Source organism: Hyperolius riggenbachi, chromosome 4, assembly GCF_040937935.1.
Source record: "Hyperolius riggenbachi isolate aHypRig1 chromosome 4, aHypRig1.pri, whole genome shotgun sequence".
NCBI classification, from domain to species: Eukaryota; Metazoa; Chordata; class Amphibia; order Anura; family Hyperoliidae; genus Hyperolius; species Hyperolius riggenbachi.
This window is the reverse complement of record NC_090649.1, coordinates 476,016,775-476,077,023: the sequence shown is the minus strand read 5'-3', so window position 1 is coordinate 476,077,023 and position 60,249 is coordinate 476,016,775. Positions and strand designations below refer to the sequence as shown.

Genomic DNA, 60,249 nt, shown 5'->3' with positions numbered 1-60,249 from the left:
GTGTCTCTTGCAACATGCCCACTGTCAATCTCTATGTTGTGGTGCCCCAATAATAATAGTGTTTCCCACTGTGCCCTTAAAGTGTACCAGAGCTGACTTAAAGCAGAACTGTAGATACGTTTTAATGACACTGTTTCACTTACCCGGGGCAGTCCTGTCCCGCACCGGTCCTCCACGAGCGTCCGTTCTCCTGCTGCCAGCTACTTTCGGTTTCGCCGCTGGGCCACTGCGCCTGCGCGGCTCTGGCCACGCGTATCTTTTCTTCGCGTTCCCCGCTATTGCAGAGGGGAACGTGAAGAAAAGATACACTTGGCAGGGCTGCGCTGGCCTCGAATTACAAGTCGAGTTACGGAACGGAGCGGCGGCGGGAGAACGGAGACTCGTGGAGGACCGGCGCAGGACAGGACGGCTGCTGGGGGCTTGCAGAAGCCCCAGGTAAGTGAAACAGTGTCTTTAAAATGTATCTACAGTTCCGCTTCAAACTAAAAGTTTTATACATACCCATAGCTCCCAACGAACCCTCTTTCAGGACTTTGTTCCTCTTTCTTAGGGGTGCTTCTAGCCATCTTGTCACTCCAGACGAGAAAACCTGTGGTGCCCCCCCCCTGTGGTTTCCTGACACGCTCCCCCATCCTCCCCCCTGTGGTGCTGGGGATTGAGCTTCTCTAGCGTGGAGCTCTGCAGCCCTGGCATGTCTTGCATGCCTTGTTACCTCCTCCAACAGACATCCTCTTCTGCTGTATTCTCTTTTCCTCTCTGGCACAAGGAGGGGCGGGACAGTAGAAGTGCACAGAGCAGGAGATCACCAGATAACAATGAATAGCGACTCGGTGCAAATCTCTTCTACAAAACTCCGTATCAGTGGCTCAGCCAGCAGTTGCAGTCTTCAGAACCCTTTTGCACAGATGGACAGTTTTTCTCTGCACCCTTAGTTTTCAGTAAAATAAACATTTTTTTTCCTGGACTGCCACCTCCCAGACTGCTCAACGCCCTAGGCAATTTGCTGTACTGTCTGTACTTAGAAGCGCCTCTGCTCTTTCTATGTAAATATATATATTTCTCTACTAAAAAAATGTGTTTGACTCTAAACTCTATTCCCATACTTTAAATTGATATATTACTCATTTTAATGTTAATATGATGGAAAATGAACCAAGATATAAAGGACTGAATTATAAAACAACATATTTTTCTTATGAAATCTTTATTGTATGCATGAAAGGGGCATGGCTTAAGTGTCCCTTTTTCTTATCTCAAAAAGTTGGAATGTATACATACTTGGGGCTTCCTGCAGCTCCATCCGCACGGATCGCTCCCACACCGCCGTCCTTATCCTTCTCCTCCTCCTCCGGTACTAGGTCGACGTAACTTCCTCCAGTCGCGGTCGGTCTGATGCAAGTGAAGTGCGTTATTTACGAATCTCTGCAGCAGCCACTGGAGAGACACATAGAGGGCGCACTTTTCTTGTGCAGACTGGCTGCGACTGGAGAAAGTTACGGGACCCGGTACCGGAGCAGGAGAAGGATGAGGACGGCGGCGTGGGAGCGATCCGTGGGGATGGGGCTGGAGGTTGCCCCAGGTATGTATAAAACTTTTCTATTTAGTCAGCTCTGGTTTCCTTTAAGACACAGAACAATTATATCACGCTTTTCTCCTAGCGGACGCAAAGCTCCAGAACTGCAACCACTAGGGTCTGCTTTATAGACAGTAGCATTGTAATGCCCATGCAATTACTCATCAGATAGATGTCGAATCGATTATTTCTGACTGGTCTAATCTGATTTTCGATCATTTTTCTGATCGGTTTTCAAATACTTATATACAAAATTTATCAGAAAAACGATTGGAAATCACATCAGACATGTCAGAAATCATTGTTTCGACCCATCTCTCATGGTGTGGTACCAGGAGGGGAGGTTTCAACACAGACCTAGAACCCGTTTTTAAAAGGTCTACTAGTATCATATAAATAGGCAGTGTTATCTAAACATAACTATACATTTTCAAGATCCGCACCATCAAAAGTCCATTTTTATTGTTATTATTATTATTATTATTTATTGTATTTATAAAGCGCCAACATATTACGCAGCGCTGGACAATAAATATATACAATGATACAAGGATGACATACATAGGGTTATACACATAGAACAAAGTTATACATACAAATTGTACAAAATACATGATCATGCAATATGGGCTGGTTAGGTAGGCCCAGTAATACAAGTACAGGCTGTCATAGGACAGGAGCACATGATCCTGTAGATTACACTAGGGAGTGGAGGACCCTGCCAGAGGCTTACAATCTAAAGGGAGGGGTGGAAACACTAGGGGGGGCTGTTAAATATTCCTTAGAGAGTTACTGTGTGGTAGGAGGTGGGTAGGCCATCATAAAGAGGTGGGTTTTGAGGGCTTGCTTGAATGTGTTGAAAGAGGGAGCAAGTCTGATGGGTGGTGGAAGGGCATTCCAGAGGGTGGGGGCAGCTCTTGAGAAATCCTGGAGGCGGGCATGGGAGTGTGAAATGCGCGGGGTGGTGAGGCGAAGGTCGTTGGAGGAACGGAGGGGGCGACCTGGTGTATACTTGTGAACAAGCTGCGAGATGTAGGTAGGGCATGTTTTGTGCACAGATTTATACGCCAGGCATAGAATCTTGAAACTTATCCTGAGACGGATAGGGAGCCAGTGCAGGGATTCACAAAGGGGAGATGTGGATGCAGAGCGGTGCGAAGAATGGATGAGTCTTGCAGCCGCGTTCATCACTGATTGAAGGGGGGCAGTGCGTTTCAGGGGGAGGCCAGAAAGGAGTGAGTTACAGTAATCAAGGCGGGAGATGATGAGGGCATGGATGAGCAGTTTGGTCGTGTCCGGGGTTAAGAATGGGCGGATCTTGGAGATATTACGGAGGTGGAAATTGCAGGCTCTTGTGATGTTTTGGATGTGTGGGATGAAGGAGAGGTCAGAGTCCAAGGTGACACCCAGGCAGCGGGCCTGGGAGGTAGGGAGAATGGTTGTGTTGTCGATTGTGAGGTGGAAACCTGGGATGGGTGCAGCAGCATGGGGTGGAAGGATCAGGAGCTCAGTTTTGTCTAGGTTAAGCTTTAGGAACCTAGCTGACATCCAGGAGGAAATTGCTGAGAGACACGAGGAGACCTTGTTTATGGTGGTGGCTGAGAGATCGGGGGTATGGAGGTAAATCTGAGTGTCATCTGCATAAAGGTGGTAATTGAAGCCCAGGGAGGAGATAAGCTTGCCAATTGAGGAAGTGTATATGGAGAAAAGAAGGGGGCCTAGAACAGAGCCCTGGGGGACCCCAACTGAAAGGGGGGCAGGAGTTGAGGAGGAGCCATTGAAGGAAGTGGTGAAGGAGCGATTGGATAGGTAGGAGGAGATCCAGGCCAAGGCAAGCCCATGGATGCCCATGGACTGTAGTGATTGGAGGAGGAGGGAGTGGTCAACAGTGTCAAATGCTGCAGAGAGGTCAAGGAGGAGCAGGATGGAATAACTGCCTTTGGCCTTGGCAAGGGTAAGGTCGTTGACCACCTTGGCGAGGGCTGTTTCAGTTGAGTGCGCAGGTCGGAATCCAGACTGTAGGGGGTCAAGTAGGGCATTGGTGTTGATGTATTGGGTAATGCGCTGGTGGACTAGGCGTTCGAGGAGTTTAGAAGCATAGGGAAGGAGGGAGATTGGGCGGTAGTTTGAGGGTAGGGATGGGTCGAGTGAGGGTTTTTTCAGCAGGGGAAGCACAGTGGCCTGTTTGAATGCTTTGGGGAAGATGCCTGTGGAAAGGGAGAGATTGAACAAGGAGGTGAGGACTGGGGCCAGGTCAGAGAAGTGGGGACGAAGAGTATTCGCGGGTACCGGATCACAGGGAGAGGATGTGGGGGGGGAAGCCACTAGCAGCAGGCTGACTTCATCAATGGTGGCAGGAGCAAAAGAGGCGAGGGGTGGATGAGACAAGGGAGCCGCTGGGAGGGAAGGCAAGGGGACAACCTGAGACGCATTGGTAAGGGAGGGATGGAGGAGGGAAATTTCATTGCGTATTGTTGCAATTTTAGTGGTGAAGTGGTTGGCAAGGTCATTGGCTGAGAGGGAGGAGCTGGGAGGGGGAGGAGTGGGGTTGAGGAGGGAATTGAAGGTAGCAAAAAGCTGTCGAGGGTTGGAAGCTTGGGTTACAATCAGTGCTGCAAAGTACCTTTGTTTAGCCTCGGAGAGGGCAGTGTGGAAGAGTAACAGTTTGGCCTTGTAATCTAGGAAGTCAGCATTGAGATGTGATTTCCTCCATTTCCGTTCGGCTGCTCGAGTTTCTTTCCTGAGGTTACGTGTGTGGGTGTTGTGCCAGGGTTGGGGGTTGGGGGGCTTGATAGGGCGGAAGATTGAGGGGGCAGCTTGATCTAAAGCAGATGAGAGGGCAAGGTTATATTGTGCAGCCGCTTCATTGGGGCATGTTAGGGTGGGTAGGTGGGAGGAGAGGGAGAGAAGGGGACTTGCTAGGACATTTGGGTTGAGATTACGTAGGTCTCTCTGCCATCGACCAGGCTGAGGGGTGGGGAGAGAAGTTGTTGGTGGGGAGATAGTGAAGGTGAGGAGGTGATGGTCAGAGATAGGGAAAGGTGCGATGTCCAGGTTGCTGAGGGAGGTGGACTTTGAGAATATGAGGTCAAGAGTATGACCAGCGCGGTGGGTGGTGGAATTTGTGTGCTGAGAGAGACCAAGGGATTTGGTGAGGGAGAGTAGCTGCTTGGCAGCAGTGGAGATAGGCTCATCGATACGTAAGTTGAAATCCCCGAGTATGATGGTGGGGAGGTCAGGTGACAGGATGTGGGGGAGCCAGGAGGCCAGGTTGTCCAGGAAGAGTGAAGTTGGAGCAGATGGGGGGTGATATAGGACCGCAATGATGGCTGGGAGAGGTTGGTACAGGCGGATTACATGGGCCTCGAAGGATGAGAAGTGCAGGGAAGGGGGCGGTGATAGGACCCGGAAGGTGCAGGGTGCGGAGAGAAGCAGACCCACTCCTCCTCCAGACCTGTTGTCAGGTCTGGGGGTGTGACTGAGATGCAGTCCCCCATAGGAGAGAGCAGCGGCTGCGGTACAGTCAGAGGGGGTGAGCCATGTCTCTGTGAGGGCGAGGAAGGTGAGGGATTTAGAGAGGAAGAGCTCATGGATGGATGTGAGCTTGTTGCGGACCGATCTGGCATTCCATAGACCACAAAACAGAGGGAGAGAGTGCCTGGGGGTTGTATGGATGGGAATGAGATTATTATGGTGTGGTCTGCGGATGCAAGAGGAGTGTGGAGGGGCTGGAAGGGGGTTGGCTGGGAGTTTGGGGACCAGTGGGGGTCTAGGAATGGGTGGGTTGAGGATGGAGGGAGAAAGCACTGGGACCAGCTGGAGAAGCAGGTGGAGGAATAGCATGTGGTAGTGGTGGAGGGTGGCAAAGGGTTGGTAGGAATATGGTGGGTGAAGTGTGGGTGAGCCAGAGAAAGGACTGGGGGGAAGGGGTGCATTACGTTGTGTGGAGAGGAGGCTGGCAGTGGTTTGGACAGAGGTAGATGTGTAGAGAACGGTGGAAGATGCATGGAGTAGGAGAGAGGAAGCAATGTGTGTGAGGTTTGAATAGTGATCAGGAATGCAGGTGAGGCTAAAAGATTGAGGAAGTTACCTTGGTGTAATGCTGATTACTGCTGAATTGCTGTTGAATACTGGTAAATTCTGGTTAATTTCCACCCTTTGAAACGACCCTTAGAAGACGACCCGAAGTCGGCCGGCCCGACTACCAGACCTCCTGATATACACACAGCATCAGAGCAAATGAGTAATCAGGATGGTCTGGCAGACGATTTGCAATTAAGCAGGGGGGAGGGCCACTATAGTCTCCTGCAAATCAAACAAGCTTGTAGGTGTTACAACTTTGTTTGAAATTACAGATAGACCAGCAGTGTGAAACAAAAGCCAGAATTTCAATAGCAAGTAGTAAATTACAATGTAAATATGTTACTTAGGCGCTACTAATATGAAAAGCAGAGCAGGACAGCAGAAATCAGCCACATGTAATATATTAGAGATGAAACATACACAGCAGATGGAAGCAGCAGGAATCGGTTTCAAATTGAGTGCAGGTCAGATTAGAGATGAAACATACACAGCAGATGGAGGCAGCAGGAATCGGTTTCAAATTGAGTGCAGGTCAGATTAGAGATGAAACATGCACAGCAGATGGAAGCAGCAGGAATCGGTTTCAAATTGAGTGCAGGTCAGATTAGAGATGAAACATACACAGCAGATGGAGGCAGCAGGAATCGGTTTCAAATTGAGTGCAGGTCAGATTAGAGATGAAACATACACAGCAGATGGAAGCAGCAGGAATCGGTTTCAAATTGAGTGCAGGTCAGATTAGAGATGAAACATACACAGCAGATGGAGGCAGCAGGAATCGGTTTCAAATTGAGTGCAGGTCAGATTAGAGATGAAACATACACAGCAGATGGAAGCAGCAGGAATCGGTTTCAAATTGAGTGCAGGTCAGATTAGAGATGAAACATACACAGCAGATGGAAGCAGCAGGAATCGGTTTCAAATTGAGTGCAGGTCAGATTAGAGATGAAACATACACAGCAGATGGAAGCAGCAGGAATCGGTTTCAAATTGAGTGCAGGTCAGATTAGAGATGAAACATACACAGCAGATGGAAGCAGCAGGAATCGGTTTCAAATTGAGTGCAGGTCAGATTAGAGATGAAACATACCTGTGAGGAGAAGAAGATAAGATGATCAGGGAATTTGCCGATTAATTGATTGAGGGTGCATATGCAGGTGTAGTTGAATCATAATTGTTGTATCAAAATCATAAAAACATGATAAAATAGCATGGGTACATGGCAGATGCAGATTATCTGTCATGTACCCATGCTATTTTATCATGTTTTTATGATTTTGATACAACAATAAAAATGGACTTTTGATGGTGCGGATCTTGAAAATTTATGGATTGATACTCGGTGCTCCAGAGTGGATCCCAGCACATCATATTGTTAACCGTTGGTGCAGCAGCAATTTTGCCTAAAATCTAAACATAACTAGGCACAGTTACCTGGCTTCTAGGGATGGTCGGAAATGCCAATTTCCGATTCCGCGGTAAATCCGCATTCCGCCATTGCCAATTACCGATTCCGCTTTCCGCTACCAATTTCCGCATTTCAATGCGGAATTTCCGCCGGAAATAACGGAAATTCCGCCCAACTTTAACATCGATTTTCTCAAAAACTATAAGATCTTTTTAAAAACTTTTTTTCGCATCTTGCTCACAAGATTCTGTTTAATAAACCCTGAAAATTTGGTGTTTCTAGGACTTACGGGGGCTTTGCTATTAACCGCTAATATTGGCGGATTTTTACTGTAATGTAAAATGCAGAAAATCTGCATCTGCCTATTTTCTGCATTTTACATTACAGTAAAAATCCGCCAACTTTAGCAGTTAATAGCAAAGCCCCCGTAAGTCCCAGAAACACCAAACTTTCAGGGTTTATTAAACAGAATCTTGTGAACAAGATGCAAAAAAAGTATTCAAAAAGCCCTTATAGTTTTTGAGAAAATCAATGTTAAATTCGGCTGAAATTTCCGTGATTTCTGTCAGAAATTTCCGCGATTTCCGGCGGAGATCCGGCTACCCCACTTGCATTACCGATTTCCGCCTTCCGATGCAGAAATGCAGTTTCCAGTCGGAATTTCAGAAATTGCATTTCCACGGAATCCAAATGAGCATCCCTAATCTGCATGCATAAAACGCATGCAGATTCCCTGTAGTGGAAACTGGCACTAAAAGCACACAGGCACTGACAAGGTTAAATTCACATACATACTAACATATGCGAAAACGTGCGCAAATTCGCATCTGCATGCGTTTTTGCTGCAGATTTCTGCACGCAGATTCGCATAACCAATACAAGTTAATTAGCCTGTTTCCACTTGTCAGGACAACAAAGCGTTTTTCTGTACAAGAAAAATCTGCACAGCAGAGCCTTTAGAATTAATAGGAAATTCACATGCGTTTTCGTTTTCGCATAAATTCAATGTAAGGGCCTGTTTGGACTAGTGCAGTGCGATTTCTATGCGAAAAACACATAAACGAATTCACATGCGCTTGCAAATTTGTATGCAAATTTTCATGCGAATTCGCATGCGTTTTCGTGTTCCTGTATAAGGATGCGAATTTAACTATATTAGTGCCTGTGTGCGTTTACATGTATTATTAGGTATGCAAATCTGCATGCATAAAACGCATGCAGATTTGCTGTAGTGGAAACGGGCAGGGCTGTGGAGTCGGTCCAAAAATCCACCGACTCCGACTCCTCAGTTTAGGATTCCACCGACTCCGACTCCTCTAATTTGCATATTACAATTCTGTTGATTAAAAGTATGTAACATGAAATTCGTCTCTTAACTGCCAACGCTTAGGAATTTTACAAGACAACTGAAGTGAGAAGGATATGTAGACTGCTATATTTATTCCCTTTAGACTAAAACTAGTCCTTGGTAAGAGTACTTGTAAAAGGTACAAACCGGAACAAAGAACATCTATCAGGCCCTAGGCAGTGTAACTGTGGGTACATGTAAGAATGATGTGCAGGTACTCTGCAGGGGAATGAGGAGATTTTAAACAGACAACACCTCTGTGTTCAATGTGGACAGCATTCTCAGTGGATTCCCTGCAGCTCTGTGGGGAGTGCATATGTAGAGTATAGTACTACTGTGTAACAAAGTAAACCTGAGACAGATGAAATTAAAGTTTTATACATACCTGGGGCTTCCTCCAGCCGCCTTCAGGATAATCAGTCCCTCGTTGTCCTACTCCACCACCTGGATCTTCTGCTATGAGTCCAGGTACTTGAGCCAGTCGGGCGTAGTGCGCATGCACACACTCCGCCGCCAGGAGCATACTACACCTGTGCAGCACTATTGCGCAGGTGCAGAATGTTCCTGGCTGTGGGAGCGGCATGCGGCCGGACAGCGCTGACTGGCTGAAGTACCAGGACTCATAGCAGAAGATCCAGGTGGTGGAGGACAGCAAGGGACTGATTAGCCTGAAGGGGGCTGGAGGAAGCCCCAGGTATGTATAAAACTACTTTTCATCCGTCTCAGTTACCCTTTAATTTGTAGTCACCAAACCAAATTTTAACAACATATCAAATTATTTGATTTCATCAGCAAAGGGAGTGCATACATTTGCATAAACCAGCATCAACGCAGAATTATTTCCATCTCGTTGACCATCTCTATTAGTGACACAGCTACACATCAGGCTTTATTCTTACAGCATAGATGTTATTTAGTATATATATAAGAGATTCCTGTGTACACATCATATATACAGTCACAATCAGATATGTATAAATACGGGGACTGCTTTATTGAAGCAGCACAAGTAACTCATTTTGATTGGTTTATTTCATTTTTGTGGACTAAGCACAGCTATTACTGTATATATACTGTATATATACACATTATTTTTAATGACTATTATCTGAGAAATAGAACATTTTATCATATTTTCTATTTTAATTACAGTTACAAATTCATTAGGAGTCGGAGTCGGTGCATTTTTTCCCGACTCCGACTCCAGGCACCCAAAATTGCCCGACTCCACGACTTCGACTCCACGACTCCGATTCCACAGCCCTGGAAACGGGCCCTAAAAGCACACAGGCACTGACATGTTTAAATTCGCATACTTACAACATATGCGAAAACGTGCGCAAATCGCATCTGCATGCGATTTTGTATTTCTACAAACTAAAGTCAGGTATGGACTATGGACAAGGCAGGGAGCCGCGATATACAGGCAGCGGGGAAGCCACGGAGAGTGGCAGCATCATTGTAAACAGCCAGCTAGCGACAATCTGTGTGTCGCTAGCATGACGGTTTTTCAGAATGGGGTCAGCAGAGCACGGGGGCGGCTGGGGGCACAGTATAAGGACACAGAGGCTGGTGATAGTATGCAGAATGTGCCTCTTTGTCCTATATGAATTGCAGAAAAACCCACCTTTGGCTCTCTTTAGGGCCCGTTTCCATTATCGCGAATCTGCATGCGTTTTCTGCACACAGATTCGCATAACCAATACAAGTTAATTAGCCTGTTTCCACTTGTCAGGACAACAGAGTGTTTTTCTGTACACCACAGTACCCAGCATACCCTGATTGATGCAGCACAGCTCCCAGCATGCCCGTCATTGAGGCACCACAGCTGACTCTGCCTGGGGGACATCCGGGGCACCCCAGAATAGATTCGGGGCACGTGCCACTGATCTTTGGGGCAAGCAACGCCCCTGAGGGCAACCTGGGCAATTGCCCCAGGGCCCATGAATGCTGCCAGCCCCCCTCCCCTCTAAACTCCCCTAACATTATAGTGATCCCCTGCAACATTTTCAGCAGTGGCCCCAACCGTACCATTTTCATCGAGATGGTCCCGATTTGGGGGGCCCCTCCCGCCATCCCGCGCTACCCCCCCCTTGTGTCCCGGCCGCTGGGCAAGGGGGGTTAAAAAACCTGAACGAGGCACCAGCCACGGGGGATCCCGTATGCTATTTGGGATGGGTGGCCGCTATTTCTCCCTCCTAATGTGCCCCCCAGTGTCCCCCCTGCAGAGATAAATGCGCAGCAGCGGAGTGGGCTATCATTAATCTTACCATTGCCTCTACGACTACCGGCATCTGGCTCTTCTAGGCTTCCTGTGACGTCACAGGAAGCCGGAAACCGAGAAGACCAGATGAGGTCCCGGTAGTCGGAGAGGCAATGGTAAGATTAATGATAGCCCGCTCCGCTGCTGCGCATTTATCTCTGCAGGGGGGACACATTAGGATCGAGAAATAGCGGCCACCCATCCCAAATAGCATACGGGATCCCCCGCGGCTGGTGCCTCGATCAGTTTTTTCTCTCCCCTCCTCCCCACCCACGGGCACCCTCACGCCCCCCCCCCCCCCCCCCTTTCGGGAGTAAAATGAATTAATACTAAAATACAAATATTTAAAAAAAAATTGTGGGCGTGACTAGGGGGTGTTGGAGGTGTGACCTGTGTCCCGTTTTGTGAAGTTAAAATGTTGGGAGGTATGTTTTCAGCAGTGTAGAAACTCACCTGGTCGTGCTAGCGCACTCCCCTAGTAGTCTGTGCACTGTTTACCCCTGCTGGCCACATCATCTCAGTGACCTGGCGCATGCTATTACATAATAACAAGCTTCGGGGTCACAGAGGGCCGACGCCCCTGTGAGGATAAAGGCGGGAACAGGCTGACTGAGGGAGGAGCATGCCAGCAGGGACGTGAGTGGCTACACTGCCCTAGGGGTTATTGGGGCAATTTTGACAGCGACAAAGGGGCCCCTAATGCCAATCGAGGGGAAGGCTGGGGGGAGTGTGTCAGAGAGGGGCCCCCGGGTTAATTTTGCCAAAGGGGCCCCATTGCAACTAGAACCAGCCTTGATATAGAAAGTGTTTCTGATGCTGAAATCAGGATAAATAACATAAAAATGTGTATCCTGACTTTGACCTCTGCCTGTTTGATGCTCATTATTTTGACCTCCCTGCATTTAGTGGGTAGCATCTAAAAGAGCCCTGCTTCGTCGGAGGCCAATACACAACCCCTGAAACAGCTGTCAGGCCGACCTTTCATACCACCAGTGGATGTAACGGTTTGGTTTCTTGAGGATCTACAATAAAGTCTGTGCAGTTTCGGAACGGATGCCCGGCTCTGTCTCTTTCTAGTTATATTGTGGAGGTTTCCCTTGCAAGCTGTTTTGCACGGTTCTGGCCTGAAAGATCCTCTTAGGTCACAGGTGTCAAACTTCAGTCCTCGATGGCCATATCCATGCCGGTGTTTTGGATTTACACAGAAATGGAGGGACGTGTCCTGCTGGATGAACCACACCTAACCCGATTCAATTCTATCAATTACTTTGAGCTGTGACACAAATGTGTGAGAACCTCAGTCCTTGAGTTCAACATCCCCCATCTTATGCGCTCCAAGACTTTGGCTCTACTACAGTGGCACTTTTCACTGCCCTGAGGAAGTGGACTTGTACCCACGAAATGAGTTGCCTGTGCAAATAAAACCATATTTAAAGTGTACCTGAGACTAGAGCCATCACAGGTACCATACTTACCTGGGGCTTCCTTAAGCCTCCTTGAGGCCGGTAGTCCCTCGCTGTCTCCGCAGGTGGCACCGGTCACCTGCAATAGTGCCCGAAAGCCTGGCCAAGTCGCGCTTCATCGCACATGTGTGGCCCGTCACGCTCCTGTGGCTGGGAGCGTTCTGCGCTCACAGAACACGCCCAGGGTCGGGAATGCTCCTGGCTGGACTGTGCATGCGCAATACAACACAACTCGGCCAGGCTTTTCAGCACTATTGCTGGTGATTGGAGCCACCCAGGGAGACGGAGAGGGAATTCCGACCTCAAGGTGGCTTAAGGAGGCCCCAGGTAAGTATGGAACCGGAGACGCTTCTTGTCTCAGGTTCTCTTTAAACTCATTCCACTAGCATCCTGTGAGAGGTAAGCCACCTCTATTTTGCCTAATTTTATTTTGCTTTTAATGAAGATCCTCCCTGGGCACCTCTTCACCTGTTGTCTTAGGGTATGGTTGTCAGGAGTACTGAGTGCCAGCCAATAGGATGTTCTTTACCTCTGCCAGTGCTTAGCAAGTACTATCAAGGTGAGGACATACTGTGGGGCAAATTAGAAAGCCATAGAACATTTTGGGGCACGTTCAGACACAACAGGGCGCTGAAAAGCAGGGAATGCACTGGCAGGCGCTGAAAAGCAGGGAATGCACTGGTAGGCGCTGAAAAGCAAGGAATGCACTGGTAGGCGCTGAAAAGCAAGGAATGCACTGGTAGGCGCTGAAAAGCAGGGAATGCACTGGTAGGCGCTGAAAAGCAGGGAATGTACTGGTAGGCGCTGAAAAGCAGGGAATGCACTGGTAGGCGCTGAAAAGCAGGGAATGTACTGGTAGGCGCTGAAAAGCAGGGAATGTACTGGTAGGCGCTGAAAAGCAGGGAATGCACTGAGTAGGCACTGAAAAGCAGTGAATGTACTGGTAGGCGCTGAAAAGCAGTGAATGTACTGGTAGGCGCTGAAAAGCAGGGAATGCACTGAGTAGGCACTGAAAAGCAGGGAATGCACTGGTAGGCGCTGAAAAGCAGGGAATGTACTGGTAGGCGCTGAAAAGCAGGGAATGTACTGGTAGGCGCTGAAAAGCAGGGAATGCACTGGTAGGCGCTGAAAAGCAGGGAATGCACTGGTAGGCGCTGAAAAGCAGGGAATGCACTGGTAGGCACTGAAAAGCAGGGAATGCACTGGTAGGCGCTGAAAAGCAGGGAATGCACTGGTAGGCGTTGAAAAGCAGGGAATGCACTGGTAGGCGTTGAAAAGCAGGGAATGCACTGGTGGGCGGTGAAAAGCAGGGAATGTACTGGTAGGCGTCGAAAAGCAGGGAATGCACTGATAGGCGCTGAAAAGCAGGGAATGCACTGGTAGACACTGAAAAGCAGGGAATGCACTGGTAGACACTGAAAAGCAGGGAATGCACTGGTAGGCGCTGAAAAGCAGGGAATGTACTGATAGGCGCTGAAAAGCAGGGAATGCACTGATAGGCGCTGAAAAGCAGGGAATGCACTGGTAGGCGCTGAAAAGCAGGGAATGCACTGAGTAGGCACTGAAAAGCAGGGAATGCACTGGTAGGCGCTGAAAAGCAGGGAATGTACTGGTAGGCGCTGAAAAGCAGGGAATGTACTGATAGGCGCTGAAAAGCAGGGAATGCACTGAGTAGGCACTGAAAAGCAGGGAATGCACTGGTAGGCGCTGAAAAGCAGGGAATGCACTGGTAGGCGCTGAAAAGCAGGGAATGCACTGGTAGGCGCTGAAAAGCAGGGAATGCACTGGTAGGCACTGAAAAGCAGGGAATGCACTGGTAGGCGCTGAAAAGCAGGGAATGCACTGGTAGGCGTTGAAAAGCAGGGAATGCACTGGTAGGCGTTGAAAAGCAGGGAATGCACTGGTGGGCGGTGAAAAGCAGGGAATGTACTGGTAGGCGTCGAAAAGCAGGGAATGCACTGATAGGCGCTGAAAAGCAGGGAATGCACTGGTAGACACTGAAAAGCAGGGAATGCACTGGTAGGCGCTGAAAAGCAGGGAATGTACTGATAGGCGCTGAAAAGCAGGGAATGCACTGATAGGCGCTGAAAAGCAGGGAATGCACTGGTAGGCGCTGAAAAGCAGGGAATGTACTGGTAGGCGCTGAAAAGCAGGGAATGTACTGATAGGCGCTGAAAAGCAGGGAATGCACTGAGTAGGCACTGAAAAGCAGGGAATGCACTGATAGGCGCTGAAAAGCAGGGAATGCACTGGTAGACACTGAAAAGCAGGGAATGCACTGGTAGGCGCTGAAAAGCAGGGAATGTACTGATAGGCGCTGAAAAGCAGGGAATGCACTGATAGGCGCTGAAAAGCAGGGAATGCACTGGTAGGCGCTGAAAAGCAGGGAATGCACTGAGTAGGCACTGAAAAGCAGGGAATGCACTGGTAGGCGCTGAAAAGCAGGGAATGTACTGGTAGGCGCTGAAAAGCAGGGAATGTACTGATAGGCGCTGAAAAGCAGGGAATGCACTGAGTAGGCACTGAAAAGCAGGGAATGCACTGGTAGGCGCTGAAAAGCAGGGAATGTACTGGTAGGCGCTGAAAAGCAGGGAATGTACTGATAGGCGCTGAAAAGCAGGGAATGCACTGAGTAGGCACTGAAAAGCAGGGAATGCACTGGTAGGCGCTGAAAAGCAGGGAATGTACTGGTAGGCGCTGAAAAGCAGGGAATGTACTGGTAGGCGCTGAAAAGCAGGGAATGCACTGGTAGGCGCTGAAAAGCAGGGAATGCACTGGTAGACACTGAAAAGCAGGGAATGCACTGATAGGCGCTGAAAAGCAGGGAATGCACTGGAATTTTTTACACTTGGCACCACTCACTTTTTTTAGCCCTTCTGCTTCCCCATCACTATTCTCCGAGGGCCATTTGGTTTTGGCTTCGCAGACAAATGGTTCCAGGTGGGAAGGGGGTCAGAGAGCATCCAGGGCCTTACCATACAGCTGCTTGGTTCTCACAGGGCCCATATAAGTGTAACTCAAGGGACATGGATGAACATGCTCAGTTAGAGGCAAGTAGTAGAAACCGATTCAGCGACACAATGGAAGATTGGTATTTAAAGAGGAACTGTAGTGAAAACAACACAATGAATAAAATTGCTTACTTTTTTTTCCAATATTCATTAACCTCCTGAGCTCAGCTTGTCCATCACCGCCGGAGGCTGCCGCTCAGGCCCTGCTGGGCCGATTTTGATAAAATAAAAAGCAGCACACGGAGCTGGCACTTTGCCAGCCGCGTGTGCTACCTGATCGCCGCCGCAGCGCGTCGATCCGCCGCGTGCAGCGGCGAAAGAGGGTCCCCCCAGCCGCCCGAGCCCTGCGCAGCCGGAACAAATAGTTCCGGCCAGCGCTAAGGGCTGGATCGGAGGCGGCTGACGTCAGGACGTCGGCTGATGTCCATGACGTCACTCCGCTTGTCGCCATGGCGACGAGGAAAGCCAAACAAGGAAGGCTGCTCATTGCAGCCTTCCTTGTTAATTCTGGTCGCCGGAGACGATCGGAATTATGCTTCAGGAGCGCCCTCTAGTGGGCTTTCATGCAGCCAACTTTCAGTTGGCTGCATGAAATAGTTTTTTTTTAATTAAAAAAAGACCCTCCCGCAGCCGCCCTGGCGATCTTAATAGAACGCCAGGGAGGTTAATACATTATTTAGTCAGTGTTTGCCCATTGTAAAATCTTTCCTCTCCCTGATTTACATTAAGAAAATGATCACAGGTGGCAATGTCTTTAGTCCTGGCAGCTGCATTTCTGTGGAATGTTCGTTTGCTGAGCATTCTGAAGCCAGTACAAAATATCCCTGGTCTCTCAGAATGCTCTGGTAGCAGAATGCCGCATAGCTAAACAGCTTAGGCTGTGACATCACTGGGAGGGCGGTGCTACATACCTATCTACAGCAATATATAGCTATAGGAAGTGTTTCTGATGCTGAAACTAGGAAAATTACTGTAAAAGTGGCCAGCCTGAATAATTTACTTCAGTATACGTCACTACAGGGCCTCTTTAATCTTCTGGGAATTCCATCATCTTAGGAACAGGTCCACCTTTCTGTCCATCTTCCCTGTTAGCAGATAGAGATGGCTTGCTTCCTATGATTACACAGCAGAGATGGATTCAGATGTAATGGGTCCCTAGGCAAGGTAGTAGATTTGGGGCCTCATGGTCTTTTTAGTAAGGTGAAGTGGAGAGCGGTCAGAGAAGTTGGCAGGTGGGCCATTTGACAACCACCAAGCCCCAAGCACCTGCCTAGGTTGCCTAGTGGATCATCCCGCTCTGTCACACGGTGTGTCCGTTTCTTCTCCTCCACAGCCTGTAACCACCAGCCATGAACACAAAACATCCACCCAAGAGGTATATAAAAAAATAAAGTTAGTTTATTAGTGCACAGCTTGCTGCAGTTTAGGGAATAGTCTGATGGCGTTCTTTGTAGTCACTTCAATCACTTCTTCCAGCGAGATCCCCTTGATTTTAGCAATGTATTCAGCAGAAACTGTGATGTTTTTCGGTTCATTTCTCACCTAAAGGAAAAAAAAAATTGCTCACAAACTTCAAGCTCATCTCTAGATGTAGATTAAAGTAACATCTGCTGATAGCTTTATAAGCAGCTTACCAAATGCTACCTGTTTATGTCACACAAAGTGCTTGATTCACAAAGCCGTGATAAAACAAATATCACACCTTATAAAACATATCACACCTTATCAAATATATCACACCTTATCAAAGTTAACACGCCTTATCAGAGTAGCATAGCGAGCGCTACAAACCTATGCCTGCTTATTGGCAATGGCACTCGTCCTGCCCTGAGCCTCTGTGGGTTCGTAGCGCTCGCTATGCTACTCTGATAAGGGACGTTAACTGTGATAAGGTGTGATGTCTTTGATAAGGTGCGATGTCTTTGATAAGGTGCGATGTCTTTGATAAGGTGCGATGTCTTTGAGAAGGTGCAATGTCTTTGATAAGGTGTGATATCTTTGATAAGGTGTGATATCTTTGATAAGGTGTGATATCTTTGATAAGGTGTGATATCTTTGATAAGGTGCGATATCTTTGATAAGGTGCGATATCTTTGATAAGGTGCGATATCTTTGATAAGGTGCGATATCTTTGATAAGGTGTGATATTTGTTTTATCACGGTTTTGTGAATCAAGCCCAAAGTGCGTTACACCTGGCCACTGTGCCTGCCCATGTTATGCATCCCTGCCGCAGGGGCCATGCAAGTCTATGACTATGAAATCTGGTCTTAACAGGAGCATCCTCCAGCCATCGCCCCCCCCCCCCCCGGTAGCCCACGATGTCCCCCAGCATCCTCTTCTTCCTCTCCACGGTCCCGTTGCTGGCTCCAGTAATTTGCGACATCGGCTGAAGTCTTGCGTGTGCGCACCAACGCATCATCACGCTGGTCACCGTAAGACTCCTGCGCATGCGCAGTTCAGTCTTACGGCAATGATGAGATGGCACGCAAGATGCGTGAGACTTCTGCTGACTGGAGCTGGGAGGGACTGGAGGGAACCCCAGGAAAGGCCAGATTTCATTTTTAGCCACTGCTCAGGGTCCCTGTAACGCGATGCAACGGAAGTTTCCAAACTGCCTCAGTCCCAACGCAAAATCTGCAGCATGTCAGCGCCACTTTGTGGGGGGAGAGAGGTGATCACCCCTCTTCCAACACCAGGTGGCGCTGTGATGCTGACATGATCTGTTGGATCCTGATCACGTGTCATGTGATCGGATGTGATCGGGACCCAGAAGACCTGCCGCAAGTTCAGAGCCGCCAGTGGAGGAAGAGAAGAAGCCGTTGGGAACAGGTAAATATAACTGCTTACTGCCACGCACTCGTTGGCTGCACTAGGCAACCAAACGAGATATACCGACAGAGGCTGTCACTGCACAAGATTTGAAGCTACCAATGGGTTAAAGCAGAAGGGGAGATTAGATCTGACCCCACTCAGGTTAAAGCGGACCCAAACCAAACATTTTTTTAATTAAAAATATTTAGTTGCACCACTCTGACACATACAAAGATAAACAAACACTCCTTCAAACCTATGATCATTTCAGTGCATGCTTTTCACCCTTCTCTTTTTATAGCTAGGGTTATACTGGGGGCAGCCATTAGCAACTCCTCCATTGCCGGACACCATCTACTCCACCAGTCTGCCGGATTTTGTCCCGGCAATTTGAAAGGAAGGGAGGGGTTCCTCCAATAAATGTAACATATTTTATATTTGTCATCATGCTGCTGAAAAAAGGCAGCTATTTATTATTATAATTTAGAAAATAGATTTTATTTCTGAAATCTTGTATTTTTTTTATTTGGGTCCACTTTAAGAAGTCGCTCTCTGTAGACAGGAAGGAAGTGGGGTAACACCCCTCTACCAAAAGGTGGACTAAACTATAAACTGAATGTTTGAACAGAAGCGCCAACACAAGAATAAAATTATACTAAAAAAAAAAAAATTAAAAAAAAAAAGGGAGGCAGTGGTGGACTTCGTCATCAGTAGACACAATTCTGTTAATTTTGGTAAACAATTCTATTTATTTGAATACTCTGCAGAGGCGCTCGGCTGTATTTAGACATTCTATAGTTTCTCTGATATTGGACTGCTGGGTAGGTGTTTTCTCTAATGTTCCCACTGATTTATATGGTAAAATACATGAGGGCGCTTCATCTCTGGTTCACTTTAAGGATCTATAAATTGTGAACATCCTGTCAACGGATACTGCAATACATCTGCATTGTGTCTACTTTCTGCTTTCATGGAAGCAGACATATTGTTATCATCCTGTGTTTACAAATTAGCTGCTTTGCCTTGGCAGGAGCTGACACAGCTGAGAGATCAAATTACAACTTGTGATTAGTCACATCTGAAGAGGAAATAGACAGGCTAAACTCTAAATACATAAAGGGTGCACATTTCTCTCTGTTTTCCTTTAGTCCTGTGTAAGAGTTCAGGCCCACTTTAACCTAATTTCCATTAGGAAACCATGCTTTCATTTCTGGGACACTTGATTGACGTGAGCTCCTCTTGTTAGCCCTCCCGGCCATGCGCTGAGAGCCGTGTGTATTGCCCGTCAGCTGGGCGCGCTCTGCTCTGTGGCGGGAGGTGAACTGTAACAAGCATCAGCAATCTCCAGTAAACTGCTTTGCAATGCAAACGAACCACATGGAAATGACAGCAGCACAAATCTGAGACCTACAGAGGAATCTGACAGCTCCTCTTTACTCACACACATAAATCCTCACCTGTTTCTCAGGCCCGAGGGCCGGGGAATCGGTCTCCAGACACAGGCTCTCCAGGGGAAGCTGCTTCACCAGTTTCTGCTTCTTAAACAAAGAGAGATGAAATCACATACAGAGTAAATCACACAGGGAAAATGTAAAGGCAGCCATACACTTAAAAATGGCCACCAGATCGACCACCAGATAGCTCCCTCTAGCAAATCTGATCAGAGAGGGATCTATTGGCTGCCCACCCACTGCACATCGATTTCGAATTGGATTCAAAATCTGTGGAGCCACTGTCTGCCTCGCCGTCCCCCAGAAGCTGCTCATATCTAAGGCCCAGTTCACACTTGCACTGAAGTGGCAAACGGATCTGTGAAAACAGATCTGATCACCGGTGGATCGGATCCATTTTCTCTCCGTTTTCTGTTCCGCTGCTTCCGCTCTGTTTGCCCACATTCCCCCGAACCCCCCCCCCCCCCCCCCCCCCCCAGTGTATTTTTCTATTCAGAACTATCCGTGAAGAAACGTTCTGTTTTCTGATTGCCCAAATGCAGCGCTTCAGCTTCCGTTCCGCTAGGGTCATCGGTCCGGAAAAATTGGTGCAGCAGGAAACTTGCGGTCCGTACAGCGGATCGTGCAGAACGGATACGTTTGAACAGATGGATGTGAACAGATCCATAGGTTAACATTAGATCCGTTCTCATCCAATCCGGGAATGGACTGTTTTATTCTAATGTTAACCGGGCCTAACTGGACGCGTGTATGCATCCGATGTTACTGCCACGGGTGCATGTGCATTTACGTGGCAGTGATTGGTGAAGGGGAACAAGTGTTCCCCCTGAGCTAACCGCTGTGCCTGGAATAAATGGATATGACACCGATCAGATGTCTTGTTCATTTATAATATTGAAAGTAAAAGAAAGTGTAAAAAAAAATTAAAATAAAATAAAAACAAATTTTAACAATATCCAGGGTAGTGTTTGCAGCGCCATGTAGTGGCAAAAAAGTTAAATCACAGTTAGGATACACATAATTAACAATAAAATGAATCTCTTCCAAAGCCCCCATTCCCTCCCAGTTATCAAAGAAACACTTGTGTTAAAAAAATAAATTAAAAAAAAAAAAAAACACAACAACTAACCATTTAGAAAGAAAAAAAAAAACATAGAGACTTAGAGACTCATCTTTTTTTTTTTTTTTATGTATGTCATAAGGGTATATTACTGTTACGTTAAATAATAAGCCAGGTCAACATCTGCAAGGAGTATGTTCTCCCCATGTCTGTGTGGGTTTCCCCTGGGCACCCCAATTTCCTCCAACACCCCAAAAACATACATAAGTTAATTGGCTTCCCCTAAATTGGCCCTAGTCTATGATACATGCACTACACAATACATACATAGACATGTGACTGTGGTAGGGACTAGATTGTGAGCCCCTCTGAGGGACAGTTAGTGACAAGACCATATACTCTGTACATCGCTGCTTAATATGTTGGTGCTATATCAATACTTAAAATAAATAAAAGAAATAATTATTGACCAGATTAAAAAAAAAAAAAAAAAAAAAAAAACAGAAAGAAAAATACAACTTTATTTCAAAAGAATATATTGTCGCCATACATTGTACTAAAAACATAATTTAAATGTTGTGATAGCTGGGACTAATGGGCAAACAAAATGGCTGGGTTTTATTTATAGTAGCATTGCTTATTTTAAAACAAGTATCGCCCACAAAACAGCTTAATTTGTGGCGAATAAAACAAGATATAGATCACCCAGGTGTGAGAAGCAGTGATAAAGTTATGGCCAAATGAATGGGCGGAGCGCTGACAGGTGAAAATGGCTCTTGATGGGAAGGCTAAACTGACCTGTGGGCTGAAGTGGTTAACCATAGAGAGCGTATGACCGTTCTGGGGGTCTGTGAGTTCCTGACATTTCCCGGGCTCAGTTCCTGCCATTTCCCGGGCTCAGTTCCTGCCATGTGCTGAGTCACATGATCGCCTCTGTTTATTACCTGCTCGCTTCTGACGATGGACGGAGGGATAGAGAAGAAGTATCCGGCCTTCACGCCTTCCATCGCCACCGAGGGCTTCCCATCAAACGCATGGAGGAGGACCTTCTCCGCACCTGAGACAGGAAGCCATTGAAAGAACACTTTCTTCATAAAATTCCCATAAAAACGACTCGGTACCATGCTAGTCATTTTACTCTACAGTCATCTGAGAATATCCAAAGCAGACATTAAGCTCACGTTCCTTACTTTGCACCGTTGCCCACAGTACAGCAAAGCCCCCGTTATCTGAAACTCAGGCAACTGGAAGTCTCAACTAACCGGCATGCCTGAGGGATATCAGGACTTTGTTTTCAGCGGGTTTTGAGCCTTTTAAAATGCTTACCGAGCCTCCGGCGATGTCTAGCAGCCTTCCTGCAGCACTTAGCGGGCTCCTAGCGGCTTTTGGCGTCCGTGTACGCGAGTCGATGTGACACCTGACCCGATGAAGGTAACATGACATGCCGGCTTACGTACATGGGGGAGCCGCTAGGTGCTGCAGGAAGGCTGCTAGACGTTGCTGGAAGGCATGTCTCTAATAAAGTCCTACAGTAAAATGTGTGTTCTGATTAGGGATGGTCAATAAGACGCAAATAATTCACACAATGTATGGGCAGATCGGCCAAGAGATCAGAGTGAGATCTGTTGCATGACCATACACCACAAGACCTAATCCCGAGAGATTTCAGTATGAAATATTTCAGGGAATCGGCCAAAGTGACGCTGCCTTATTGCCCCCGACCCCTCCTCCCCCCTTTAAATTAAGGTGTACCCTCAGGTGCCCAGGCCGTGCATGAATACTTTACCTTTTGGTGTCCGATGCCGTCTCCGCACTTTTCCTCACACACACCCATGTGCAATGCGGCAGAAACCACGTGGGACACACGTGTGTCAGGAAGAGTGCGGAGACAGAGGCGGACACTGACCGGTTAAAGGATACCCGAAGTGACAGGTGACATGATGAGATAGACATGTGTATGTACAGTGCCTAGCACACAAATAAACTATGCTGTGTTCCTTTCTTCTTTTTCTGCCTGAAAGAGTTAAATATCAGGTATGTAAGTAGCTGACTCAGTCCTGACTCAAGACAGGAAGTGACTACAGTGTGACCGTCACTGATAAGAAATTCACCTTTTTATCTCTTTTTTGCTCTCAGAAGCCATTTTCTGCTAGGAAAATTGCTTTATAGTTGGAATTTATCATCAGTGAGGGTCACACTGTAGTCACTTCCTGTCTGAGTCAGGACTGAGTCAGCCACTTACACACCTGATATTTAACCCTTCAGACAGAGAAAGAAAAAAGGACTACAGCCTAGTTATTTGTGTGCTAGGCACTGTACATACACGTCTATCTCATCATGTCACATGTCACTTCGCCTATCCTTTAAGTATTTAAGCACCAAGGGCACATTTTACACTGGGGGGGACAGCACGGGGATTCAGTCACATTCGACGCTCGTGACGATATCACACACGGTTACCGACCCAATCGATCATGACAGCCGACATCTTGCATCACATCCAATCGATACATTCAACCAATTTTGGCCTGAAATTGGTCAAATAGTTGATTGAACATGCTCTTAGCAGCACCAATTATCATCTAATTTGATTATAATAATTGAATCGGATGGTCTATCGGCTGCCAATTCATCTGATGTATGGGCCACCTTAAAGAGAAACTCCGACCAAGACTTGAACTTTATCCCAATAAGTAGTGGATACCTCCTTTTAAATGAGAAATCTGTTCCTTTTCACAAACAGACCATCAGGGGGCGCTGTATGGCTGATATTGTGGTGAAACCCCTCCCACAAGAAGCTCTTGAGTACGTACTCCTGGCAGTTTCCTGTCTGGGAACCCTGTTGCATTGTGGGAAATAGCTGTTTACAGCTGCCAAAAAAAACATGCAGCAGCTACATCCCCTGCCAACAGTAAAAATGTCACCATGTAATAAATGTCAGAATGTAAATCAGGGATTTGAAAGATATTACAATGAGCAAACACTGACTTATACATAATTATTGTAAAATTGAAGCACTTTTTTTATTACATTGATTTCACTGGAGTTCCTAGGCCTCACATATTTCAATAGCTTGCTTCCGGAACCGGTTAAAATCTCTTTCCCAACTAATGAAAGAAGCTATTGTTTTTATATTCAATAATTTTTATTGATTTCAAATAGTAGAAAGACAAAAGAACAGCAGAACATAAGGCACGATTTCATAATAACATAAGAAATCATAACGGCCTTAAAGAGAATCTGTAACGTTAAAACGGCCCCTGGGGGGTACTCACCTCGGATGGGGGAAGCCTCAGGATCCTAATGAGGCTTCCCACGCCGTCCTGCGTCCCTCGGGGGTCTCGCTGTAGCCCTCCGTACAGCCGTGACGTAATGTTTACCTTTGCAGGCTCCTGCGCAGGCGCTCTGGCTGCTTTCGCTCCGAAGGAGGCGGAAATACCCGATCTCAGTCGGGTCCGCTCTACTGCGCAGGCGCAAGTCTCCGGCGCCTGCGCAGTAGAGCGGACCCGACTGCGATCGGGTATTTCCGCCTCCTTCGGAGCGAAAGCAGCCACAGCGCCCCCGCTGGAGCCTGCAAAGGTAAATATTGAACTGACAGTCGGCACAGTCGCCGGCTGTTCGGAGGGCTGCAGCGAGACCCCCGTGGGACAGAGGACGGCGTGGGAAGCCTCATTAGGATCCTGAGGCTTCCCCCACCCGAGGTGAGTACCCCCCAGGGGATCTTTTTGTCGTTACAGAGTCTCTTTAAACTATATGTTAGTTACACATAGGTGCATAAAAACACAACAATAAATGTTCAGTAGAGAAGTTATTGTTTAATTTTTCTCATGGTAAAGAGATATAAGCTACTGTACCTTGTTCTTTCAGCAGATTGATAGTCGGCCGTCCTGCAGAGCGGGAGTGGACATTCCTGGGTGGAAGAGAACAAGGACAAGTCTCAGTACACCAAGCACAGTCCTCCAATCACGGATTTCCCATAAATCTGCTGTCTGCTCTAATTCCCAAACATACTCTCTCAGATACCCGATGTGACATGATGAGATAGACATGTGTATGTACAGTGCCTAGCACACAAATAACTATGCTGTGTTCCTTTTTTTTCTTTCTCTGCCTGAAAGAGTTAAATATCAGGTATGTAAGTGGCTGACTCAGTCCTGACTCAGACAGGAAGTGACTACATTTTGACCCTCACTGATATGAAATTCCCCTTTTTATGTCTTTCTTGCTCTCAGAAGCCATGTTCTGCTAGGAAAGTGTTTTATAGTAGGAATTTCTTATCAGTGAGGGTCACACTGTAGTCACTTCCTGTCTGAGTCAGGACTGAGTCAGCCACTTACATACCTGATATTTAACTCTTTCAGGCAGAGAAAGAAGAAAAGGATCCTTCCTCTGGATCAACAGGGATATGTGAGGGAGCAGGCTGGTGTTGTACTTTATACTGGTTGAACTCGATGGACGTATGTCTTTTTTCAACCAAAATAACTATGTAACTATGTAACTATGTAACACAGCCTACTTATTTGTGTGCTAGGCACTGTACATACACATGTCTATCTCATCATGTCACTTGTCACTTCAGGTATCCTTTAAAGTGCACCTGAACCCAGCACTTCCTCTCTGCTCTAAAAGATAAGCAGCAGCATAATAACCTTTAACGAAAAACATTTCTTTGTTACAGCTGATACAAATCCTGCAATAAATCTGCAGTGTGTCTACTCCCTGCTTTCATGGTAACAAACATAAGGTTAACATTCTGTGTTGCTGCAGAGGCAGCCAGCTAACAGCTGAAAGATCAAATTACAACTTGTAATTAGTTAAAGATGATGGGGAATTGGACAGGCTAAACTCACTAAATACATACAGGGTGCATTTCACTCATTTTTCCTTCTGTCCTGTGCAAGAGTTCAGGTCCAATTTAATTTGCTCACATCGAGCATCACTGCCCCATCTTTGTCCTGGATCTACTTTGCAGCAAAAAAGAGGCGCCATCTGATTTATACTCAGCAGTGACACCTAGCAGTCAAAGGAAGAAGTGACACTGGATAATCATGCTTTTTGGATTGCTCAGCCCCTGTGTCTGCAGAAAAAGTGGCAGTAGGTACTGGGGTTTAGGGCATGGCATTTAGAATGTTGAAGGGTCATTTTGGATAACTTAACTTTATAAGTAATGTTATCCTTAAAGAGACACTGAAGCGAAAAAAAAAAGATGATATTATGATTTGTATGTGTAGTACAGCTAAGAAATAAAACATTAAGATCAGATACATCAGTCTAATTGTTTCCAGTACAGGAAGAGTTGAGAAACTCCAGTTGTTATCTCTATGCAAAAAAGCTATTAAGCTCTCTGACCAACTTGGTCGTGGAGAGGGCTGTTATCTGACTTTTATTATCTCAACTGTAATTGAACTGTTTACTTTTCCTCTAGCAGAGGAGAGTTTATTACTTCACAGACTGCTCTGAAAGACTCATTTTGAATGCTGAGTGTTGTGTAATCTGGACATATTATAGAGTGATGCAATGTTAGAAAAAACACTATATACCTGAAAATAAAAATATGAGAATATTTTCTTTGCTGCTAATCTTCTAGTAATTATTCATAGTACACAACCAATTCATTATATCATATATTTTTTTTCGCTTCAGTGTCTCTTTAAAACATATGGTAAATGTATGTTTCATGTGGTCCGGTAAGAATCCGAAGACGACAAAATTTGTTTAGGTGATGCCTTTACTGACTAACTTTACACGATTTCTCTGCAAGCTTTCAAAACTTTAAGTTTCTTCTTCAGGCATGTTCTGACCCCGTTCTGTAACATGCCTGAGGAAAAACCTTAAAGTTTCAAAAGCTTGCAAAGAAATCTTGTACAGTTAGCCATTAAAGGCTCACTCCAGCCAAAAAAGTAGGCAGTTAAAATCTGACAGAACCGACAGGTTTTGGACTAATCCATCTCCTCATGTGGGATTCTCACGGTTTTCTTTGCTTTTAAAAGCATTTCCTGAACGGTAGTTCAACTGCCAAAATAATAAGATACTGGACAGCCTCCCTACTCACTTACAATCTATTTTGTCAGTTAGACTTGACAACTGAAACACGAAATGTGGCCACACACCATACATTTTTTTTTAAATATCTGTTCAATTCAAGAACAGCAATCAATTTTTCTGACTGATTTTAACAATTCAAAAATCTGACCAATCTACCACACACCTATGTTCAATGTTTCCCCAATCATGAATAAAATAATGAAAAGCTCAGAAAAAAAAATTGATTGGAACTGTACATCAAGTAATTGACAATCCATCACACACCATACAAGTCTTGATAAAGTTGGTCTGAAATTTCCAACATGTCCAATCTCCACAAATCGAAAAAAAGGGAAATTCGATCGGATTTAAAACATCTAGATTTTTTGAGACAACCAATCAAAATTATCGATTTGGTGAAAAATTGGATCTTTTAATTGTATGGTGTGTGTCTAGTCTACTTTTAGAAGACAAAAAAAATCCCCCATGAGGTGATGGACTAGTCCAAAACCTGTCAGTTCTGTCAGAATTTAACTGCTCACTTTTACGCTGGAATGGTCCTATAAAGGTATTGCCTAAACGACTTTTGTTGTTATGTCTTCGAATGGTAAATGCAAGTAACGGATTCCCCTTATCTGAAATTAAATACCCATAATGCATCACTTCCTGGCACAGTGCAAATCCTTCCTCTCTGCCTCTGGGAGCCAGGAATGCACCTGAACTATGTGTTTATAGCAGGCCTACAACGCTCAGTCTGCAGGATTACTGAGCTGCAGGTTTGGTAATGTAGCGTTTCAGTGGTTTGCACAGGCCTTACAGTGGCAGCCCGAGCTGTTTGGCCAGTTCTATCTGCCTGATGAAGACCTGACGCTGCTCTTCCTTCTGCTCATTGGTTCCGGCGATTCGGGGTGTGAAGTCCAGGCCTACCTGTGGGGAGACAGAATACAGCTTACCAGGCAGGTGATAACGGGGTCTGATTCACAACTAGAGCAAAAACTGCTAGAATGACTGACTGAGTTAAAGTGAAGCTGAGAGTGATAGGGAGGCTGCCATATTTATTTCCTTTTATGCAATACCAGTTGCCTGGCTATACTGCAGATCCTCTGCCTCTAATACTTTTCAGCCATAGCCCCTGAACAAGCATGCAGCAGATCAGGTGTTTCTGACATTATTTTCAGATCTGACAAGTTTCTGTTGTGATTCAGCCACTACTGCAGGGCTGCCAGGCAACTGGTATTGTTTAAAAGGAAATAAATATGGCAGCTTCCAAATTCTTCTCACTTCAGTTGACCTTTAAATCTTGCCAGAGGTCAAACTTTAGAGATCTCTAAAATCTGTACCCTCACTACACTTCGACGTCAGCCTCCTCTTATTCTTCTCCAGAATCACCTCTGTTCATATTTTTGAGAGGATTCTCACGATCTTCTTCCTTGCTCTGGAATGTCCTTCCACATCGTATTTGTCACTCTATAACCCTCAAAACCTTCACATGCGATATTAACATTTGTGTGGCTACCAGGAGGGGCCCCCTGTTAATTTCGCTTGGGTGTCCCGTGTGTGGTGAGGGGCCTTGCGTTTGACACCTGTCCTCTAGACTTAGCATCAGTGGGAGGACAGTGTTACATGTAGATAAAAGAATGATTTCTGATGCTCCAACCAGGATATACTGAATGTAGTGCAGTCTATTATGTGTTGTTACTGTGCCTCTTTAATCCTGCTATTCCAAAATGTATTAAAAACTTCATATGTCTGAAAAAAAAAAAAAGCAAGCACATAATACCAGAGTCCCTTCCTTCTGCACAGCATGTTGTGTTTAAAGCATACCAGAGCTTGTGAAAAGAAAAAGTTTTATACATACCTGGAGCTTCCTTCAGCCCCATCTGCCTGAATCGCTCCCACGCCACCGTCCTCCGCTGTCTGCAGCTCCGGTATCGGGTCCCGTCACTTTCATCAGTCGGAGCCAGTCTGGCGTAAGAGAAGTGCGCGGTTTGCGCATCTCTCCAGCAGCCACCAGAGAGACACGTAGAGGGCGCACTTCTCCTGCGCAGACTGGAGCCAACTGGCTGAAGTGACGGGTCCAGTTCCTGAAGCTGCAGACAACGGAGGATGGCAGCGTGGGAGTGATCTGAGCTTATGGGGCTGGAGGAAGCCCCAAGTATGTATAAAAGTTCTTCTTTTCACAACTCTGGTTCCCTTTAAAGTCATTGCAAGTTTTTATTAAAAAAGGGAAGACTCTGGGTCCTATAGAGCCTTTACTCTCCCGGTGCCGTCGTTCCAGCGGCAGCTCTTCCGTTCAAATCCCCCGCCGCGGGGAACTTTATTTGTCTTCAGGAGCAGAGTCCTCCTGAAGACAGGCGGCTCCGTACTGCACACGTGTGAGAGAGGGCGCTTGCGTGTGCGCAGTATGCAGCGGCCTGTCTTCAGGAGCACTCCGGCCAATCAGAGGATGCAAAACATGACAAAAAAAAAAAAAGTCTCCTCGGAAAACGGAAATCCGCAGAAATTGGAATTTCCACGAAATCTGCATTTTCAACCATCCCTACTTTAACCACTTCGCATCCAGACCTTGTTTTCCCCTTATTGACCAGAGCAGTTTTGACGCTTTAGCGGTGTCCCTGTTTAATCACCAATAACTTCATCTGTACTCGTGCTACTTAAATGATCTATATATCGTTTTTTTTAAGACAAACTAAGCTTTCATTGGGGGGTATTTGGTCCCAAATAAAATGTTCCTCTCTATGCATTTTAATGGGAAAAAGGGGGAAAAAAATAAAAAAAATGCATTAGTTCTCAATTTTGACCAATTTCTGTTTAAAAATAAAAAGTGCGATTGACATAAAAACTGTGCAACCAGTTAAAGTCGCCCCAGTATAGATATCCAGATGTGTCCCCAGTATCACCCCCCCAGTATAGCCAGATGTGTCCCCAATATCAGCCCCCCCCCCAGCATAGCCAGATGTGTCCCCTGCGTTTGCCACCCCCAGAATCGATTGACAGATGCACCCCCAAGAATAGTGCCCCTCTTTATAGCCAGAGGTGTCCCCGGGATCAGGATTACCCCATTATAGCCAGATGTACCCCCAAGATTAGTGCTGCCCCCCATTATAGCAAATGTGCCCCAGTATTAAGTTATGGCCCCCCCCAGGTGCCGTTGTGCATTTGAAACCCCCCCGATGTGCAACATTTGTAAACCCCCCTCCCTTGGTTACTCAGATGTCCCCCTGTGGATATGCTTTACAACCCCAATTTTACATATCCCCCCCTCCCCCAATAATATAGCCAGATGCACCCCCCCCCCCCCCATTAGGCAGCCCCCTCTATGCAGAAATAGTTTTAAAAAATGCTCACGCAGGCAGTCTCACTCACCTTACCTCGGTCCTGCGACTGTCCTGAAGCCTGATCCTCCGATCACCGCTCTGCAGTCAGCCACATATTGCCGGTAACCCGGGTCCCGGCTTGATGACGTCATCACGCCGGGACCCAGGTTTCCGGCAATATGCGGCTGACTTCTGAGCGGTGATCGGAGGATCAGACTTCACGACAGTCGCAGGACCGAGGTAGGTGAGTGTGGCTGCTTGCTTGTGCATTTTTTTTAACTGTTTGTGCGCCAAGGGGGACAGATGAAGGATCGCTGTAGTTCACTACTGCAGCGATCATTCATGGGAGGAGGGTGGACTAATTGGCCAAAAGGGAACATGTTCCCTTTTGCCAATTAGTATTGCAGCTGACAGTGCCGGAGGGTGCACTCTGCAGCGCACCCGACCGTGCACAGCAGGGCTGCAAGGAGGTCAGTATATCTACGTCACTGTGGATGGAGGGTGCCACAGCTGACGTAGATATACTGTAGTGGAGGACAAAGTGGTTAAAGGTATTTGTGTGCCTAAAACCACTACAGTGACGTTTGTCGCACTATAACAACATAAATACACAAATGACCGTTACCTCGCCAACAGCAATCAGCTCATCCTTGTACAGCTCTATTAAAGGCAAAGCATCTTCCAAATCCTACAAAAAATAAAACAGCCTGCATTGTCACAAAGCCTTAAAGCGGAATATAACCCTGCATTTCATCTTTGTTCTAAAACATTATTTACAGCATATTATATGCAACCAGCATGTTTTTTACTAGACCAGCATTCAAAGGGTTACACACAGAGCTTGAAAGTTCAGTGCAGTGAAATGCAGATGCATCCGAACTTTAGATGATGTTATCTTGTGTTTACTAAAATGTATCAACTGTGCAGGAGCTGCTGGAGACAGAGAGACACTGAAAGCTTGTCTGGCTGCCAAACCGCAATGAATAAAACCAATTATTAATAAAATGCAAAGTCAGCTCACAAAGCAAAAAACTGTACTTTTGGGAACCTATCACTTCTAAATGAATAATAATACTTATGCAAAAATGCAAATATAATAACCGTATGGCATATACAAAGTAGGAAAACATGTTTTTATTGAATATTATGTCAGGGTTTTAAACCGCTTTAAAGAGAACCCGAGGTGTGTTTAAAGAATGTTATCTGCATACAGGGGCTGGATCTGCCTATACAGCCCAGCCTCTGTTGCTATCCCAAACCCCACTAAGGTCCTCCTGCACTGTGCAATCCCTCATAAATCACAGCCATGCTGTGAGGCTGTGTTTACATCTGTAGTGTCAGTCTCAGCTGCTCCCCCGCCTCCTGCATAGCTCCGGTCCCTGCCCCTGTCCCTTCCCTCCAATCAGCGTGGCTGTGATTAATGAGGGATTGCAGAGTGCAGGGGGACCTTAGGGGGGTTTGGGATAGCAACAGAGGCTGGGCTGTATAGGCAGATCCAGCCTCTGTATGCAGATAATATTCTTCAAACCCACCTCGGGTTCTCTTTAAAGGACCTCTGTGGCAAAAATCTTAAAATTTACAATACATGTAAACATATACAAATAAAGAAGTATGTTTCTCCCAGAGTAAAATGAGCCATAAATTACTTTTCTCCTATGGTGCTGTCACTTACAGTGAGTGGTAGAAATCTGACATTACCGACAGATTTTGGACTAGCCCATGTTCTCATGGGGGGTTCTCAGGGTTTTCTTTATTTTTAAAAGTACTTAGTGAATGGCAGTTACTCCATCCAACTGCCAAAAAAGTATACTGCGAGCAGGGAGGCTGGCCAGCATCTTTGTATAAATCTTTTTCAGGGAATGTCTTTTTAAAGAATAAAGGTCATACTGAGAATCCCCCATGGAGAGATGGACTAGCCTAAAACTTGCCGGCAACATAGGAGAAAAGTCATTTATGCCTTATTTTACTCTGGAAGAAAAGTACTTCTTATTTGTATGTGTTTTAAATTTTAAGATTTTTGCGACAGTTCCTCTTTAAAGAGAATCTGTATTGTTAAAATCGCACAAAAGTAAACATACCAGTGCGTTAGGGGACATCTCCTATTACCCTCTGTCACAATTTCGCCACTCCCCGCCGCATTAAAAGTGGTTAAAAACAGTTTTAAAAAGTTTGTTTATAAACAAACAAAATGGCCACCAAAACAGGAAGTAGGTTGATGTACAGTATGTCCACACATAGAAAATACATCCATACACAAGCAGGCTGTATACAGCTTTCCTTTTGAATCTCAAGAGATCATTTGTGTGTTTCTTTCCCCCCTGAGGGGGGAGTTCATAGCAGAACCACAACACTGAAGAACTTGGCAGCCTTCCAGACACAGGCTGACAAGTCTGACAGGGGAAAGATACATTGATTTATTACAGAGATGGTGATAGCAGAAAGTGCTGCAGTAAGCCAGAACACATTAGAATAGCTTATGGAACTTGTAGGATGATAAAAAACAGGATGCAATTTTTGTTACGGAGTCTCTTTAAAGAGTAACGTTACTGTATATGACTTTATGAATAAGATTGTTTTTTTCAAAGTTCATTTAGAAATGATTTAGTCAATATTTGTGCATTGTATAATATCACCTCACCCCGATTTACAGTACGTTTTTACATTTATCAGAAATGCCAGCTTGTTCTTCTGCTGAATTACTGTGGAATGTTTTCTCCCCTCTGTGAAGTGAGCAGGAACATCACATGATCTCCCAAAATGCTTTTGGGGGAGAAGGCTGTGTGACATCATAGCCTAGGCTAAACATCCCTGGGAGGGGGCGGGTCTACATACCAATACACAGCAATACATAGTATATATAGACCCGTTAGATCAACGGGTTAAATCGATAATGTCCGACAGGTCCGATCGGATTTCTGATATTTTTTCTGATCCATTTTCCAATGACTTCTGTACAAAAATCGATCAGAGAATCGAACTGAAACCTAATCGGACCTGTCGGAAATTATGGATTTGACCTGTGCGGATATTGCACGGTGTGTACCAGGCATAACGTTTCGTGGAGCAAACTATCTTCATCAGGTCCCAGTGCCGAGTTGTGAGCCAGTAGCGTGAGTGGTTGCGTGCTAAACTGTTTCGTGCGTGTATCCTGCCTATGAAGTCCAAACAATGGTGCCAGCTACATATAGAAGCTAAGTCTCTCTCCTGGGTGCTGGACGGCTTGCAGCATAAACAGTGCAGCCCCGGCATCTGGCTGCTAATAACACTGACAAATCTCACCTTTAGAGTAGCGCCTCTTTGTTCCTTAGAGGCCCCCGTTTGCACCGGATGGACTCCTAAACACGGGAACACCAGCCCTGGATTCCTGCGTACAATCACATTACATAAATGATCAGTTTAATCTTGATTATTACACAGACGTGGCTAAGGATTTGGATTTTTTTTTTTGCTCCACAGGAAGTGGAAGTACCTTGGACAGACCCAGAGTTTTGCACATGGCTTCTGCCCATGTCTGTGTGGGTTTCCTCTGGGCACTAGAGTTTCCTCCCACATCCCAAAAACATACAGAGAAGTTGATTGGCTTCCCCCTAGATTGGCCCTAGACGATACATGCACTGCATGATACAAACATAGACATAGGACTGTAGTAGGGATTAGATTGTGAGCCCCTCTAAAGGACAGTTACGTAACAAGACAATATACTCTGTACAGCGCTGCGGAAGATGGCGGCATTATATAAATACTAAATAAAAATAATCATTATCAAACAAGCTGACAGATTAACTATTAACCTTTTTAATCTTCTTAGCTCTGTGCAAAGATCCGGTTCTCTTTGACACTGTGTTTGAAAGGGCTTTACATTTGTACATGCATATGGAATTTGTAATATTTACACAGAGACAACACTAATTTGGCTCAAAGGCAGGTAGGCTCACTATACTGTCAATAAAGAGTTTGGTAGCAGGTTTTCACTTGTAATTAATTCAGCTTTAAAAGACATCTGAACTGAAAGGGATATGGAGGCTGCCGTAGTGAGTTCCTTTTAAACAATGCCAGTTGCCTGGCATCCTGCTGATCTCTCTGGCTGCAGTACTGTCTGAATCATGGCACTGAAATAATCATGTGGCTAATCCAGTCAGACGTCAATCAGAGCACCTGCGCTACATGCTTGTTCAGAGTATTAGAGGCGGAGGATCAGCAGGACAGCCAGGCAATGTGCATTGTTTAAAAGCAAACACATATGTCAGCCACCATATGCCTCTCCCACTTCAGGTGTGCTTTAGGGATTGGTTTTAACTTACCTTCTAGAAAGTTGTATTAATTTTTCAAACTCTGCTGCGTGCTCTGCTACAGCCACTAGAGCCCGTACACCAATCTGAAAGCAATAATAAGTACACGCAATTAAAACATTTCCATTTTATCATGCAATGCAAGTTATCATCGTCTTTTACATGGAGAATTCTAATCAAGACCTTGTTAAAAATCTTCTCTCCAGCAGCAAGTCCAAACTCCTCCCACTCAGGGGGCGGACCTTTCTGTAAACTTCTGGCCATGATCTGGGCCCATCGTACTGAGTGGGCGATCCAAGACCTCTCCCTCACTGTTCCCCTAGTGCCGGCTTCTGCTGATCGTGTCATCAGCAGAAGCCGGCACTTGGGGAACAGTGAGGGAGAGGAGAGGTCTCTGATCGTAGCTGGAGCTGATGGATGAGGTAAATTGTGCTGACATTGTCGCAGGTTGGCGGTTCGTATCAGCAGGGACTCCCTGTATTTGGCATATAAGATGCAGTGACTTTTTATCCCCATTTTTGTGGGGGGGAAAAGTGCGTCTTATATGCAGGAAAATAAGGTAATCCATTTTTCCATGATCCGATAAAATGATCAAACTGAATGGTTGATCGAGCAGAAAAATCAAGTAATGCATGGGCACCTTAAAAGAACATCAAACTGTGATGATGTTTATATGGAAGTAGAAACTCTATGACCGGATTGCCTTGAGCAGATCCTGTTAGTTACAGCAAGTAAAATTCAAACCAAAAATTAGTCAAGGTTTGGACAAATGTGTTTCTTTAAAAAGAAAGTGTAAGGCCCAGTTCACATTAGTGTTTGCCAACGGAACCGGACGTACGGATCCGTAGTCCATTCCGCTGAATGGACAAAAAAATGCTGCAGGACCCAATTTTCCGGACCATTTCGCTCAGCGGAACGGAACCGGAAGGTTTTGCAGCATATAGGAACCAATGAAAACGTTCCGTAAAAAGCTAATGTGAACCAGGCCTAAGTTTTATAGAAAGTTGGAACAGCTGCAATACTTACTGCTTTTGCTTCCTGCAAAACATTATCAATGTCCTACGAAAAAAAAAAGAAAAAAGGTGAATATACTGTTGTTTCTGTTATCTGCAAGCACACATAGACAACTGCACAAAAAGAAACTGTTTAGTTTAGGAGAACCAGCAGGAAACCTCATAGGAAACAGTACTCCAATCACAGCACCCTAGAGCAGGGATGTCAAACTCGAATACAAAATGGTCTGAAAATGAACACAGGGACCAAGTCGCAGGCCAACATCAATGTTGAGTGGCCACCTCCCTCCCCTATACAGTTCCCTGGTGTCTAGTGGTCCTCCTCCCTCCACTATACAGTTCCCTGGTGTCTAATGCCTTCCCCCTCCCCTCTACAGTTACCTGGTGTCTAGTAGTCCTCCCTCCCATATACAGGTCCCTGGTGTTTGGTCAGACTCCCTCCCCTATACAATTTCCTGAGGTGTTTAGTACCCCCCCTCCTCCATCCCCTATACAGTTCTCTGGTATCCAATGCCTCATCTCTCCCCTCTACAGGTCTCTCCCCTATACAGTTCCCTGGTGTCTAGTGGTCCTCCTCCCTCCCCTATACAGTTCCATGGTGGCTAATGCCTTCTCCCTCCCCTCTACAGTTCCCTGGTGTCTAATGCCTTCCCCCTCCCCTCTACAGTTCCCTGGTGTCTAATGCCTTCCCCCTCCCCTCTACAGTTCCCTGGTGCCTAGTGACACCCCCCCCCCCCACCCCCATATGACTTCCCTGGCAATCTAGGGCTTCACCTTTAAGATGGCTACCCTGGTGGTCTAGAGTGATCAAAAATAATGCAAAGTGGGGAAAAAACTTGGGGCCAAATCTGCTATTTGGCCTGCGGGCCAGAGTTTGACATGTATTATCTACAGCATGATTGTGGTTGGCGAAAAGTGTGGGCATAGTTTACTACAACCTATCTAAAATCTAGCCATTCGAGAGGATGCTGCCCACCCAATCATGTTAAGGTCATTTCCCTAGGAGGATTCCTGCTGGGTCCCCTACACTAATCTAGTACCGCAATGTCAACATGCTGGTTCCATACAGCCAGATGTTGCATCATGGTTCATGTGTAAGGTCATCAAAATTAACATCTATGCGGAGTGTAGGAACTCATCGATATGACTTAACAGTTGTGACCAGGGCAGGCTAAGCCTCAAGTCTATGGATGAAAAAAAGACAGCCACTAGTGGACCACTCTTGCCAATCAGGCAAGGTACACTTGATTGATAAGGACCACTCACCAACCCGCAGCCTCAAACTCACCTGGGGGTGGGGTGGGGGGGGGGGGGGGAGAGTCATCAAATTCTAAGGTCATATGACTAATCTTCTGAATGTGCCTCGTTGGACCTTTTTGCAAAAGCCTGACTTCCTGAAGTCCAGAAACTTCCCCATGATGGAGCCACAGCAAAGGATATTTAGATGTTTAACAAGCAAGCTAGCCCAATCCCCTTACTGTGTCCCACAAAGCTTGGACCTATGCAGTGTTCCCCCCAGAATTTTTTTCCAGCTGACTGGCATGAAATAGGAGCCAGGTGGAGCAATATGAGAAAATGCTGGGCTGGTACTTCTGTGCGCAACTCTCCTTATAACATAGAAAGGAGTTGAGCCGATGACAGCCGGGTGCTCATCAAAACTAGCTGGGTTGTGCACCCGGCTAAAAGAGCCTGGGGAGAACACTGCCCTGTACCTTAGCAGCAACCAGAAAAAAATGACTCCCAATTATTGATTGAATTAAAGCAAACCTGAACTGAAAATTAAACATAAGAATAAACACATCAAACTTACCTCCCGTGTAGTCTACTCGTCAATCTCTTTCTCTTCTCCTGCATCCTGTTTGTCCACTGTGATCAATGGAATTTTCCAGCCTCCATTGTGAAAATGGTCATTTCCCCATAACAGCTTCCGGGTCAGGACACTGTTAACTGTCATATTGCCCACCGGAGCCATACCCCCTATGGCTTTACCTTGCGCATCAGTTGTCCTTTCAATTGTAACTGACAGCAACTGACATATTTCAGTTCTGACAAAATCTTTCAGAACTGGAAAGAATAATTGAAAGAAGAAAATGGTGAGCTTCTGAGAGGAAGTACAGTGGCTTGCAAAAGTATTCGGGCCCCCTTGAAGTGTTCCACATTTTGTCACATTACTGCCACAAACATGAATAAATTTTATTGGAATTCCACGTGAAAGACCAATACAAAGTGGTGTACACGTGAGAAGTGGAACGAAAATCATACATTAGTCCAAACATTTTTTTACAAATCAATAAGTGCAAAGTGGGGTGTGTGTAATTATTTAGCCCCCTGAGTCAATACTTTGTAGAACCACCTTTTTCTGCAATTACAGCTGCCAGTCTTTTAGGGGATGTCTCTACCAGCTTTGAACATCTAGAGACTGAAATCCTTGCCCATTCTTCTTTGCAACACAGCTCCAGCTCAGTCAGATTAGATGGGCAGCGTTTGTGAAAAGCAGTTTTCAGATCTTGCCACAGATTCTCGATTGGATTTAGATCTGGACTTTGACTGGGCCATTCTAACACATGGATATGTTTTGTTTTAAACCATTCCATTGTTACCATGGCTTTATGTTTAGGGTCGTTGTCCTGCTAGAAGGTGAACCTCCACCCCAGTCTCAAGTCTTTTACAGACTCCAAGAGGTTTTCTTCCAAGATTGCCCTGTATTTAGCTCCATAAATCTTTCCATTAACTCTGACCAGCTTCCCTGTCCCTGCTGAAGAGAAGCACCCCCAGAGCATGATGCTGCCACCACCATATTTGACAGTGGGGATGGTGCTTTTTGAGTGATGTGCAGTGTTAGTTTACCGTCACACATAGCGTTTTGCATTTTGGCCAAAAAATTCCATTTTGGTCTCATCTGACCACAGCACCTTCTTCCACGTTTTCTGTGTTCCCCACATGGCTTGTGGCAAACTGCAAATGGGATTTCCTATGCTTTACTGTTCACAATGGCTTTCTTCTTGCCACTCTTCCATAAAGGCCAAATTTGTGCAGTGCACGACTAATAGTTGTCCTATGGACAGATTCCCCCACCTGAGCTGTAGATCTCTGCAGCTCGTCCAGAGTCACCATGGGGCTCTTGGCTGAATTTTTGATCAGCGCTCTCCTTGTTCGGCCTGTGAGTTTAGGTGGATGGCCTTGTCTTGGTAGGTTTACAGTTGTGCCATACTCCTTCCATTTCTGAATGATCGCTTTAACAGTGCTCTGTGGGATGTTCAAGGCTTTGGAAATCTTTTTTGTAGCCTAAGCCTGCTTTAAATTTCTCAATAACTTTATCCCTGACCTGTCTGGTGTGTTCTTTGGACTTCATGGTGTTGTTGCTCCCAATATTCTCTTAGACAACCTCTGAGGCCGTCACAGAGCAGCTGTATTTGTACTGACATTAGATTACACACAGGTGCACTCTATTTAGTCATTAGCACTCATCAGGCAATGTCTATGGGCAACTGACTGCACTCAGACCAAAGGGGGCTGAATAATTACGCACACCTTACTTTGCAGTTATTGATTTTAAAAAAATGTTTGGAATCGTGTGATTTTCGTTCCACTTCTCACATGTACACCACTTTGTATTGCTCTTCCACGTGGTATTCCAATAAAATTGATTCATGTTCGTGGCAGTAATATGACAAAATGTGGAAAACTTCAAGGGGGCCAAATACTTTTGCAAGCCACTGTATGTAATAATCATTTGCAGGTACATCATGTGTTTATTTTAAAGAGACACTGTAACCTCAAAAAGTTCCCCTGGGGGGTACTCATCTCGGGACGGGGAAGCCTCAGGATCCTAATGAGGCTTCCCACGCCGTCCTCTGTCCCACGGGGGTCTCGCTGCAGCCCTCCGTACAGCCGCCGACAGACCCGACTGTTAATTCAATATTTACCTTTGCAGGCTCCACCGGGGGCGCTGTGGCTGCTTTCGGCTCCGAAGTAGACGGAAATACCCGATCTCAGTCGGGTCCGCTCTACTGCGCAGGCCCGCAGACTTGCGCCTGCGCAGTAGAGCAGACCCGACGGCGATCGGGTATTTCCACCTACTTCGGAGCCGCCAGAGCACCTGCGCAGGAGGTGGGAAGGTAAATATTTACATAGCCGCTGTACGGAGGGCTGCATCGAGACCCCAGAGGGACGGAGGACGGCATGGGAAGCCTCATTAGGATCCTGAGGCTTCCACCTCCCGACGTGAGTACCCCCCCCCCAGGGGAATTTTTGATGTTACAGATTCACTTTAAATAATATTACTTGGTTCAGGTTCACTTAAAGTGGAACTGTAGATAGGTTTCAAACACACTGTTCACTTACCTGGGGCTTCTGCAAGCCCCCAGCAGCTGTCCTGTCCCACGCCGGTACTCCACGAGTCTCCCTTCTCCCGCCGCCAGCTACTTTTGGTTTCGCCACCAGGCCACTGCGCCTGCGCGGCTCTAGCCACGCGTATCCTTTCTTCGCATTCCCATCTGCAATAGCGCTATTGCACACGGGAACGCGAAGAAAAGATACGCTTGTCAGGGCTGCGCTGGCCTCGACTTACGAGTTGAGGAAAGGAACGGAGCGGCGGCGGGAGAATGGAGGCTCGTGGAGGACCGGCGCGGGACAGGACGGCTGCTGGGAGCTTGCAGAAGCCCCAGGTAAGTGAAAAAGTGTGTTTGATACCCATCTACAGTTCTGCTTAAGATACAGTACTAGTATACATCATGTGCTTGAGTATGACAATTTCTGATATACAGTTGTAAACTTCTGATATAGATAACTACTTTGCCCGGTGCGAGTGGGCAAGGGGACACTGATTCTACTAAAAAGGAGAATATCACTTTAAATGTATGCTATTTTGTCAATGTATGCTAAAATGTTGGAACACCGGTCCCTTGGAGTGAATGTGCACAGAACAAACTTACAATCACACACAATGCTCTTACATGATTGAACTCTGCAGCAGACAGATGACAGTGGCAATCCACAATGGCTCTGGGCCCGTCCATAGCGAGACTATCCACACCACCATTTATACAGCTGGCATATCACAAGCCAAAACTCCTCTGCACACTGACTGCACACAGTGCACAGGCGAATACTCTGGGCTAATCAACTGCGCATGCGCATATTTCAGATTCTGTGACATTGAGTGTAGCAAGCTGGCGCCTGCCCGACTTCCGCTGTTGTGTTTTTCCAATCTTATTTGTATTTATTGTTTTTTCTTTTAACATGAGAAAATGGCTGAATGGAATATGCTAAAAGAGATCGTGCACCAGGAATGGATTGAAAAAATCCTTCTTTATGTGAGAAGGTCTCTTCACAGATCAGCCGGAACCACCGTGCGGTGCACAAGTTCCCTGACGGGAGGATTTGCAAACTGGACTTCCGGTGTGAGAGGTTTTTTTCGTTTATTTGGAGAATGGCGGTAAATATTGACAAGCCGATGCGGAGAAGTCTCCGGCTGTCGGGGAAGGATGAGTTTCCTGTCCCAGCCGCAAGAATCGCCGCACACCCCGCCGAGCCCAATGCAGGGACCCCTGCTGGGAGAGTGACTGAGGACTCTGGAGGGAAAATGTCTGGGAAGTCTGGTGGAAGGTTGACTAGAAACTCTGGTGGAAAAGTGACCCAGGACTCTGGAGCAGATGTGCCTATGGACTCTGGTGGGAAGCTGCCTAGGAACTCTGGTGGAAAAAAGACTGAGGACTCAGTTGGGAAAAGGTCTAGGAACTCTGGTGGAAAAGTGACCCAGGACTCTGGAGCCGATGTGCCCGTGGACTCTGGTGGGAAGCTGCCTAGGAACTCTGGTGGGACAATGTCTAGGAATTCTGGTGGTGGGAAATTGTCTAGGAATTCTGGTGGTAAGGGGTTGCCTGTAGACTCAGGAGGTGGTGTGACTGTAGACTCTGACAGAGGAGTGACTGTGGGCTCTGGTGAAAAGTTGCCTGTAGACTCTGGAGAAGATGTGCCTATGGACTCTGGAGGAGATGTGCCAGTGGATTCTGATGCAGAGTTCTCTACTACAACTAAAAGAAGAAGTCATGAGGTTGCTGTATCTCCAAGAATGACCAGAATTAGATCTTGTGAAAAAGTTCAATCTGCTAGTAAAAGAGAAACTGGTTCCTCCATTGTAACCAGAGGAAGACGTTCTAAAGAGGTTGAGGCCTCCACAGTTTTGAAGGAAAGGGAAAATGTGGTATCCATATCGCCAAATCGTAAACAACCTGAAGGAGAAAGTGATGTAACGGGAAAAACAGATAACAATCCAGCTGAATCATCCCCAGCCTCTGAAAGGAGGTCTAGTAATGTAGCTGGACCCTCAGGGCTCAGCAGAGTGGTGGACAGTGAAGTGGCAGGCTGTTCCAGTGGATTGGGAGGAAGCAACCAACCTTTACCTGCTAGCGGGAGTGGAGTAATGGATAAGAAAGCTGAACCTAGTAGGATGAGTGATGGAAAAAAGACTTGCAAATTGGTGACCTCCAGTGTACAGAAGTCAAAAGGCTCTAGTGTTGAGAACCCGCCAGGTGCCATTTTGCCCAATACAAGCACTGCTGCGTCCAGAGACTATAAGGTGCATTGCACATCTAAGCAGCTCCTGGAGGAGGTGTTGTCAATGTGCACCGGAATCTGCAAAGGACTTGTAGATTCTCAGTCATATCTCAGTGGAGAGCAGAAGCAGCAGTTTCACAGTAACTTTGTCAGGGTGAGAAACATTTTTGTCATAACAAATATTTCATATTTGAATCGATTACGATTCTATTTACGATCCGATGAAATCCGACATGTCTGATCAGGATTTGATTCAATTCGATTTGCCATTGCAAAACAATGGCAAATCGAATTGAATCGAAACCCGATCGGACATGTCGGATTTCATCGGATCATAAATAGAATCGTAATCGAATCGTATAAAGAATCGTATTGTGTAGATGGGGCTTTAGACTGGCAGCTATATTTGGCTATGTCTTGGGTAAAGACAGTAGATTGTGTGCCCCTCTGAGGACAGTCTGTGACATGACTTTGTACTCTGTAAAGTGCTGCAGATGATGTCAGTGCTATATAAATACATAATAATAATAATATGGTAGGACATTAGACTATGACTATGGTAGGATTACCCTGTGATTTCCTCTGAGGACACTCAGTGACATGACTATGTACTCTGTAAAGTACTGCAAGTGAAGAATAGTCCAATGTTAGTTGTGGAGCAGAAATGCAGTCATCACACCAACAAAAAATTATTCGGGCAATACCTTTAACCTGCTGGGCGGTCTGGACGAGCTCAGCTCGTCCAGTACCGCCGGAGCCTGCTGCTCAGGCCCTGCTGGGCTGATTTGGCTCAAATAAAAAGCAGCACACGCAGCCGGCACTTTGCCAGCCGCGTGTGCTGCCTGATCGCCGCTGCAGTGCGGCGATCCGCCGCATGCAGCGGCGAAAGAGGGTCCCCCCAGCCGCCTGAGCCCAGCGTAGCCGGAACAAAAAGTTCCGGCCAGCGCTAAGGGCTGGATCGGAGGCGGCTGACGTCAGGACGTCGAGTGACGTCCATGACGTCACTCCGCTCGTCGCCATGGCGACGAGGTAAGCGAAACACGGAAGGCCGCTCATTGCGGCCTTCCGTGTTACTTCTGGCCGCCGGAGGCGATCGGAAGAACGCCTCCGGAGCGCCTTCTAGTGGGCTTTCATGCAGCCAACTTTCAGTTGGCTGCATGAAATAGTTTTTTTTTTATTGAAAAAAAAACCCTCCCGCAGCCTCCCTGGCGATCTTAATAGAACGCCAGGCAGGTTAATAACTAACTGTACCTAGTTAATTGCAAGCTTTTGAAATGTTACTTTTTTTTTTTCTTCCAGCCTTACACAGAGCTGGGTCAGAACTATACAACAGTAAATGTAACATACAGAGTTTGATATCATTCTTTAGGCTCAGTCTTACATTGCATGGTTTGTACATGTCCATACTGCTCCTGGTCGATAATGGGATCGATTTTCCTGTGATAACTTTGAAAAGGAGCAGATCGAACATGACGGAAATAATCAGAATCAGAACATGATGGAAATAATCTGATTCCCATTGATCGGACAGGAAATAACATTGTGTGTACTTAGCATTAAGGTCCGAACACACGCCGGACTGCAGGAAACGACGGGTCCGTCCCCGTCGTCACCTCCTGCTGGGCGTGTTTTCAGCAGACAGTACGGCGTGTGTACAGTCTGTCGGCAGACTGATACGGCTGGTTCTGAGCGATCCGCCTGGCTGATCGCTCAGAAACAGCCGTATCAGTCTGCAGACAGACTGTACACACGCTGGACTGTCGCTGGAATGCCCGCCCAGCGGGAGGTGACGACGGACCCGTCGTTTCCTGCAGTCCGGCGTGTGAACAGACCTTTAGTGTTAAAATGTCAGGCAGTCTGTCTGTGTAAGCCTGCAAGGACACCGGCTAAATGGCGTTACGTTTCATACATTCTCATAGCCCAGGTTTTCTGTTCAAGCCTTTGTTTAGAGTTTCAAACATTTTCAGAAATGTTGTTTTCAAATGTTCGCTTCCCCTAACCCCACCCCCCGAATTCCCCTTAGAATGGTAATTTTCAGGTTCCATGTGCTGTGGGCGCGTTTGTTAAAATGTTCTCCTAGTGGGTTGTCCTTCCTTTTGTGTTTCGCTGTGTAGCGGTGCATATTTATGCTCTTCTGTACTGTTTGATTAGTTTCCTCAATGTGTAGAACTCTAACCGGGCATTTTGTGCCGCTTAAAGGACAACTGAAGTAAGAGGGATATAGAGGGTGCTATATTTATTTCCTTTTAACCACGTCCCCTCCAAAGGTTTTCCCCTTTAAAAAAACAGCGTGGCTACGTCCCTGCAATGAGATATGGGATTTTGCATTGGCGTTATGATTCTTTCCGGATTTTAGGGTCTAAAACCGGTGCAATTTTTTTTGCACCCTTTCAGACCCTAAAACCTGGAAAAAAATCATGCTGCCAGGGAGATCTGCAGCAGCCCCAGCAATCACTCACCTCCCTGGCTCCAGCGCTGCAGTTATGCCTCCATCCTCCGGGTGGCGCTGCAACTCTAAAGTGAGATTGCCGGCTGTCGTCATGATGACAGCCGACAATCTCACCAGGAGGAAGCAGAGCCCCGGAGGAGAGGAAGAAGAATGCTGGCCGACGTTGGGATCCCCGGGAGGTACCAAGTTGCCTGGCTATCGTGCTGACCCTCTGGCTGCCTCTAAAACTTTTAGCCATAGCCCCTGAACAAGCATGCAGCAGATCAGGTGCTTCTGACGTTCTTGTTAAATCTGACGATTAGCTGCATGCTTGTTTCTGGTGTTATTCAGTCACTACTGCAGCCAAAGAGATCAGCAGGGCTGCCAGGCAACTGGGATTGTTAAAATATGGCAGCTATCCATAGTCTTCTCACTTCAGTTGTCCTTAGATTGCATATACCACGTTTGATGTACATGTATATGCTCCCCGGAAGTGAAAAGCACCAGTACACTTAGGCACAGGATCTCGCTGGCAGCGGCAGCAGAAGGACACAGAAGCATGTCATTGTTCTGTTGTCCTATTTTTTAGAAAAACCGCCTCGGTTTCTCCTTTAACCTCCTTGGTGGTACAATAAATCCACCAGGGGGGCAGCGCAGCACTTTTTTTTTTTTTTTTTTTTTTTTTTTTATAAAGCATGTAGCTAGCCTAGCGCTAGCTACATGCTTCCCCCCCTCCCTTTGCCATCCCTCCCACCCCTCCGATCGCCGCAGGCTTCCCCGTCGCCATGGCGCCCATCGCGATAAAGTCATCGTCGTCGTGACATCAGCGGGTGTTCCGATCCACCCCTCAGCGCTGCCTGCCACTGATTGGCCAGGCAGCGTAAGGGGTCTGGGGGAGGGGGGGCGGGTAGCGGCGGCGATCGTTATGCACACGCAGCTAGCAAAGTGCTAGCTGCGTGTAGCAAAGAAAAAATTATGTAAATCGGCCCAGCAGGGCCTGAGCGGCACCCTCCGGCGGCTTACCCTGTGTCACACACGAGGTTACCGCCAAGGAGGTTAAAGAGGAACTCCAGTGAAAATTATAATGAAAAAGTGCCTAATTTTTACAATCATGCTTTATAAATGATTCGGTCAGTGTTTGCTCATTGTAAAATATTTTCTCTACTTTCTACACATTCTGACATTTCTCACTGGCGGCGACATCTTTACTGCTGGCAGGTGATGTCTGTGGAAATAGATGATGCATCTTTTGTAGTAGGAAAAGGAATAGATTTCTCATGGGAAAGGGGATATCAGCTACTGATTGGGATGAAGTTCAATCCCTGGTTACGTTTTCTCTTTAAGTCTCTGTATGTTACATTCACATTTGTATGTTTCTGATCCAGGTCTGTATGATACCGTAAGGTTTTGAAAGCCTGTAATTAACTGTGTACTGTTAGTCATTAAGGTATCACTGGAATCAACGTATGAGCTGTAAAGTGCTGCAGAAGAGGTCACTGCTATTTAAAGTGAACCAGAGACGAAGCACCCTCATGTATTTTACCATATATATCAATGTGAACATGACAGTAAACACCTACCCTGCTTTTTGTTTCATTCTTCACTGCTAAATCTGCCTGTTATCAGCTCTGATAAGAATCCCCGACTGAGCATTCAGTCATTGAGTCAGTCTTCTGTGATGTCGTTTCAAGCCCAAGCCTGCCCCCTTGTGGCTCTGCTTTGCTGCTTGGAGGATAAATAGCAGGAAAGCAGAGCAACAAGGGGGCATCTCTGGTTCTCTTTAAATGCATAATGTTTATGATTTTCCAAAGTTGACCATGTTTTTGCAGTAAGTGGACACATTCCCAGTGTTGTTTTGCCTGTGTTTTGTTTTTACACTTTGTTTGCTTTTCCAGGACTTTGAATCAGCCTTTCAAGAGAATGTCACCATTAAAGGGCTGCCATGGCACGATGCACCGGATAAAGATTCTGGTAAGAATACATGGGGACTGCCTTAGTTATTTCACAACTCCTCTTCTATTGTCAGCATATACAATAGAATCCCTTCATAATAAAGGAGTCGGGCAAATTTGTGTTTTATATTACAATATGTTATACGCCACCACATAAAGTATAGTATAGTCCCTTAAAGGAGTCATCAATCAATGCTACCCCCAGTACTACTTAACGGAGGTTTCCTTCAGACCCTGGCAGCCGCTATGTCCCTCGCTGCAGCTCCACTCTACGCCGCTGGCTTCCAGTCCCCAACGGTGCCTCGCCAGGTGTCCTCTACTGCGCGACCGCCGCTGTCCATAACCTCCACGGGGTCCAGAGCGTACTGCGCAGTACACCCCGGGCCATGTGGAGGTGATTGACGCAGGCACAGTAGAGGATGACCTGGAGGTTGTTCTGTGCGCAATCGGGGACAGGGAGGCAGCAGCGGAGAGTGGCGCTGCACCGAGGGACATAGCAGCTGCCAGGGGCTGGGGGACGCCCCGGGTAAGTAGTACTGGGGTAAGCATTATCTGATTGACTCCTCTAATTCAGGCAATAATTGGGAGTCATTTTTCTTTTCAGTGCTTCAGCGAGCGAGCACAGAACGGTGCCTAAGCTAGATCAAAATGCACAGTGCTCAATATGCAGGGATTTACATGTAATAATCATGCAACAGCTTGCAGAGGAAGCATAGGTCTCACCGGTGCCTAACTGCTCATTCTCTGACCAATTCGGTAATCCCTCTGTGTTCTGATGTCACCCTAAAAAGGGCTACACAAACTGGTCACCAAGCAAAGGGTTTTTTTTTTTTGTTTGTTTGTTTTGTTTTTAAATAAATGTATCCCAATCTGGAAGTTTTTTTGTTGCTGATATTGATCAGTTATCATTGATCAGCTAACAATGCTATCAGTGATTCCAGTGAGCAACCAAAATATGTAATCAAATGTTTTTTTTTTAATTACATTTTTTTTCAACCAACCATGTATGGCTGGCTTAAAGAGAAACTGTATCCAAGAATTTAACTTCATCCCAATCAGTAGCCGATACCCCCTTTCCCATGAGAAATCTTTTCCTTTTCTCAAACGGATCATCAGAGGGCTCTGTATGGCTGATATTGTGGTAAAACCCCTCCCACAGTGTGATGTCAGGACCATGGTTCTGATATCACACTGTGGGAGCCTTGTTGCATTGTGGGAAATAACAGCTGTTTCCAACTGCCAAAAAAGCAAGCAGCAACTTCTTCTACTGACATCACCTGCCAGCAGTAAAAATGTCTCCTCGGGGAGAGGAAATATTTTACAATGGGCAAGCACTGACTAAATCATTTATACATAATTGTAAAAATGGTCCACTTTTTTATTCCATTATTTTCACTGGAGTTCCTCTATAAGAATTCTAATTGGTTGATTTGAGCAGCTGCTCCACATTTGCATCAGTTTTCTTTGCACCTGAATTGATAAGTCAGGCTGTGTACACCTAGAAGGGCAGCTGGATAGTGTACTGATTAAAGGGAACCTGAGATGGGGCCGCAAACGAAAATATATAGATACCTGGGGCTTCCCCCGGCCTGATCACTCTCACGCCATCCTCGTCTGACTCCCTGTTCGCCCGCAATTGGCCCTGGAATGTCCTCCAGTCCGGGGCCAACTGCACATGCGCGGCCTGACCCACTTTCCTGCTGCGTTCATGTGGCCAGGAGCATTCTGCTGCCCAGCACTACGCTCCTGGCAATGGGAGCGAGACAAGGGAGAGCACCTGGGCAGACTGCGCCGACTGGAGGATTTTCCTGGGCCAATTGCGGGTGAACAGGGAGTCAGAAGAGGGCAGCAGGGGAGCAATCAGCCTGGGGGGGGATAGAGGAAACCCCAGATGTATGTATGTATGTATATGTGTGTACACACACACACACGATCCAGCAGTGGCTGGATAGTGTACTGGTTAAAGAGACACTGAAGCGAAAAAAAAACTATGATATTATGATTTGTATGTGTAGTACAGCTAAGAAATAAAACATTAAGATCAGACACATCAGTCTAATTGCTTCCAGTACAGGAAGAGTTAAGAAACTCCAGTTGTTATCTCTATACAAAAAAGCCATTATCTCTAGGACTTTCAAAGTCATGGAGAGGGCTGTTTTCTGACTTTTATTATCTCAACTGTTAGTTAACTATTTACTTTTCCTCTGGCAGAGGAGAGGTCATTAGTTCACAGACTGCGCTGAAAGAATCATTTTGAATGCTAAGTGTTGTGTAATCTGCACATATTAGTTAATGATGCAATGTTAGAAAAAACACTATATACCTGAAAATAAAAATATGAGAATATTTTCTTTGCTGCTAATCTTCTAGTAATTATTCATAGTACACATCCAATTCATTATATCATATATTTTTTTTCGCTTCAGTGTCTCTTTAAGGACTCTGCCTCTGGCACAGGAGACCAGGGATTGAATCTCTGCTCTGCCTGTTCAGTAAGCCAGCACCTATTCAGTAGGAGGCCAAAGGCAAGTCTCCCTAACACTGCTACAGCCTATAGAGCGCGCCCTAGTGGTTGCAGCTCTAGCGCTTTGAGTCTGCCAGGAGAAAAGCGCAATATAAATGTTATTTGTCTTGTCAGGATTAGAGCCTTTGACCAGGGTTTGAATCCCAGCTCAAGCCAGTACGTAAAACAGTATGGAGTCTTTGGGCAAGGCTCGTAGTTATCCTGGTTGCCAATGGAGCACCATGAGTCTGCCAGGAGAAAAGCGCGTTATAAATGTTACGTATCTTGTATAGAACCTTATTTATGTTTTTCTGCCAACAGAACCTGATATAAAGATACTAGAAGACCAGCTGGACGATGCCATGGTTGACACGGCGCTGAAGAGGAAGCGATATCCTCGGAAGATCCTGGGCCACTTTGTAAAAGCATTGAAAACGGAGCGGGAAATACTGGTATGTGTGCCGAGGGAACAGATCACCTCGCCCTCTCTGCTGCTGGAGTCCATGTCTCTGCTGTATGGGGTGTAACATTGTTGTGGAGAAAACAGCTGACCTTACCAAGCACTTAGCAAAATGTCAATTCATAAAAGCAGTTACCGCATGAAAAGGTGAAATTACTGAGCAGTGAGATAAATTACCTATTAGTGCACACATGTCCGTTCATAAAGCAGACAACAAGCGGTAAAGCCACAAAGCAATACCGTCTACTTTGAAGTGGTGAAAAGAGTGCAGAGTCTGTGGAGGAGCCGTGACTCACAAGCAGGAGCAGGGAGCCAATAGAAACAGCCCCTGCTCTCCTGCAAGTCTGAATGTTGGAATCTGATAGGACCTGCAGCCTTCGCCGGCAGGACAAGCTTTCAGGGCCCATTTCCACTGGAGCGGAAACCATTCCGAATCCGCAGAGTTTCCCCGCAGGCAAATCGCGCGGGGAAACTCTGCCTTTGGAAACTGGCGCCGCCGACCGAATCGCTTACCCTAGCGACTTCAGCCGACACTGGCCACACATTTCGCGTGGGAGGCTGGGAATCCCATAGCCATGCATGGCACGTCTTCTGGGATTCGACTGCGACCCCGCACACCCGGAAGTGCCGCCGCGCGCCTCACTGACGCGTGTGGCAACAAGTGGAAACGGGCCCTAAAACCCCCCAGGCAGCAGCAGAGCAAGATCGAAACAAAATGTGAATGTCTGTTTAACCTCTTGGGTTCCTGTTTGAAGAGGTGTAGGAGCTAGTGGGGAAAATAACCTAAGCATGGCCTGTGTAAAGTTTCTTGGAAGTTCTTCTAAGCTGTGGCAATTAAATAAAATGTTAATAGAGACTAATAGACAGATTCAGGGCAATCGGAGGCAGTATAACAAAACATGTACATATAAAGTGATGTCTGCACGGAACAGCTTGTAACTCTCTTCTGCTGTTACTAACAGGTTTTTGTCAATGGGCTTCGATAATTCACGAAACTTTTACCGCACTTGTGACATTTTTTATGAACTAGCATACAAAAGTCTGAAATGCAGAATGCAGAATTTTCCCAGCCAGATTTTTTTTTTTTTTTTTTTTTTTTTTTTTTTTGCACAGCCTTTTTTTGAATGGTCCCTAATGCTCAGTACAGATGGTCAGTGAGATGGAAATAGCTCCGGTTTGGAATTTGGCCAAACAAATTCACTTTTGGCCTGAAAACTGCACATTAAACAGAACCTGAGATGCGAGACCCATGGAAGCTGCCATATGTATTTCCTCTTAAACAATACCAGTTGCCTGGCAGCCCTGCTGATCTATTTTGCTGCAGTAGTGTCTGAATAGCACTTGAAACAAGAATGCAGCTAATCTTGTCAGATCTGACAATGTCAGAAACAGCTGATCTGCTGCATGCTTGTTCAGGGGCTATGGCTAAAACTTTTAGAGGCAGAGGATCAGGACAGCCAGGCAAATGGCATTGCTTAACAGGAAATAATTAAGTCAGCCTGCTCTCCATGTCCCTCTTACCTTGGTGTTGATGCATTGTGTGTGTTTTGTTCTCTTGCAGAACCAATACAAGCCAGTTGTGAATCCAGAAAAAGTCTCGCTTGATCCAGCACTGGGTGAGTGACAGGGACACTTTCTGTATTTATTGGGCTATTGAGCTTGTGAGCCACATCCGAAGTGATACGTCTCTCCCTACGGGCAACACATGATTTATTTCTGTCATTGTACAATGGAGGCAGTTATGCATGGCGGTAGCTGTGCCGCATCACATTACAGGTATCGCCAAACGGAACTTGTGCCCATGAGAGGCAGGACACGGGCATCTGAGCCACTGATAACAATCCACGGCAGACCAGTCATCTTCCGTCCACACTGTGGAATTCATTCACATATTTTTTTTTTTTTTTTTTTTTTACGTGGCTTGTCAACTTTATTGGTGTAAAGTACAAAAAATAAAACTGATTCAGAAAATGTTTACTAAAGTATTATCTCCCTTTATCTTTGTTTCATCTTGTTTATATAAAAGCTTTTTAAAGCTAATGGGAGTATTAAAAAAAAAAAAAAAAAAAAAAGCAGATACCTACCTAAGGAGAGGGAAGGCTCTGGGTCCTAATGCGCCTCTCCTCTCTTCTCCTGGTGCCCTCGTTGCGGTGGCAGCTCCTCTGTTTAAAACCCCCGCTGCAGGGGCTTCGGGAGCCGAGTTCTCCCGAAGGCAGGAGGGTGCTTGCGCATGTGCAGTATGGAGCGGCCCATCTTCGGGAGCACTTGGGCTCCTGAAGACTTCTGAAGCCTCCCTTCAGCTGCAGAGAGAGCAGCATTTGACTGATTTAGTCACACTGCTGCGGGAGAGAAGAGGGGAGGCTCTATAGTAATCAGAGCCTTCCCTCTCCCTAGGTAAGTATCTGGCTTTAAAAAAAAAAAAAGTTTTTCAAACAAAACAAAATCCACTTTTACCTCGGCCTTCCTCCAGCCCCTGGTGGCCCTTTCCTCCAGCCCTGCCTGGTCGGCTTCTCGTGCGTTCCATGGAGGGGGTCACGTGATTTGGTCTGATCTGGTTATTAGGATGTTTGTTTGTTTTTTGGTTTTTTTTCTGTTTTTTTTTTTTTTTTTTTTTTGAGCCTGGACCTTCCTTTTAAGACCACAAACAAAATAGTGCTGAAAATAATGCAAGAAAGTAAAACAATATTGTAGTTATGTCATTAAGGTTAGGTGAAATCCCCCCCCCCCCCCCTCCCATATAAAATGTCCCGTCCCGTGTCTTTCCCCCAACCCCGATGTAGTATACTTCACCTGTCCATGTCCGCCGCTGGCTCTGTCTTCGTACACGCGTCCCATTCGCTCATGTTATGCCGGCAACCACATGGGGTGCATGCCGGCGGCAGACATAAACAGGTAAAGTATACTACATCGGGGGGGGGGGGGGGTGCATTTTACAGTAGCGGGGACAGCGCTGGTTTTCCGTCGTTGTTCCTGATATCGCACAACTTTAACGGCGCGCACCCGATCGAGCAAGTCGGCCCTACATCTCGCAGCACGTCCGACTGAAACATGCGGCTTGTTTCAGCATGAAATTGGTCACGTCGTCGATTGGGCAAGCTCATGGCAGCACCGATTTTCATCCGATTCAATAATCGTTATAGAATCAGATGGTCCATTGGCTGCCAAGTCTCCTGATGTATGGCCGCCTTAACAAACTGCACTCACCTGGGGCTTCTTCCAGCTCCTGGCAGTCGATTGGTGCCCTCGGTGCGGCTCCTCTCCCTCCTGGCGTCCAGCGGTGAAGAAGCCGACCTCGCCAGGTTGGCTTCCGTTCGCTCCACGGCGGGGGGTCAACGTGGTGTAGGGATGTCATTGGGTCTCTACTGCGCAGGCGCAGCACTACTGTGCTTGCGCAGCAGAGACCCGATGACGTCACGTACACCACGTGACGCGCGCCGTGGAGCGCACATGACGCCGACCCGGAAGCCGACCTGGCGAGGTCGGCTTCTTCACCGCTGGACGTCCGGAGGGAGAGGAGCTGCACCGAGGGCACCAATTGACTGCCAGGAGCTGGAAGAAGCCCCAGGTGAGTGCAGTTTTTTTTTTTTTTTTTTAAGCAGTGCGGATCTTCCCTTTAAAGAGTTTTTATAGATGAGGGTGAGAAGTGACGAGAGGTTTTGTGATGATCAGACAGGGATTTGCTATGTTCTGTTTAGGAACTGTGGTCTGTAACTATACATGTCATGTATTTACTCTGCTTCCATGACTCCACAGAACTCCGCATGAAGGAGATCAGCTCCAGAACTGCCGTCATTACTCAGCAGATCCATGAAACCAAAAAGGTAAAAAAACTGATTACAGTAAAATCTCTAGAAACTGTAAAAATATCTCCCCACCCCTTCCACCGCACAGTAGATACCTAGCCGCACGGTTTAAAGGACAACTGAAGTGAGAAGTATATGGAGGCTGACATTTTTATTTCATTTTCAACAATACCAGTTGCCCGGCAGCCCTGCTGATCTATTTGGCTGCAGTAGTGTCTGAATAACACCACAAACAAGCATGCAGCTAATCTTATCAGATCCGACAATAATGTCAGTAAGGGCTTGTTCACACTACAAGATCTTTTCTAAGCTCTTTGTGATTTTAAAAGCTCTTGCTGATGTTATCCTATGTGTGTGTTCACACTGGAGCGATGTGAATTTATAAAATCCCACATAGCATTGCATTAGCAGGAGCTTTTAAAATCTCTAGTGTTTAAAAAGCTCTTGTGTGATTTGGCCCTAACACCTGATCTGCTGCATGCTGGTTCAGGGGCTATGGCTAAAAGTATTACAGGCAGAGGATCAGCAGGATAGCCAGGCAACTGGTATTGTTTTAAGTGGACCTGAACTCACAACTTCCTCTCTGCTCTAAAAGATAAGCAACAGCAGAATAACCTTTAGGCCCCATTCACACTTAAAAGTGCAAAACCTTGCGTGCGGGAGTAATTTTTCTGCGGAAAAACCACGACACTGCAGCGTTTTTTTTGTTTGTTTTTTTTTTCCCCTGCGATCGCATTTAGCGCTTCTATAGCATTGAAACGCAATCGCTGGGAAATCGCCTGAAAATGGAGAGCAGGGTAGGTGTTTTCTCTAATGTTCCCACTGATCTATGTGGTAAAATACATGAGGGTGCTTCGTCTCTGGTTCACTTGAAAGCTGCAGAAAAATAAAATTTGCAGGGGACTATCATAAAGCTTAATTCACATTGCAGCCACTAGATGGTGCAATAGTGTAACTTGATTACATATTGTTCAGAGACCGAGGATTCAATTCACAAAGCGTGCAGTAAAGCAGAAGACAACAGATTTTATTGAACAGTTTGTGAAATGTCAATTCACTGAGGCCTGGGCTACACTAGCACAGATGGAAAACTCATCCGTGGAATGGATCAGTTTTTAATGGCATCAGTTTTCCATCTCCAACGCTCCATTAGCACGCGGTCAATGCGACGCATCTGTCGATCCGGAAAAATCACTGCAGACCCAAACTTGTGGTCCGTCCAGCGGATCGTGCAGAACTGACCACTGTGAACAGTTCCATAGGTTAACATTGGATGTGTTCCGTTAGGATCCGCTTAGTCTGTTATTTAGTTCCAGTGTGGCCCGGGCCTAGAGGTGGCCACACACCATACAATTAAAAAATCAAATTTTTCACCAATTCTATAACTTCGATCGGTTGTCCCAAAAAATATAAATCTGATCGAATGTCCTGTTCTGTTTTTTTTGGGAGATTACATAGTTACATAGTTATTTTGGTTGAAAAAAGACATACGTCCATCGAGTTCAACCAGTACAAAGTACAACACCAGCCCGTCCCCCACATACCCCTGTTGATCCAGAGGAAGGCGAAAAAACCCTTACAAGGCATGGTCCAATTAGCCCCAAAAGGGAAAAATTCCTTCCCGACTCCAGATGGCAATCAGATAAAATCCCTGGATCAACATCATTAGGCATTACCTAGTAATTGTAGCCATGGATGTCTTTCAACGCAAGGAAAGCATCTAAGCCCCCTTTAAATGCAGGTATAGAGTTTGCCATAACGACTTCCTGTGGCAATGCATTTCACATCTTAATCACTCTTACTGTAAAGAACCCTTTCCTAAATAAATGGCTAAAACGTTTTTCCTCCATGCGCAGATTGTGTCCTCTAGTCCTTAGAGAAGGCCTAGGGACAAAAAGCTCATCCGCCAAGCTATTTTATTGCCCTCTGATGTATTTATACATTAAACATGTCGGAAATTTCAAACCAACTTTATCAAGAATTGTATGGTGTGTGATAGATTGTCAATTACTTGATGTACAGTTCCAATCAAATTTTTTTTCTGAACTTTCAATTATTGTATTCATGATTGGGGAAAAATTGTCAGATTTTTGAATTGTTACAATCAGTCAGAAAAATTGATTGCTATTCTTGAATTGAACAGATATTTAAAAAAAATGTGTAGTTTGTAGGGCCACCTTTAGGCTGTTACCACATGGAAAACTGAAATGACCAACTAGTGAGGTATATATCTCAATAAATATCAGTTCACAAAGGTTAGAGCACTGAGGTGAATACTCGCACATGTAAATATTTTATGCTGCCGTTCCAGAGATTACCTTTGCTCACAGGTCTCTGGATCACGTGACTTTTATAAAGTATAGAGCTGCCAGCAGAGTGGAAGTTTGGGGATTATTATTTTTACACGGGTGACATTTGTTCGGGACAAAGGCAAGTAGGATCACTATATGGGCAATAAAGTTTGGAGAAGAGGGGTAACTTTTTTTTGTAACTGTATGTTACAAGAAAATTTTAATTTTGCTGTGAAATGTTCATAAATCTGTATGTATGAAAGTAACGTGTTTTTTTTTTTTTTTCCCCCGCTGTATTTACCAGGCTTTGCCAGTCCTGCTGGAGAAGGCGGAGGGATTTTCTCAGGTTCTCAGTCTCCAGCCCGTCGTGGAGGAATCGCAGATGCGGAGAGACATTTTCTCGAGCCGTGTCCTGTTGGAGGACATTTCAAAGAGTATTCCAAAAGTGCTGAACACCACCCCAAATGAGAGCGGGGCCCGGGAAACTGCCCGGGCTGCCCAGAGCCTCAGAAAACGCAAAACTTCACAACCGGAGAGGCGCTTATACCCCGTCCGATCTAAGCGGAGGATCAAGGTGGATGAATGATTGTACATCAGACGCTTATTGCTACATGGGAGAGCAAAGACTGACCCGCGCATCCATGCTAATAACTTTTTTATATTTATTGTCCTGTACTGGGCTGAAAAACAAAGAGGACCTGTACCTTGTAATATAGACCTTTTGTAATCAATTTTTCTGAAAATAGCAAATTTTAATAATCATAATAATTCCATAATTTGTATAGCGCTTTTCTTCTGCAGGACTCAAAGCGCTTGCAAGGCAGCCGCTAGAGAGCACACTGAGTATGGAGGTTAGGGAGTCTCGCCCAAGAACTCCTTACTGAATAGTTGTTGGCGTACTGAACAGGAAGAGCCGAAATTTGAACCCAGGTCTCCTACGTCAGAGGCAGCGCCCTTAACCAGCACAATATCCAGCCACGCTTCTGAGCCGCTGCTTCTTTGCAAATAAATGGCTGACTTGTTGGGCGACCATACAAGGCGTGTTCCAGGAACTAAAGATAGATACTTGCCTCAGTAGTGGGAAGCCTCTCGGTTGTCTAGAGGTTTCCTGGATCCTTCTACAGCCCACCGTTCCAGGGTTGGGTCCCTCTTTATCTTCTGGCTGTGAAAGCAGCCATGGATGAGAGCACATCAGCACTGGGCATGCAACAGTTTGTTCCGGGCATGCCCAGTAGAGGAGAGAATGTGCACAAGGGCTTCCCTCAGCTGGGCATGTGCGGAGCGTAGTCGCACATGCCCAGTGTGATTATGCTCGCCCCCAGCCAGGCCCGTAACCAAAAGAAACTGCATAGAGGCTGGTGAGGTGTAAGAAGATCCGGGAAACCTCTGGACCATCCAGACACTCCCCACTACTAAGGCAAGTACCTCTGTTTATCGCAGTTGAGGATTGCTTTAAAAGATAAGCAAGGCTTCCTCCAGCCCCTAGAGGTATCTGTGTCCCTTGCCGCAGTTCCAACAACTCCCAGTCTTCTGGTGCCCCCTCCATAGCGGCCGCCAGCCTGGCTTCTGAGCATGCGCGGGTGTGCGTACGCCGCTTGTGGTCACGCTCCCGTTACCGCTCTGTGCTGGGGCAGTAGACATCTAGGGGCTGGAGGAAGCCCCAGGTAAGTAAAGCTGCATTACTTTTTTTCAGCTCCTGTGTTCTTTAAAGCGGACCTGAACTCAGAACTTCCTCTCTGCTCTAAAAGATACACAACAGCATAATAACCTTTACAGAAAAACATTCTTTGTTACAGCTGATACAAATCCGGCAATAAATCTGCAGTGATTCTACTGCTTGCTTTCATGGAAGCAGACATAGGGTTAACATCCTGTGTTTACAAATTAGCTTATCTGCCAAGGCATTCAGTTGACTCATAAGAGATCAAATTACAACTTGTGATTAGTCACAGATAAGGTGGAATTACAGGCTAAACTCTCTAAATATACACAGGGTGCATTTCTCAGTTTTTTCCTTCTGTCCTGTGCAAGAGTTCAGTTCCATTTTAAGCTTAGTGGCCGCTGCAATGTAGCTGACTTAACCTATGCTACTGATTGTTGGATATGCTGTCTCAGGCAGATACTAATCCTGCCATTGATAAAAAAAAGTGCTTTTCGGTAATGCACTGCAAAACATGAGCACTATATGAATGCAGCATAAAAGTGGGGGACATTTTATCAAAACTAGTGCCAAAGCAAAAGTGAAGCAGATCTGATCAATCCGAATCCTTCCTCGGAGCATCTGCTGGACTCTCAGGCCTGGAATCCACTAGCAGTATGTTACTTAAAGGGCCTCTGTCACAAAAATCTTAAAATTTAAAATACATGTAAACGTATACAAATAAGAAGTACATATCTTCCAGAGTTAAATGAGCCATAAATTACTTTTCTCCTATGTTGCTGTCACTTACAGTAGGTAGTAGAAATCTGACATTACTGACAGATTTTGGACTAGCCCATCTTCTCATTGGGGGGGTTCTCAGGGTTTTCTTTATTTTTAAAAGCACTTAGTGAATGGCAGTTGCTCCGTCCAACTGCCAAAATAGTGTGCAGCGAGCAGGGAGGCTGGTTAGCATCTTTATGTAAGGCCCGGTTCACATTAGCGTTGTTTTACGGAACCGGACATACGGATCAGGCCAGCTGGATCCGGTGAAAACGGTCCATTTTACAGCGTGTTGTAAAACGTCCATTTTCATTGGTTCCTATATGCTGCAAAACCTTCCGGTTCCGTTACGCTGAGCGAAATGGTCCGGAAAATTGGGTCCTGCAGCATTTTTTTGTCCGTTCAGCGGAACAGACCACGGATTCGTACGGCCGGTTCCATTGGCAAACGATAATGTGAACCGGGCCTTCATCTTTTTCAGGGAATGTCTTTATAAAGAATAAAGGCTATGCTGAGAATCCCCCATGGAGAGAAGGACTAACCCAAAACCGTCGGTAATGTCAGATTTCTACTAACTACTGTGAGTGACAGCAACATAGGAGACCAGTAATTTTACTCTAGGAGAAATGTATTTGTTATTTGCATGTGTTTTAAAATTTTAAGATTTTCGCCACACTTCCTCTTTAACTACCTAACGACCGTGTCACACCAATGGGCGTGACCGCGGCGGCAGCCCCAGGACCGACTAACGTCTAATCCTACTTGAGCGATGTGATTTTATAAAAATCCCCCATAGCTTTGCATTAGCAAGAGCTTTTCACATCACTAGCGGTTAGAATTGGCTGCTAGTGGGTTTGAGCCCTCATGTGTTTTCAGCTTCATCGTGAGATTAGTCACAGCAGGCTTCTAAGCAGATCCCCTCTTTGTAGGCCGGTATACATCTGAATCCTCACTGCCTTCAGTCATGTGTGTTGTATGTTTCTTTTTTTCATTGTGTATATATGTACTGTATAGACTTTATAATATATATGTATTGTACATCTTAGACATATAAACGTTATTGTGCTACCTAATCTTTTGTTCTCCTGCATTTCCTACTCTTACCAGAAGAGGGTGCATTGCTCCAGCCTCCTCTAGCCTGATCGTTCTCTCATCATCCTCGTCCGCCTGCAACTGGCCCCGCTAAATCCTCCAGTCGGCACAGACGCAATCTGGCCAGGCACGCTTCCCCGTTTCGCGCCTGTTGCTGGGAGCGTTCTGTGCCTATGCAGTAGTATGGCGCAGGACGCTCCCGGCGACGTGAATGCAGCGGGAGCGCGCGCATGCGGCCAGGCTGCGCATGCACAGTTGGCCCCGGACAGGAGGACTTTCTAGGTCCAATTGCGGATAAACGAGTCGGAGGTGAACGGCGTGGGATCAATCAAGCTGGAGGAAGCCCCAGGTATGTATAATTTTTTTCATTTTATACTCATTTCAGGTTCCCTTTAAAGGGATACTGTAGGGGGGTCGGGGGAAAATGAGTTGAACTTACCCGGGGCTTCTAATGGTCCCCCACAGACATCCTGTGCCCGCGCAGCCACTCACCGATGCTCCGGCCCCGCCTCCGGTTCACTTCTGGAATTTCAGACTTTAAAGTCTGAAAACCACTGCGCCGGCGTTGCCGTGTCTTCGCTTCCGCTGATGTCACCAGGAGCGTACTGCGCAGACACAGACCATACTGGGCCAACTCAATTCATGAGTTCAACTGATTTTCCCCCGACCCCCCCTCCTACAGTGTCCCTTTAACCACCTTAGCGGTATGGACGAACTCAGTTCGTCCATTACCGCCAGAGGGTGCCGCTCAGGCCCTGCTGGGCCGATTTTGATCAAATAAAGAGCAGCACACGCAGCCGGCACTTTGCCAGCCGCGTGTGCTGCCCGATCGCCGCCGCTCTGCGGCGATCCGCCGCGAGCAGCGGCGAAAGAGGGTCCCCCCAGCCGCCTGAGCCCTGCGCAGCCGGAACAAATAGTTCCGGCCAGCGCTAAGGGCTGGATCGGAGGCGGCAGACGTCAGGACGTCGGCTGACGTCCATGACGTCACTCCGCTCGTCGCTATGGCGACGATCTAAGCAAAACAAGGAAGGCCGCTCATTGCGGCCTTCCTTGTTTATTCTGGGCGCCGGAGGCGATCAGAAGAACGCCTCCGGAGCGCCATCTAGTGGGCTTTCATGCAGCCAACTTTCAGTTGGCTGCATGAAATAGTTTTTTTTTTATTTAAAAAAACCCCTCATGCAGCTGCCCTGGCGATCTTAATAGAACGCCAGGGTGGTTAAAGAGACTCTGTAACAATTTTTTCAGCCTTAGTTCTTCTATCCTATAAGTTCCTATGCCTGTTCTAATCTGCTCTGGCTTACTGCAGTCTTTCCTAACTGCACTGTCTCTGTAATAAATCAATGTATCTTTCCTCTGTCCTGTTTGTCGGGCTAAAGCTTGATTGTGTGGAATGTGCAGGGCTGCTTGTGATTGGTAGAAGCGATACACACCCTCTGCAGGCCCCCTGCATACTCTGAATGACACACACTATGCTTAGCTGAGCCTATTAGAAGCTGGTTAGTTTGTTTGTAAACACTGCCTAAAACTGTTAATTACAAGCCAGGATTGCAGCAGAGAGTGGCAGAAACAGCACAGAGGGGCACAGGAGAAAATAATGAATAGAATGGTATGCTTTTTATTGTAAG

At 46.2% G+C, this 60,249-nt stretch overlaps 2 protein-coding genes across 3 annotated transcripts; one reads left to right on the top strand and one right to left on the bottom strand.

The window, feature by feature from the left end:
* Positions 1-16,532: 16,532 nt before the first annotated feature.
* TATDN3 (TatD DNase domain containing 3) lies at positions 16,533-40,272 on the bottom strand. 2 transcript variants are annotated; one of them, XM_068232942.1, is made up of 10 exons: positions 40,071-40,272; positions 35,129-35,161; positions 34,115-34,188; positions 33,093-33,177; positions 30,439-30,501; positions 27,314-27,423; positions 24,327-24,382; positions 21,417-21,529; positions 19,419-19,499; positions 16,533-16,691 (listed from the first exon to the last, which is right to left on the bottom strand). In XM_068232942.1, exons 1-10 carry the CDS (start codon positions 40,131-40,133, stop codon positions 16,551-16,553), a joined length of 819 nt encoding a protein of 272 aa, XP_068089043.1. In that variant the 5' UTR covers positions 40,134-40,272; the 3' UTR covers positions 16,533-16,550. The 2 variants fall into 2 exon arrangements, with proteins under 2 accessions (XP_068089043.1, XP_068089044.1); XM_068232943.1 differs by having other exon boundaries at positions 19,419-19,496; positions 40,071-40,271.
* Positions 40,273-40,529: 257 nt separating this feature from the next.
* Positions 40,530-55,821, top strand: NSL1 (NSL1 component of MIS12 kinetochore complex). Its single transcript, XM_068232941.1, has 6 exons — positions 40,530-41,827; positions 45,997-46,072; positions 48,878-49,008; positions 50,578-50,632; positions 52,770-52,837; positions 55,415-55,821. Exons 1-6 carry the CDS (start codon positions 40,547-40,549, stop codon positions 55,694-55,696), a joined length of 1,893 nt encoding a protein of 630 aa, XP_068089042.1. The 5' UTR covers positions 40,530-40,546; the 3' UTR covers positions 55,697-55,821.
* Positions 55,822-60,249: the final 4,428 nt, after the last annotated feature.

What these genes read in the sequence shown, in the direction of transcription:
- TATDN3 (XM_068232942.1), bottom strand. Translation starts at nt 40,133, where the DNA reads ATGGACGGGCCCAGAGCCATTGTGGATTGCCACTGTCATCTGTCTGCT. An exon ending in CTGCTGCAGAGTTCAATCAT is followed by an intron (nt 35,162 to 40,070) that starts GTAAGAGCATTG and finishes TTTTTTTCGTAG; the next exon opens with GACATTGATAATGTTTTGCA. An exon ending in CCCTCGGGCCTGAGAAACAG is followed by an intron (nt 16,692 to 19,418) that starts GTGAGGATTTAT and finishes TTTTTCCTTTAG; the next exon opens with GTGAGAAATGAACCGAAAAA.
- NSL1 (XM_068232941.1), top strand. Translation starts at nt 40,547, where the DNA reads ATGGCGGTAAATATTGACAAGCCGATGCGGAGAAGTCTCCGGCTGTCG. An exon ending in AAACGGAGCGGGAAATACTG is followed by an intron (nt 49,009 to 50,577) that starts GTATGTGTGCCG and finishes GTTCTCTTGCAG; the next exon opens with AACCAATACAAGCCAGTTGT. An exon ending in AGATCCATGAAACCAAAAAG is followed by an intron (nt 52,838 to 55,414) that starts GTAAAAAAACTG and finishes TGTATTTACCAG; the next exon opens with GCTTTGCCAGTCCTGCTGGA.